Source organism: Sminthopsis crassicaudata, chromosome 2 (genome assembly GCF_048593235.1).
Source record: "Sminthopsis crassicaudata isolate SCR6 chromosome 2, ASM4859323v1, whole genome shotgun sequence".
In the NCBI taxonomy this organism is placed as follows: Eukaryota; Metazoa; Chordata; class Mammalia; order Dasyuromorphia; family Dasyuridae; genus Sminthopsis; species Sminthopsis crassicaudata.
In genome coordinates this window covers 125,978,548-126,050,636 of record NC_133618.1, presented here as the reverse complement: position 1 = coordinate 126,050,636, position 72,089 = coordinate 125,978,548, and the positions used below count along the sequence as shown (strand labels likewise).

At 35.0% G+C, this 72,089-nt stretch overlaps 2 protein-coding genes across 8 annotated transcripts; both read right to left on the bottom strand.

Moving 5' to 3' along the window:
- Positions 1-11,909: 11,909 nt before the first annotated feature.
- Positions 11,910-35,357, bottom strand: LOC141554860 (transcription factor E2F6-like). 3 transcript variants are annotated; one of them, XM_074287214.1, is made up of 8 exons: positions 35,037-35,356; positions 32,190-32,235; positions 30,384-30,488; positions 27,590-27,797; positions 24,767-24,925; positions 18,959-19,073; positions 16,547-16,695; positions 11,910-13,582 (listed from the first exon to the last, which is right to left on the bottom strand). In XM_074287214.1, exons 1-7 carry the CDS (start codon positions 35,169-35,171, stop codon positions 16,570-16,572), a joined length of 894 nt encoding a protein of 297 aa, XP_074143315.1. In that variant the 5' UTR covers positions 35,172-35,356; the 3' UTR covers positions 11,910-13,582; positions 16,547-16,569. The 3 variants fall into 3 exon arrangements, with proteins under 3 accessions (XP_074143315.1, XP_074143316.1, XP_074143317.1); XM_074287215.1 differs by having other exon boundaries at positions 11,910-16,695; positions 35,037-35,357; XM_074287216.1 differs by lacking the exon at positions 30,384-30,488 and having other exon boundaries at positions 35,037-35,354.
- A 9,705-nt stretch (positions 35,358-45,062) lies between these two features.
- E2F6 (E2F transcription factor 6) lies at positions 45,063-65,698 on the bottom strand. Of its 5 annotated transcripts, none has more exons than XR_012485986.1 (8): positions 65,372-65,692; positions 60,258-60,312; positions 57,682-57,898; positions 55,752-55,910; positions 51,462-51,576; positions 50,460-50,535; positions 49,033-49,180; positions 45,063-45,692 (listed from the first exon to the last, which is right to left on the bottom strand). XR_012485986.1 is itself a non-coding variant. In XM_074287217.1 (7 exons), the coding sequence occupies exons 1-7, from the start codon at positions 65,501-65,503 to the stop codon at positions 45,646-45,648; spliced, it is 873 nt and encodes a 290-aa protein (XP_074143318.1). In that variant the 5' UTR covers positions 65,504-65,698; the 3' UTR covers positions 45,063-45,645. The 5 variants fall into 5 exon arrangements, 3 of the variants coding, with proteins under 3 accessions (XP_074143318.1, XP_074143319.1, XP_074143320.1); XR_012485987.1 differs by having other exon boundaries at positions 49,060-49,180; XM_074287217.1 differs by lacking the exon at positions 50,460-50,535 and having other exon boundaries at positions 65,372-65,698.
- Positions 65,699-72,089: the final 6,391 nt, after the last annotated feature.

The following is a 72,089-nucleotide window of genomic DNA, read 5'->3' as shown; positions in this document are numbered from 1 at the left end:
GATGGACAGAACCAGCTACATCCAGAAAAGGAACACTGGGAAATGAATGTAAACTGTTATTTTTACCTTCTGAATCCAATTCTTCCTGTGCAACAAAAAATTCGGTTCTACACACATATATTGTATCTAAATTATACTGTAATATATTTAACATATATAAGACTGCTTGCCATCTGGGGGAGGGGGTTGGGGGAGGAAGGGAAAAAATCTGAATAGAAGTAAGTGCAAGGGATAATGTTGTAAAAAATTACCCATGCATATGTACTGTCAAAAAATGTTATAATTATAAAATAAAATAAAAAATTAAAAAAAAAAAAAAAAAAAAAAAAAAAAAAAAAAAAAAAGAAATGACCAGCAGGAGGAATACAGAGAGGGTTGGAGAGACTTACATGAACTGATACTAAGTGAAATGAGCAGAACCAGGAGAGCATTATACACTTCAACAACAATACTGTATGAGGATGTATTCTGATTGAAGCAGATATCTTCAACATAGAGAAGATTCAATTCAGTTCTAATCGATCAATGACGAACAGAACCAGCTGTAACCAGAGAAAGAACACTAGGAAATGAATGTGGACTGCTTGCATTTTTGTTTTTCTTCCCAAGTTATTTTTACCTTTCTGAATCCGATTTTTCTTCTGCAACAAGAGACCTGTACAAATATGTACACATATATTGTATTTAAGATATACCTTAACATGTTTAACATGTATGAGACTGCCTGACATCTAAGGGAGGAGGTGGAGGGAAGGAAAGGAAAAGTTAGAACAGAAGTGATTGCAAGGGACAATGTTGAAAAATTACCCATGCATATGTACTGTCAATAAAAAGCTATAATAATGATAAAAAAAAAAAAAAGACTATCAACTTCCTATTCCTGGAAGCTATGGCTCTCTCAATGTCGCCTAAGATCACATTATTAAGCTTGTAGTTCACTAAAACCTTTAGATCTTTTTCATTAAAGTGCTATCTGACCATATCTACCCCATCTTAAACTTGTGAAATTATTTTTGTAGGTCAAAGTGGAAGACTTTATATTTATCCCTATTGGATTTCTTCTTAGATTAAGTTTAATATTCTATAGTCAGTCAAAATCTCTTTGGATCCTGATTCTATGATATAGTGAGTTAATTATCATTCCCAGCTTTGAAGAGCATGACATCTATTCCACTGGAGACCTCCTGCCAAGCAGTAGTGAATCATTAATGACTATTTTTTAGTCTATTTCAACCATTCCCAAGTATACCTATTTGTATTCTTGCCTAGTTAACATTTCTCCATCTTCTTTTAAGAATAGTACAAGGGGCAGCTAGGTAGTGCAGTGGATAGAGCACCAACCTTGAATTCAAGAGGACCCAAGTTCAAATCTGGTCTCAGATACTTAACACATCCTAGCTGTGTGACCCTGGGCAAGTCACTTAACCCCAGCCTCAGGGGGGAAAAATAGTAATAAGACATTTTATCAAGGATTTGTTAAACTCTCAGTAAGATACTAAAGTGCAAAAGCACTAAAATTAAGAGGGCTTGGGTTAGGCTTCTTGTTGAAAGAATTTTAGCTGGGACTTGAAGGAAGCCAGGGAAACCAAGAAGCAGAGATGAGAGAGAGCATTCTAAGCAGAGATGAGAGAGGGGCATAGAAAAGGAAGAGGCAGAGGAAAAAGAGAGGAGAGAGAAAATATTCTAGGTATATAGAATAGTCAGTTGAGATCAACTAGAAAAAAAATTGTAACTTAAAAAAAGTTGTTATAATTACATAATCAGTTTTCCAGTGTGCTTCCTTTACTAGTTAAATCCATTCCTTTTAAAATGAGTTTTACATAATTAAATATTTAATCCTTCCCAAATATTGATATGAGAAGATGGATGTTGCATTCTTAAAATGCTGGTACCATTCTGACAAAAGTTCATTTGCTTTTAAACAGAATTAGACTGACTGATGTATTACAAGATCCATAAGAACTGCAGATTTATAAAATAAAGTTTTCCTAGTGTCCTAGAAACTCAAGTAATCGATTCTAAGTGCCCAATCAATTTTTAAGAGCCTCTGATTCTTTTTCCTTTAGTTGTCAGCTATGCATATTTGTTCTCTTATTGGATGAGTTTTTAATTCTGGAAAGAGACATGAGAATGGAGATGGAGCCAGCCAGGAGCCTTCTAGGGGATCTGACTTCTCAGCATGAAAGGACCCCCAGAGGGGACTATGTTTAGAACATATTTCCTCTTCAATTTGCATCTCAATCTTTATTTTGCTTCAAAGCACAGTTTCCATCACACCTCTCTCAATTAGTCTTCCTTGATCTCTCCCCATGTAGTGAGTACATGTATGTATATGTGTATGTATGTTCTCTTCATTCTCAGATTGTTATAATTTATTTATATGCAATGTTATATAGCCCACACTAAAATGTAAAATATCTCAACAGCAGGACTGTTTCATTTTTATGTGGTTAGTTTTTTGAAATTCAGTTCCTCTCACTTTAACATTTGTTAAATTGAACTGACAGAACTTACTAGAGTTAACATTTCACTGGCATGGCCTTCAAGAATCTAAGGTCACTTCCATACTGTCAGGTTTAATCAAAGAAGGGTTTTTGTTGTCCTCTTTGGCATTTTATTTCCCCACCTCCTAGAGCAGTATTCTGTTCACAGTAGATGTATATTAAGTATATTAATGTATATTAAGTTGTATTTGAATCCCTTTTATTCAAATTTTAAAGTTAGACGCTAAGAATAAAATCAGGATTCTATGATCTACCTTATTTTGATTTAAAATATATATGTTCTTTCATTCTGATTTTTGCAAAAGTTGATATTTGAAAAAAACAAATTGATAGAAATAATTTTACTTTTAAATTATAGTAACATTAGTTTATTATTTTTACTATAAACTATAAGAAAACATAGTACATAATAGCACCAGTAATCATAAAGAACATAAATAAGAAAATATCACTAACAAGATGTTCCATCAATTCAACCATTCTGGAAAGCAATTTGGAACTATGCCCAAAGGGCTATCAAACTGTTCATACCCTTTGATCCAGGAGTGTCTCTACTGAGCTTGTATCCCAGAGAGATCTTGAAGGAGGGAAAGGGACCCACATGTGCAAAAATGTTTGTGGCAGCCCTTTTCATAGTGGCAAGAAACTAGAAACTGAGTGGATGCCCATCAGATGGAGAATGACTGAATAAATTGTGGTATATGAATATTACCGAATATTATTGTTCTATAAAAAAAATCAGCAAGAGAGATTTGCTGAATGAAGTGAGCAAAACCAGGAAATCATTGTATACAGCAACAAGATTATACAACGATCAATTCTGTTAGACATGGTTCTCTTCAACATGAGGTGATTCAGGCCAGTTCCAATGATGTTGTGAGGAAGAGAGCCATCTACACCTAGAGAGAGGAGTGTGGGGACTGAGTGTGAATCACACATAGTGTTTTCACTCTTTTTATTGTTTGCTTGCATTTTGCTTTTTTTCTCATTTTTTCCTTTTGATCTGATTTTTCTTGTGCTGCATGATATTTGTGGAAAATTAAATAGAATTGCACATGTTTAACATATATTGGATTACTTACCATCTAGGGGAGGGGATGGAGAGAAGGGAGGGAAAAAATTTGGAACACAAAAAGTTTTGCAGGGATGAATGTTGAAAATTATCTATATATATGTTTTGAAAATAAAGAGTTTTAATAATTAAAAAATGAAGTTCCAAATGGAACCTGATTGTATAATAAATGGATACAAATTAATCATTTTTAGGAATAATAGAGAATTCAACACAACATGGCAAACTAAAACCTTGCATTTTAAAATTAAAATACCTGAGTTCAAATTCTGATCCTGACATTAGCTGTGTGATCAATGACAAGTAATTTTGTTTTGTTTTGTTTTTTTTCCATATTTCAAGAATCTTTTATTGGTTCTTTTTATAGTCATTTATATAACAAATTTGTAGGGAATTGGCTCCAACAACTCAGGTTCCTTGCCATTAGTTCTCACAAAGTGTGCTTCTTTGGGTGATCAAATTAACATTTCAATTGAATCCCAATACCTTTTTCTTTGGTTTCCTTCTTCTAACTGGTTTCCTTTACCCATTTTAGGAAACTCTCTCTGCTCTTAGAGAGCTTAATACGCTCAATATGCACATTAATTCTCTTGGCTAGAACCATGGCCTTAATCTGTTTGTTTGCAGTGCCTACAGCATGATGAATAACATTATAGACCTGTCTAGTCTTGCCATGGTAACTTTTGTGTGACACTCCTTGCTGAACTATGTCCATGCCCTGGATATCTATAATTTCACCTTTCTTGTATATTTGCATAAACATGGCCAAAGGCACAGCATCATGTTTTTATTGCTTTTTAATTTTTTTAATTAAAAAAAATTATTAAAGCTTTTTATTTTTCAAAACATATGCATTTTTCAACATTAATCCTTACAAAACCTTGTGTTTCAATCCCCCCCTCCTAGATAGTAAGTAGACCATAATATGTTAAACACCATGTTTTTTCAAAGGCCAAAAAGCATGTATCATGCCCCTCTCCTTTCTCCTTTTGTGTTTGTGTTCATAATTTTGGCAACTCACTGGAATATGGCAGAGTGGGTAGAAAGCAATTCATTTGGTTTTTAAGTACCTCACTTTCCTCATCTGTAAAATGGGGATAAAATACTATATATCACAGAATTGTTAGCTATCCCTTAATTAATAGTTAAACCTTTAAAAGCTATAAAACTGTTTTTTTCATCATGACTACATCATACATGGTTTTTACAGCATTCCTTCATATCAAAAGCCAGGGTTTGGAGTAAGAAAAACAGCTGTCACAAAAAAGCTGAGTTCATTTATGGTAAAAATTAATGGGACAAAGACCATTTCTAACCTAGTAAGTTTTATTCCTTGTATATCAGCCTTTCTAGGTCTCCATCTTGTACTTTATCCTCAACTTTACTCTTGGCACTATGATTAAAGTCCTCATTTCACTATTTTTAATACTTGCCCAGCATCTTCCAATAAGAACACTCAGGACACCTACTCAGTTTCCTTGGACTACATCTCTTAGAAGCCTCTTTGAGGTGGACTGCTCCCTAACTACGCTCTTGATTACTCTTTCCCAAGTCCTCCTTGAAAGTAACTTCACTTGGACATTGTCCATCCTACACTACCTTCACCGGTTAAAATTCCCCACATTCTCTTCCTCCTGGGAATCATCTACAAAGACAACATGGTCTGTCCTGGTGCTGTCCTGATTGGTGAGGGTCTCTCTTAGCTTTCTGCTGCTAACAGGACTTATTCACCTTGCCAACTAGAGCAGATACTATGGCCTGAAGGATGTAACTTTTTCATGAACAGAACTTTGACTTTGGGGTGCTATGCCAGAGATCTTTGAGTGGGAATTGTTTCATTCTTTCTATTTGAATCCTCAGCACACCAGGCTCTGAATAAATGCTTCTTGATTCAATGGTATCTAAGAAAGCTCTAGTTGTACTTTAATTCTATTCCATAACCATCTTGTACTCAGCCTTTACTACATGGACTGCCCACTATCACACTAACAGATTTGAAATGCTTTAGAAATTAAATGCATTAAATTAATAAATATAATTTATTTATTATGCACATTATTTATTACACAATATTATATATATGTACATATATATATATATATATTTTATATATATAATAAAATAAATTAAAGAAATTAAATGGGGCAGCTAGATAGCACAGTGGATAGAACACCAGCCCTGAAGTTAGGAGGACCTGAGTTCAAATTTAACCTCAGATGCTTAACACTTCCTAGCTGTGTGACCCTGGGCAAGTCACTTAACCCTAATTGCCTCAGCCAAACAAAAAATAAAAACAATTAAATGCAACATAGAAATAATTTTTTATATTTGTAAAGGGCTAAAAATCTGATTTGCACTGAGTCCAAACACTTGAGGCTAATTACCAACTGGACACTACTCTATTAACATATGCTTGGAGAATGGCCCTCCGCAACTATTCTGAGCTGGCTGGATCTGTGGGTGTAGACAGAGAAGTGTGAGAGATCCGAGGGTGGAGTAGGACAAATGGGATCATTCTTTGGCTATAGAGAGAGAGAGAGAGGTGTGGAGATTCCTATATCTATTCCCCTGACAGAGACCCCAAAAGACCAAGAATAAAGGCTTTTGCTTATCCTGACTCAGGTTGATTCTAAGATATCCAGGGTACTAAGGCGGTCATTAAATTTGGTGCCCAACATGTGGACCAAAGACCCTACTTTCACTGAAGAAGTCCCCAGTGACCAGGAAATTGGGTATTTTAATAGACAAACAGGGAACTTACTTTGTTAAGGGCTAAACTAGTTAACCTTTTCTAGCTGAAATGGGGTAGATATTAGGAAAAAATTCTCCCCCTCCAGTCCTCAGCCCCACTCCCACACCCACCCCCAGGGCGCTATAGAAAGCATACTTAAGTTGATCAAGGGACAAGGCTTAATTATAATCTGGGAGTAGATTGCTAGACTCTTGGGTACATTAGGATGCAAGTCCCTTTGGTTCTTAAAGGAAGAAGAAATAAATGCAGATAATTGGAAACTTGTGGGAGAACAACTTTGTGAATACTACAATGATAAAGGTCCTCATTCAATTTCCACAGAACATTCTATATATACAACATAATACAATTGGCCTTAAAGAATCCTGCAAGTTATAGAAAAAGGAAAAGTTTTAGAAACAGCCAGATGAGAAAGTGTGAGGAAAAAGAGGAAGACAATGAACAGATTAATGACCATATTGCCAGAGGGCATGGGGACTTAAATGAGGTTCAAGAGTGTGGTGATTCTGGCTCTGCCTAGGGAGCAGATTATTGACAGGCCCCCATCAACTCCACCTTCCAGGATGGAGGGAAGAGGAGTAGCAATCACTCCCTCCTATGTCTAGATTACAAAAGGAAGTACTTAAAGCCACAGAGGAAGAGAAGGATATAGGTGATTTGAAGTGCAAATATTTCCAGTGATTCAACAGTTTAACTCTTCAGGTCAAGAAAGTAGAAGATAAAGTCCTTTTGAAATAGAAATCCTCAAAGACCTGAAAAAGGCTTGCACTCTCTATGGGGCTACATCAACTTATGTTAAGATGTTATTACAGAATTTGGCTTATGAAGTCTTAACCCCTAGGGACTGGAAATCTACTCTAAGGATATGCTTAGAACCTGGACAAAACTTGTGGCTTTCTGAATATAGTGAACTCTGTAGGATACAAGCCCAACAAAATAGTCATAGTGGAGTTAATTCTTCAATCACCTCTGACCAACTAACAGGTGTAGGTCCTTATGCAGACATTTCAGTACAGATTAATTATCGCTCAGCAGCATATGAGCAAATTGCTGCTGCTGCTATCAAAGCATGGGCTTTTTTCCCTGGTAAAAACAACAAGGGTGAGGCCTTCACAAAAATTGCACAAGGGCCAAATGAACCCTTTGCTGATTTTATGGGACATTTGCAAACAATTGTGATAAGAACTGATGATGAAAATGCAGCAATACATTATGATAAGGCAACTTGCTAAAGGAAATTCTAATGAAGTTTGTAGAAGGATTATACTAGGATTACACAAGGATGCTCCTTTAAAAGAGATCATAAGATGCTGTGCCACAGTGGGCACAGATACCTTTTATAGCCAGGCTAGATTGTAGATTTCCCAAGATTCCAGCATGGGAAGACAGGGTCCCTTTTGACAAGGGACTTCCAGAGAGACTTGTCAATGCTTTCAATGTGGTAAAGTAGGACATCTGAAAGCTCAATGTTGGCATAGAGACAGAGTGAGAAAACAGGGTGGGAGAACAAGACCCAAAACCCCATGTCCAAAATGCAACAGAGGACTCCATTGGGCCTCAGAGTGTAGACTGATTCAGGAAAACGGGATGAGGGGCCCAGCCCCAGGGCTCAAGGCAAAAAATACTTGGGGCATGATGGCAGCCGATGCTACACCCAGAGAATGCCTGTGTTCAGTACCCAGACATGACTAATCAGCCAGGAAGCCATCTGATGGGAGAAAAGGATTACACAATGAATCAGTCAGGAAGCAACTTGATGGAAGAAAAAGATTACAATTGGGGAGAATAGGGTTGTATGAAGCTGGGACAATTGAGATACCCCCTGGAGAGGTGAAATCTGTTCCTCTCCAGCCTATGGATCCCTTGCATCCAAGCATAGTAGGCTTGACCATTTCACCTCCTGAGAGTACTTACAAAACAGTGTCCATCTATACACTGATGTGGGAAACTGGGGAATGTATAGATAATATGCCAGTCACTAACACAGGGAGACAATGTGTGACTTATTGAGTCAACCAGGAGTAGTAGCAGCATCTGGTTTATTGATACAGACTCCTAATAAGTAATCTGGTGACAGTCACCCACATTCTGGCTCCAAACAGCAAAACCCAGGAATACACTGGACAACAGCTGTGACAGCTGACCGACCTATGCTCACCATCTATATAAATGGCATACCATTAGAAGGACTGGTGGACACAGGTGCAGATAATACAATCATTAGAGGTGCCAACTGGCCTAGTCACTGGCCAAAGATTAAGGCAGACACCTACATGTCTGGGGTAGGATGATCAATAGCAGCTGAAATTAGTGCTACCCCTTTGAGATGGACTTTTAAAGGCAAAACAGGAGTTTTTACTCCTTTTTTAGTTGAAAAAAATCCTCATCAATCTGTGGGGAAGAGACATTTTACAACAATTAGGGTTAAAAATGAGTACTTCAGTTTTTTAGGCAGAGCTGCTGTTGAAGGCCTGCCAACACTTTCACCTGTTCCATGTAATGGAAAACTGATACACCAGTGTGGATAGAACAGTAGCCCTTAGGTAGCGATAAAATTCAGGCCTTATTAGATATAGTACAGGAGCAATTTGACCAAGGACACTTACAACCTTCTCTAAGTCCTTGGAATTCCCCAGTATTTGTTGTAAAAAAGAAATCTGGAAAATGGAGGATGTTGACTGATTTAAGAAAGGTAAATGAACAGATGGAAACTATGGGAACTCTTCAGCCTGGACTTCCATCTCCTACTCAACTGCCTAGAGAATGGCCTCTTTGGGTTATAGACATTAAGGATTGTTTCTATTCTATCCCTCTAGATAAGGGGGATATGAAAAGATTTGCCTTTTTAGTGCCCAGCGTTAACTTAGCTGAGCCTTATAAAAGATATGAATGGACAGTTTTGCCACAGGGAATGAAAAACAGCCCTACTATGTGCCAAATGTATGCTGCTGCTGCTCTTACTTCAGTAAGAAAAGCATTTCCAAAAGTAATGTTATTACATTACATGGATGATATATTGGGATGTGCACCCAAGGAACAAATGTTAGAAGCATGTCTACAAAAGACTATAGAAACACTAAAGAACTACAAATTGCACATAGCTCCAGAAAAAAGCATGTCGCTCCTTTTCAATATTTAGGATATGAAGTATACCCTAAGGTGCTTGCAGTACAAAAACTCTCCTTAAGAACAGAGAAGCTAAACACCTTAAATGACTTCCAGAAATTGATAGGAGATATCCAATGGATGCATCCAGTGTTAGGCTTGACTACCTGTCAATTGCAACCATTATATGACATTTTAAGGGGAGACAGTGATTTAAACTCACCATACCAGCTTACAAAAGAAGCTCAAGAGACTTTTAGACAAGTTGAACTGGCTTTATCCAATGTGGAAATATCAGTTTTAGCTACACAAAGAGGCTTTGCTACACAAGAGGCACCCACAGCAGTCCTTCATCAAGGAGACGGTGTGATAGAATGGGTGAACCTCCCAGCACAACCAGAATAAAGCCTTATTCCTTACCCAGTGCTTGTGGCTAGAATTTTATTTAAAGGCCATTAAGCAAGCAGTACAATTATCTGGGATAAGACCTGACAAGATATACACCTTTTATACTAAGGCACAAGTTAATGTGTGCTGTGAAACCATCCCAGAGTGGCAAATTTTATTAGCCATGGCTCCAAATTTTACACACAGGTCTCCATTAAAGACAACCAGACTATTATATAATTGGCGATGGATTCTTGAAGAAAAGGTTTCTAAAGTTCCTCTTAAAAGACCAACTATCTTTGCAGATACATCCAAACATAATATTTGCGCTGTATATTCTCGTGACTTAACTATAGAGTAATCAGAACTCCTTTTCAGTCCACTCTAGCAGAATGAATTGTATGCAATCATTCTAGCTCTTATTATCCGGGAGACATAAATATAATATCTGATTCGGCCTATTAAGTAGGTGTGATACAAAGAATTGTCACAGCCCAAATAAAATTTGTAGCCTCCAACATATATAAGCTCTTTAAGAAACTTCAAGAGCAAGTAAGAAAGCATCCAGGTAAGATTTATATCTTGCATGTCCACTCTCATAGTGGACTTCCATGTCCTATTTTTGATGGTAATTCAAAGGCAGATAGCTTTCTAGCCATGTTGACCAGTACTCCTTTTTTTTCAAGAAGCCCAAAAATCTCATTTTAAATATCATCAGCTGCTTGAGCTTTACATTTACAATTTGGAATAAGAAGAGAGGAAGCTAGGAGCATAGTAAAAGCCTGTATAGCTTGCCTTCCTTTCCACTCTCCTACACTCCCTCCAGGGAAGAACCCTCGTGGTTTGAGACCCAGTGAAATTTGGCAAATGGATGTGACCCATTATAAATATTTTGGTCATCTTTTATCCACGTTGTGGTAGACACCTTTTCAGGATTCACTTTTGCAATACCAGCAGCAAGAGAGTTAGCCTGAGTGGTCCCTGAATTCGTTATACAAGCATTTGCAATTATGTGTGTGCCACAAGCAATAAAACAGACAATGGACCTGCATATACTTCTAAACATTTTGCACAGTTTTGCGCACAGTATAAGATTTTACACACTACTGGCATACCTTTTAATCCTCAAGGACAGGCAATAGTAGAAAGGAGAAACAGAGACATTAAGACGCTTCTCCCAAAAACAAAAGAAAGGGGGAGCCACAGGTAACCCTAGAGAACTTCTAAATCTAGCTCTTTATATTATTGACTTCTTAATCTTTGACAAAGATGCACTGGCTCCAGCAGACAGGGTTTTATAACCCACTGGAAGGGCAGTGTCCAGTGCAAGCAGCTCCACTATCTTTAGATAATCTCCAGGTGATGTGGAGAGATCCAAAAAGTGGTGAATAGAAGGGACTAGATAGGTTAACTGCTTGGGGAAGAGGGTTTGCTTGTATCTCTACAGATGGAGAAGGAATCAGATGGGTGCCAATGAGCCATATTTGCCTGGGAGCAGACCCTTGAAACAAATGAGAAGATCCAAAAAACATGGGGTGGTTCTGTTGCTGACTGTGCCTGCCACTAAAACAGCATGGTAGTTATGGCATTTGTCTCATGGACTTCAAGAGTTGTTGGACTTTAAAACCTTCAGGAATCATGGAATTCTCTGAGACATGATAAGATTGTTGTAGGACTTCAAAATCTGCAGGAATCACTGGATTCTCTGAGACATGATAAGACTGTTGTAGGACTTGAAAATCCTCAGGAATCATTGAATTTTCTGAGAAATAATAAGACTGTTACAGGACTTCAAAATCTGTGGGAATCATTGGATTCCCCAATAAATAAAAAGACTGTTGCAGTACTTCATTGAATTCCCTGATACATGAAGCAATGGACAATAGATTGGTTTTGGACTCTCTCTTGGCTGCTGAAGAAGGCGTATGTGTGATTGATGTTTACATACCCTCCTCCTTCTAGGACTTCTGGAAATCTTTTACAAGACCATGTTGATTTATATTCTTTGTTATACCACTATTTGTATGTACAATTCATGTTTGTTACACCACATTGAGACTGCACTGGCTGTGAGAAGAGTCATCACTAATAGCCTGTGTGTTATTGCTATGTACTTGTGTAATACCTCCCATGCTGATGGGTTTGTGCATACCTGTTTCTAATAAGACCCTTCAGCCCAGAAACCTGCCAGCAATCCCAACTTCCTTTTGGTGTTTTTCATCTCTCTTCCTGAGAAGTCAGGAAGGGTGTGACCACCTGTGTTCTAAAACAAAAGAAAGCAGATGTAAAGGGCTGACAATCTGAGTTGCACTGAGTCCAAGCACTTGAGGCTAATTACCAATTGGACAATACTCTGTTAACATATGCTTGGAGAATGACTCTTCCAACTGTGTTGGCTGGATCTGTGGGTGGAGACAGAGAAGTATGAGAGAGATCAAAAGGTGGAGTAGGACAAGCTGGATTATTCTTTGGCAGTGGAGAGAGAGAAAGGGTAGAGGTTCCTAGATCTAATCCCCTGATGGTGACCCCAAAAGACCAATAAAGACTTTTGCTTATCTGTCTCTGGCTGATTCTAAGATATCCAGGGTACTAAGGCAGTCATTACATATATTTACATTTTATTTTTTGTTATACAAGGTGAACATTTTATTAATATTTCATGTTATTTAAACATACAAATACGTACAAAGGTATTGCTCTCACTTATACAGAGCCTTATTTACACAGCTATTTACAAACAAATCAAATGCATAAGGCATCTTTTCAACTAGGGTGTTTTACATATCCTTCATAGTATAGGAAGTTCACAAAAACCAATTTCTTTTTTTATTATATATTTTTGGATTTTTTATTAAAGCTTTTCATTTTCAAAACATATGCATAGATAATTTTTCAACATTGATCCTTGCAAAACTTTGTGTTCCAAATTTTTTCCTTCCTTCAACCCACCCCCTCCTCTAGATGTCAAGTAATTCAAAATATGTTAAACATGTAAAAATATAATTAAATCCAATATGTGTATATATATTTCTACAAATATTTTGCTGTACAAAAAAATCAGATCAAAAAGGAAAAAAAAATGAAAGATAAAACAAAATGCAAGGAAACAACAAAAAAGTGAGAATCCTATGTTGTGAAACTCATTCAGTTCCCACAGTCCTCTCTCTGGGTGTAGATGGCTCTCTTCATCACAAGATCATTGGAACTGGCCTCAATCATCTCATTATTGAAAAGAGCCACAGCCATCAGAATTGATCATTGTATAATCTTGTTCTTGCATGTACAATGATCTCCTGGAAAACCCAATTTCTTTGACTCCAGATTCATACTTAGGCTTTAGAGGCAAATACACATCTGTTTTCTGAAAGATATTGTTTTTACTAACTTATTTTGATAGGAAAAATGCTGTTAATACTTGCCCAACACTTTCAATTATCGAACTGCTTCATTGTTAAATAGAATTTTCACAAATATTTACAAACTGTGTATTTTCTCCAAGAAAAAAATCAATAGGCTTATGATATTGCATACAAGTGACCCACTTAAAACATGACTTGATCTTAACACTAATATCAGCTAAGCACAGAAATCTACCATGAGGAAATTATTTCTCAAAATAAATTTGAAACTGGAAATGTGAATATCTCTTGTGTTCAAACAAACTTGTCAAGTGAGTCCATTCAAATGTTCCTGGAGTTTACTTATTCAAGATTGTTCAAATGCTTTCTTTCCTACTTGACTAAAAGTGCTGCAGATTTCCTTCTGAAAAACAAAGAACACAATAATCATGGAGTCACAAAATAGATTATTTTTCTTAATGAAGAAGCAGAAGTGATGATGGGTAGGAAGAACAAGAAAATGAGCAGTTTTCATTTTTGAAAAATGCAAAATATTTGAAGGTCATTTATTTAAAAGCTAAATTTTGTGGGCCACATAGGAAACCTTTAGTGATACTATTTCAATACTACAATTGGATATAATCAATAATGAACTTTAAAAACATTGTTGTTCAGTCATGTCTGATTCTTCATTATCCCATTTGAGGTCTTCTTGGCAAAAATACTATAGTGATTTGCCATTTCATTCTCCAGCTCATTTTACAGATGAAGTGACTTGATCAGTGTCACATAACCAAAGTGTCTGAGTCTGCTTCTGACTCTAGTTCTAGCATTCTATCCACTATACATCCTGGCTGCTCCCTTAAAAACATTAATAATGGATTATAAATTAGTTATGGCAGGACACTTTGAGATCATTAGCTAAAAAAAAAGACAAATTCCCAATTCAATTTATAACCCAAAACATAAAAAGCCTATGAGATTAAGATCTATAAATCTTCCTCAAAGTATACCTTGCTTGTAGTGATGCACACAATGAATATGGTAAAAATTCCAATTTCAAGTTTTCAATAATGAGTTAAAACAATGTGTTTCTTAACTGTCAGACTATGGAAAAATTTACTATTGCAAAACAATGATAATACCCAAAATGTTCTTAAAATCTATATGGTTAAAAATAAATTTTTTAACCAATAAAAAATCATAGGGCACAAAACAAATGTAACTGATTATCTAAAAATAGATACCTTTGAAATAATAAATCAAATCATTTCTTCTATAGGGGAAACAAAACGCATGCAAAAGCAAATATCAAGTATATACAATATAAATAAAATTTAATTTCAGGGAGTACACTAACTACTGGGGGATCATGAAAGACTTTATGGAGGAAGTAGCAAACTATTACGTATCCAAAACAAAAAAGAAAGAGATTAGGGAAAAAATCTTGACATAACTATTTCTGATAAAGTTCTGATATCCAAAAGCTACATGAAAATGATAAAAACTTACATGAGTAGATTCATCCCCAATGAATAAGACATTAATGAAGCAATTTTCAAATGGAAAAATTCACGTTATTAATAATCATTTGGAAAACTATAAACTCTAACTGAAGAAATGAAAATTAAAGCAACTTTGAGAAATCACTTTTGCACTTAACATGATGAAATAAAGAGTTAAAAAATCACAAAATTCAATGTTGGAAGAGCTATGAGAAAAAAGATACACTATTACACTGATATGGTAATTAGTAATGTTCATAAGTACATGTTTTATGTCCTAGCTATCATAATGCTTGAACTATATACTGAAGATATTTTTGAAAGGAAAAAACCCCACCCATACAAAAAGTTTCCTAATAATGGCTGCCATTTTTTTTCTCTAAAGTTTACAAAGTACTTAAGTTTTCATTATCTGATTTAATTTGTACAGTCCTGTGAGAAATGTACCAAGCATCATTTATCCCTTTTTATAGATTAAAAAAAGGTTAAGGGATTTGTCCAAGGTCGCCCAGCTAGTAAATTAAGAGGAAGTGAAGTCTTGTAACTCCTAAATTGGGCTCTCTTTCTTTTATGTCAAATCTTTCCTAGAAGCATTATTTGTAATTAACAACAAACTGGAAACAATCATATGCATAACAAATCAGTAAATTAAAGTAGCAGAATATTATTATGCCTAAAAAATTATAAATGCTAATACAAAGAAATTTTGATGAATGAAAAAAATTATTAAGTATTTACTATGTACCAAACTAAGTGGTGTGGCTCAAATATAAACTGAAGATAGTTCCTATTCTAAAGGAGATTATATTCTAATATAATATATATTATTATATTCTAATATAAAAATATATAAGGAAATGGCAGCCAATAAGTGGCATTTTGGTTCAGAAAGTTACAGGAAGTAAAACTACTGAGCAGATAAATTGATACAGCTTTTCTAGTTGCAATTATAGTATTGATTTGATTATGATTCCAAAATTGAAAAGTGTGCTTAGAGAGAGGAAGCCTGCACCCATGATTTCAGTAAGGAAACTTCCTATACCAATGCAACTTACAAGTCTTATCAGGGGCTCATAAACCTAGCTTCATGAATTTGTTTGATTGTTCAAATATTTAAGTAAATTTTAAAATAAATATTTCTTAAATTTTATTTCAATATAATTCTTAAAAAAATAACAAAGACAGATAATATCTGAGATACATGGGACAGACATTCCCCTCTCAAATCAACTGGATTAGCACATGAAGCCCACTATGTACTTCTGTCTCAAGTCACCATTCCTAGAGGGAAGGAACCACACATCAGTTCAGTTTACCCCCCAAGAATATAGTTCTGCTCTACTTACAAAGCTGATCTATTTTCTATAGATGAGAAAGAAGTCCAAATGAGCAAGAAAGAGAAAAGGGATGACTTAGGATTCTAAGTGACTTTTAAAAAAATTACTATGGGAGAGTATGACTTCTTTTTTAAGTGTCTATCTCCGTGAATCTCAGCCAGTTATCAGTCAGTGTCCTGTCAGCAAGGTGAGCAATACAAGTTTATGTCCCTCTTTCCTCCTCACATTTACTTTATAGGTGGATGGGATACATAGTTATTTAATGATAGAATCAAAATAAGAGTTCATGTCTCTGTCTAATGTTCATTCCACAATGTCATGTTTTCAGAATGCAATTTTGGTTTCATTCATTTTACTTATGAAATTGTTTGGGGTGTGTTAAAGTGTGTAAGAGTGTGTGTGTGTGTGTGTGTGTGTGTAAGCTAACAATTATTTTTTAGTTGTAAGGTTTTAATATAAAGTTAACAACCTTGGGATATTTTGAACTTAACTAGTATATAAAGTTACTTATTTCTTCGTGATTATACCAATTTTCCTTCTATTTACCTTTTATCGATATGTACTACATACTAGTTTTCAGAAAATTTACATTCCGTGTCTTCATACAAATTGTCAGTTGTATTTTCCTGCTTCATTTCACACAAATACACATCAATGGGTCCTTTTGTGCTTTTTATGTGTACTGTTATAGAATCCTATCAAAAGATAAATAAAATAGAATCATGAATGAGAGCTCCATTAACTATATTTATTTCATTCACTTAAGACAAACAATCTTTGTGGGAAATCTTCACTTTATTTTAAATGTTTCAATTATACTACATAATCAATTTTATAAGAAAAACTGAATATAGGTTGAAAAATAGCTGGCTATTTTACACAAAAAATACACCTAATCTAATACATTAGTCAGGGTGTGAGACAGAAGGGTAGATATTCTTATTGTAAGGAGCTAGAGCCAGACTAACTATGTAAAAAGTTTACTTACCCTGAATAATTCTCAGGTGATCAGTAGAACTGATTAATATACTGTACAAATTTGCATACATAAATGTACAATAAATACATTCTGCCATTAGCACTGATACATGTACTGATAGATCTTTAAAATGTGTTATCTTAAAAGGAAGTTGAAAGTAACAGTCCTGCTTATCTCATGGAGTTCTTTAGTATTTACTAAATCTTAAAGCATTATATAATTATGTAAGCTGATAATTATGATGAGATAATATGATAGTATTCTTGTTTTGAAAATGGCAAAGCACTCTGTAAATATAAGATGTTATTATTAAAATGGGGGTGACAAGGCCTGACTTGCTTATCTCCTAGTTTGGGAAGGTTAAAATACTAAATAAATGTGAATTATTACATAAGACTTTTGCTTTGAAAACTAAGACACTACTTAAAAACATAAGGTGATATTATTATGAATATGACCAGATATGTTGGCAAACACCTGTCTTTGATATTTAGAGAATATCAAAGGTATTTTTATATTCTTAATATTTAGAGAAGCTGAGGCTGATGGATTGTTTGAACTTGGAAATTCTGAGGTGCCATAGGGTTAGAGTTAATTGGGTATCTGAACCATTATGGTGGGCCCCTGAGGGTAGCCCAGTTCTAAAAGGGGCAAATCAAAACTTCCATACTATTCTACAATGGAATCAAGCCCTTGAGTGGCCACTATACTTTCAGTCTGGATGAGACAAGGAAATCATCTTAAAAAGAGCATAAATTAAAATTAAATTAAATAAGTATGATATTACCTACTTCATAAAGTAGTTGTGAATAAAATGCTTTTCTTAAGAAGAAAAGTGTATTAACAAAAGCACTAAAAATGGGAAATGTGATTTAACAACATTATAAAATGTTATGAGAGGTAACATGGAAAGATCAGGGCTCGTCTCATTTCTGAACATAATGGCTGTATGAAAAAAATTTTTATCTCTCCATGCCTCTTTTAACTCTGAAACTGAAAACTGTGAGAAGATATTAATCTGCACTGTCAGAGGAAGTTCCTTACACAAATAAAATCACAGGTCTAGTAAAAATAAAATACAATAAACAAGTATATCTTCAGGTGATTTAGATATTTTGGGTCATTCATCTGAACAGGCTACCTCTCTAACTTACTTCAAAGACCCAAGATTTCATTAGTGTGCTATACATCACAATCCCTGTAGGACTCAATAAGACTGTATTAATCACCCTATGATCAGTCTTCTAGTGATTAATCAATCTACTTTTTCATACAACAGATGTACAGTCTATCCCTGAGCCCATAGCTGAAAGCTTGAAAGACCTACCAGAGCCTATGTGTAACCTCTGATAATCTAGGATCACCTCACCTCATAACAAGGAATCAGAGAAGAATACTTTTTTTTTTCACTCAGTTTGAAGATTTTAAAATAAATGTGAGGAAAGAACCAATTTATAACCTGGCTGTGCCATATTATGACCCTGTGATATGAATAACTTTCTTTTTTTTTTTTCCCCCCCCTGAGGCTGGAGTTAAGTGACTTGCCCAGGGTCACACAGCTAGGAAGTGTTAAGTGTCTGAGACCAGATTTGAACTTAGGTCCTCCTGTCTTTAGGGCTGGTGCTCTATGCACTGTGCCACCTAGCTGCCCCTATGAATAACTTTCAAGGGATATGAGAAAACAATATGATAGTCAATACTCAGAGAAAGTCTGAAAAAAATGAACTAAGGATGATTTAACTCCCCTAGGTTCAGATTTTTTATGTTACAGTAGTTTAAAAATGAGTTTAATTTACTAATTGGTGGTCATATGTGGACATTCAATTACACTCTTCAGAAAAATGACAGTGCCAAAAACCCATTTAGAATAGAGAACATGCTGAGATTTCTCTGTGTCTATGTCTCTCTGTCTCTCTCTCTCTCTTACACAAACACATATTAACATTAAAAGTTATAAACAAATATCAATGAATACCTACTTCTTTGGGAGGTAGAACATTCAATTTGGTTTCTTCTGGAGCTTTGACAGCAATAACAATCTGCTCATGGAAGTCCTGAAGGCTATGGATATCTTCATAGGTTACATAAGCTAACATACATTCTTAGTCAAGGACTCTCTAGGTTCAGAAGATAAATGCTTCATGATACAAAGCACTTTTTAATTTACATGAACTAAGTAGCCTCGACTAGGAAATTATTCAGTAAAGTCAAAGTTTCTTTTAACTGGAGCAGACTTTTTAAATAGTCCATTTTTAACTGCTTACTCCAGTTACAGATATTCTATGTTTTCATTCATTATTTAATCTAAAAATATTAAGAAAAGTAATGAGAAAGGAAAAGTGATTCTACAACATATTAAATATTGAGATAAAAGAAAAATGCAGTACTTTTCCTATCAAGTTATTAAAATATCATATACTTTAAACTCCTCAAGAAATTTCATGCTGCATGAGACAAAGAGTAAAATGTTTACAAATAAAGATGACAGCAAAAAAGTAAAACTACTTATCTTCTATTTTATTTTCTCAGTCAAGGAGAATGTATCTTTGGAATAAAAGAGTAGAACATGATTAAAAGGTAATCAAAACTTAAGTTGGTTAGAGAGTTGTAGTCAGTCTAAATGAGTTTAAAGGTTTTCCAGTAAGCTGAGAGATTATAAAGTGAGCATTTATAGAGAACCACTGCCAAAAAAAAGGCAAGACAAATAAGACTCAAAAAAGACAAGACAATTAAACAAACCTGAAGAGAAGAGATACCAACATACATATACAAGAAAATAAAAATTAACCACAATAGAAAATGAATAAGGAGATGAATGACAATAAAAAGGGTCAATAAGAACAGAATAGCTTCAGAATTACTGGCATATCAGAAAAAATGTAAAAAGCCCAAAGAACTTGGAAATATTTTGTGAAATCATCAAATAAAGCTTTCCAGAAAAAAACAAGCTTACATGCAAGTAGAAAAAAAACATCTGTAGAATGGAAATGGAACCACAAAGAGGAAGATTATAAAATGTAATCCTTCTTAGACCCATTATAGTTAAACTCCAACACTAAAACAAAGAAAAAAATACTGACCACTAGAAAAAGATTTCAACCAATGTATATTAATTTGCATCACAACCATTTCTCAACAAAGTAAAGGAAATATCTAAGAAAACATAATACCACATATAAAACAAAGATGTATGAACCCAGAAGTATCTACCTTAGAAAGCTCAATATGTATGTATGTGTATACAAAGTTGAAGACCTAGGTAACTAGAAAGATAGTAGTGACCTTGTCAAATATAAGGAAGTTATGAAGAGGATTGGGAAAAGATAATGAGTTATGTTTTAAGATTTAGTTGTCTTTGGGATAGATATCCAGTTTGAAATGTCTAAAGGACATTCTATAAATTGAGACTGAAAATGTAGAGAGAGACTGGGACTGGATATCTAGTTCTAGGAGTCATTTGCATAGAGAACGTTCAAGTTGAGTTCTCTAATGGGAGTTGATGAAATCAAGTAGGGTAGAGAGAAAAGAACTAAAATAAAATACTGAGAAACACAGGGAGTGTGTGATACAAATGAAGAACCAGCAAAGGATATTGAAATGGAGCAATTAAATAGGTTAAAAGAACCAAAAACAAGTTTCATCACAAAAATCCAGAAGAGGGTGGTCAACAGCATCCAAATGCAACAGAAAGGTCAAGAAGCCTGAGGACTGAGGAAAGATTATCAGATTTCTCAGGTAAGACATTGCTGGTAACTTTGAAGAGAATGTTTCATTTGAATGATAAGATCAGAACTCAGATTGCAAAAGGTTCAGGAATGAATAAGAAGAGAAATGAGGATAATTAAGTAGAAACCATTTTTTCCTAGGAATTTGGCTAAGAAAGGAAAGAGAAATATAGGATGAAAGCTGGAGAGAACAACAGGCTCTAGTCACTTTTTTTTTTAAAGATGGAGGAACTTTAGGCGTGTATGAAGGCAAATTGTTTAAAGAATGAGAGTGGGGATGATTAAAGTTGCAATCTCCTGGAGAAAATGGGAGAGTATGGGATCGAGAGCACATATACAGTGCACATACATACAGTATCCAGCCTTGGCAAGATTGATCACCTTATTGACAAAAACTAAGGGAAAAAGAGGAGAGAGAAAGGAAGATGTCAGGGTTTTGAGATGAGATGCTATGTTTTGAGTGAGTGGGAAAAATTATGATAAAGGTCTAACATGAATTCTGTTCAACATGGATGAGACTATGGCCCTTGTATAAAAATATCAGGCAGGCTTGCACATCTGCTAGTGGAGAGAAGAGAGAACTTCTCCCAAATAAGAAATATTGAGGGGCAAGAAGCTAAACAAAAGCATCTTTGTCTTGTGAGTTCTTGAAGATCTAAAGAATTTTTCCTAACTTCCCACCAGCTCTAGACCAGAATTCTCAGCACAGCTGGTATCAATGTCTGCATAGGGAGTCAAGGAAGCCAATAAAAGTATTTCCAGTAGCTGTGAGTTACTACTTTGCTACATATATTCTGGAAGCTCAAGCTTCTCTCTGAACTTCACACACACACTTTTTTGGGAGGGAATGCTTTGCAATACTTATTCTTAGTATACTACCTTAATAATATCCCCTCTGAAAGTTAATTAAGTCTAAGTTATATTAATTGATCATCAAGATGGGAAGCATCCTGGTGGAGGCTTGTGAGCTGCAGCATTTGAAACATTCAACCACTCAGGACACTGCTTAGAAACTGAGTAAAGAGGTAATTAAGTTCTGGGGACCAAATTTAGTGCACATGGGTGCTGAGATAGAGCACATGCTGGGGATAAAGAGAACTTGAGAAAAGGATACTCATTAGATTGTGAGCTTCTTGAGGGCAAAGATTATCTATTTTTATTTGTATCCCAGCACTTAACACAGGGCCTGGTATACAGAAGATGCTTAAGAAATGTTTACTGACTGACTCCTGTCAAATGACCATTTTTTCCTAAGTAAAATTGACCAAAGGCCTTTAGCAGAGAGAAAAGGAAAGAGATGTATGTGAGACTTGAGAAGAAAAGGTTTGGAAAAGCCTGGTAGAAGGAGAATAAGATACAAATTATGAGGGAATAAAAGATTGCCATCATGACACAAGAACCAGTTAAATTAGATAACATGAGTTTATAACTAACTTTGTAGTGTTTGCATGGCTTCTCCAGATCTGTTTAGCGATTCTTCTGTACTTCTTAGTTGTCTGTAGGCCTTCTGAAGTTAAGCAAATTATTCAGCCATAAAACAACATCAAAGTCACAGCTTTAACTCAGGTTTCCTGATCCCAAAACTAACTCTCCACAATGCTATACTGCCTAACTTAAAAAATCATGGAAGTCCAAAATTTAATCAAGTCTTCCCAGTCTAGATTAACACTCATCAAAGTGAAATGTTTTGAAGACAACTGTGGTAGAATGAAAAAAAGCACAGAATTTGGAATCAGAAGGATTGGAACAAAACCTAACTGCCCATTACTACAAAAAGCAATTGATTAGCCATCCTGAAATTCAGTTTCATCATCTGTAAAACCAAAATCTTGGTCTTTTAGTTATCTGTACACCTTAAATCCCTTGATTAACTTTGACACAGAAAGTGATTATGGCCAATGGGGAAGGTGAGTGGAGTAGGGAATTAACTGCATGAAGGTAATGAGGCAAGAAAAAACAAATAGATTTTGTAAATCAAAGATACTTTGATTTCTCTGCCATTTTCTCTTGAGTTCTCATGGCACTGCAGTGCCCCAACAAGTAATACAACAATAACAACAACCAACTGATAATTATATAGTACTATGTGCTGGGCACTTACTAATCACTCTACAATTATCGTATTTGATTCTCACAACAATCCTGGAAGGTAGATATTGGCATATTAACTCAGAACTTCTGATGTCTAATGCCTAAAAAAGAATGAATTAGTTAGGTTTCAGTACTACCAATTCAGTTAAGTCTCTCCAATTCAATCCAGTTTCTCATCTACTCTTTTCCCTGAGTAAAGAAACCAAAAATTTAGGAGCAGCAAGTTGTTACAGTGGATAGAGCACCAGCCCTGAAGTCAGGAAGACCCGAGTTCAAATCAAATCAAATTAAAAGTGTCTGATGCTTAATATTTCCTAGCTGTATGACCCTGGGCAAGTCATTTAACTCCAATTGCCTCAGGGAAAAACCCAATAATTTACATGGGGCCTACCATGTAAATCAAGACAGCTTGAAATTAGTCAAAAAGGCTAGAATGCTGCTTTAGTAATCTTAGGAGAGAAACAATAAGGACCTCTAAAATGAAAAGTGGCAACTGTTGATTGTTGAGCTGCTGTGAATAAACTGAAAAAAAATCAGGCAAAAGAAGGAGTACCATGGAATTTCTCAGGACACCTTTTGTTTAAACCAGTGAGGCTGGCCCTGATTGCTGGCAAAATTCAAAATGAATCAGGAAAGGTATAAACATTTAATAATGAACACTTAGAAAAGGAAGCATGCTAGATTATGCTAGACCAAGTTCATTTCTTTTTCTAGCAGGATTTTAGTTTTGTAGATCAAGGGAATGCTATAGTTTGTCTGGGTTTTAGAAAAATATCTAATAAAGTTTCCTATGTTCTTATGAACAGAATGGAGAGGTGTGGACTTTAATGATCAAGCTTTCTTAAACTTTTTCTACTTGCTACCCTCTTTTCATCTCAAAAATTCTTATGTGACCCTGGGTATATATCTATACTTTTACAGATATATTTTTAGACAAAACCAAACATTTACTGATAATATGTCATAAATTCACAAATCATAGTTTAAAAAGCTGAGGGTTAGATGACAGTATTATTATTAGGTACATTCAGAACTGGTTGAATTACTAAGGCCCAAAGTAGTTATTAATTAAAGTATTGATGTAAACTTGAAAGGAAGTCTCTGATGAAGTGTACCAAGGATCTCTCCTTGGCTCTTAGCTTTTCAGGAAATGCTTTCCTCAAATTTAGAGAAGCATATCAAATCTATGCTCAGATTTCCTTTCCTCCTCTATCATAATCTCTGGCCATCACTTCCATTTCAGCAACCAGTTCCTCCCAGTTAGTGAGAATCTGATTTAGAATACAATTTCCTCTTGTTGATTCCTCTACTTTTTGAGGGGAAAAAAATGATCATTTAAAGCAGGGCAGAAAGTTATTAAGTGCTCCACTCTGAGAGAGAGAAGAGAGAGATCCAAAACATGTCTGGATAATCAAAGTTCCACCGTCCCTGCTGAGTAAAACCTGCCAGGCTTTTGATTTATTTATCATACAATTCTTCTTTCTGTCCAAATAGTCTATAGTATACTCCAATGATAAAATAATTTTTATTACTTTCCTATTTGACCTTAATCTAAATACATTCTAGTCATCTGGTATAGACCCCAAATGGAGTCTTGTAAATAAATGAACATGATTTATTATGAAGAAATTTATATACCTATTTTATGTATTTATATACACAGGGTCATATAAAAATTGCCTGGGTAAAAAGGGGTCATGAGTGAAAAAAGTTTAAGATGCCTAATCTATAATAAACTCTTACCCAATCCATGAATCCAATTTGTCTTTCACAAATGGGAAAAGTTCTTAAAACTCACAAAAAAGCAAAATCTTTTGACTCATGATTAATAATTAATCTAAAGTTTTACTTCTTCAACTGTTAAAATAATGAATCCCACTTATATTAAACAAAAATAACTATAAATGTTGACTTTGACATCCAAAATAATTGGTTTTAGAAACAGGCATAAAATTTAATAGTAAAGGATATTTAGCATTTTCTTTGTCATCTGCTAATTCAAATAACTGGTGAGCACAGATTTTATTTAATTCATCCAAAGTGTCTTCCATTGCAGATAAATTAGAAAGTTCATCCCTTAGCTTCTTTTGCTGTGCTATCTTTCTATCCATACTGCCCAGGTCAGATCCTCTTTAAGAACATAAAATATGAAAAACAGAACAAAGTAACATTTAGAATATAGAAGAATAAAACTTTAATCTAGATTACTGTACAATATTTACAATAAAAATTAACACTTTCACCATCACTTTTCTAAGAAAACTCATCATATAGATTTAAATGTTTTAAAATATTTTTAAACAAGTTCCTAGACATGAGGATAGAGACCCCGGTCGAGGTACCATTTGGCGGGAGTACAGATTACATGAAAAAGAGCAGGATGAAATGTGAGAAATTTTATTAATTTTAGTACAGTGTAATGGCCTGTGAATCATAGCATCTGAGTTCAATATTTGCAAGTCATTTTAATTCTGTGTCTCAATGTCTTTATCTCTAAGAGACGTATAACAATTCTTGAAGCACTTACCTGGCAGAGTTGTGAAGAAAATGCTTTTTAAGACCATAAATAACAAAGAAATGTGTACTAATATTATTGTTGTTGATAAATATAGGAAACTTATAAACTGACTAGGAAGAGCATTTAATGCCAAGCTAAAGAGCGGGCAATAGGGAACTTCAGAAGGCTTTTTAATTAGGCAAATGACATTATCCAATTTGCATGAGGATAATTATCATTCCCTTATTTTCTAGTCAAGGGATCCTAAAAGATTAGGTAATTTATCTATGATCAGAAGTAGTGATAGGTGCAGGATTTTTGTTACTTCTTAGCCTCTGGCTGACTACAGTTCCATTCTGCCTGTTAGCCTTTCAAACCTAATCTCCAACAGTTTTGTGCAGGATCTAGAACATCAATCTACTTAATTTTAATTGAAAGGCCATGTAGTATCTAATCTCCCCATTTCACAGATGAAGAAATTGACACCAAGAGAGAGGAAATTATTTATCTAGAGTCACACAAGCAGTCACTGGCAGAGAGCCAAAGCTTGAACTCAAGATCCTCTTACTCTAAATCAAGCACTATTTTCCATATCATCAAGAATCAAAGTTGTTGGGATCTTCTTTTTAATAATAAAAAAAATTACAAATGAAAGCAACCAGTAAATCAGTCCATGCTGAACCTATACAATTACAATTGCTAAATGAGTTGAAACTGAACTAATATTCAATTTTAGTTAAAAAATAATGCAGTGTAGCATTATATAGAAACTGCAGCAATGAAGGTTAGGAAAATATGGATTCATAATCTGCCTCTGATCCTCACTAGCTACTCTATGTGACCAAGTAGTCTTAGGTAAACTTTAATGCAGGAGTTCTCAAACTACCTCCTGAGGGCCCGCCAGGTTATGGCAAATGGGCTGAAGGGCAGAGACAGAGTGTGAGCTTTTGTTTTTACTATAGTCCGGCCCTCCAAGTCTGAGGGACAATGAACTGGCCCCCTATTTTAAAAGTTTCAGGACCACTGCTTTAAGGTTTCTTGAAATCTTTTAAGATTTCTTTTCTCAGCACAGATTTTGATTTGCATGAATAGAAAAGTTCCCATATTAATGAAATAATTGATCTTTGATGTTCTTATTCATGATACATCTTTGTACTTTTGAGATCCTGGGGCTTAGATCTAAATGAGGTTCTAATGGTCATCTACAATCCTATGATTTTTTTTTTTTTATTTTATCATTTTACAACTGAGAAACCTGAGGCCCTGAGAAGTTGTGATTTGTCCAAAGTAACAAGTAATAAAAGATCACATTTGCAGGGACTTTAAAGTTTATCTAGTCCATCTGCCTTATTTTACAATTAAGCAAACAGATACTGAGTGATTTATCCAAGGTTACAGAAGTAGTAAGTCATAGAGAGCATATCTGAGCACAAATCCTCATACTCAAAAGTTACCACTCTTATAATTATCACTTGTACAATTTCTGCTTTTAAAAACTCTTATGCTACTCAAAGTTTTTAAAGTACTTTATCTTGTCATTATTTTCCCCATTCTTCATTCACTGAACAATATTGTCCTGTCTCTGTAAGGAAAAATGAGCTTTCTTGTCCTCCATTACTTCTTGAGACTCTCCTGAAGTGCCTTACTGATTTCTTTCCCCAAATCACAGTTTTAGCTAACATCATTGTCCAATTTACACCCCTAGAATCAGCAGAATCATGTAATGTTAGAGTCTCAATTCTTTCCCATTATTACAAATACGGGAAATCTAAAATTTTTTTAAGTCTCAAATCAAATTCTTCCTCCTTCACAAAGTTTTCACAGATCACTCTAGCATATAATCTCTTTTGCATTCCTGTTGAACTTTCTTGGTTGTTATTTTTTAAAAATTTATGTTTTTTATCCTTAAATTCATGAAGATTTAATACCTTAAATGTACCAATAATCACAATATTTAATGGATTAACACTCATATACACATGCCTTATTTTGTGCTCATAAAAACTGAGTTTCTACAAATCAAATCACATTGTTTATTGATCTTTATTTAATGTATTTAACACTTATTTAATAAAAATTTATTGAAGGTCTTCTATATGTAAGGTACTATGCTTGATAACTATTCAAAAGTAATAGCTCCTAACACTAGTACTATTTAACACAATATTGAAGTTCATATTAAGTCCTATTGTGTTTTATACTTTCAGCTTACAGTTTTCTTAGAATACTCTAAATTTTCTTAGAATAAGTCATACCTATGCAGCTAAAAATCTATAATATATTTAAAGCCAACTCACATCCACTGAATACAGTTCTTAGATCTTTTCTGAATGAGTTTGATTCCATGTAATACATTGGTGATGTCATATACTCTTCGTTTCTTTACTCCTAATATTGTAGCAACCTCTTTTAAATGAAGAACACCACTGGGTGCAGCTTTGAGAAGGTCCATAAATTTTCGAGTGTAATAACAGAGAGATGTATTATAACGAGTTTTTGATGCTTCTGGGAAAATAGTGAAAACATTATATTAGCTCAATTTATGCACATTACTTGCCCATTAAATTTTTTATAGGATTATGACATTTAAAGCTGGAAGAGATTTTAGCAATCATCTAGTCTTATCCAATTTACTTCACAAATGAAGAAATTAAATGACTTGCCCAAGATTATAGAAGCATAAGCAAGAGTGAAAATTCAATCTTCCATCTTTAGACTTTCATAATAGTCTTATTCTAATGTTTTATTGTGGCACAGAAGTGATCTGGGATTCTCAAAAGCTATTCCAGCACAGTTTTCCAGACTGAAAAGACTTTAGTTCTGGAAAATGAACTATTTGTTTAGCTAAATTAAGTATACAGTAGATTTATTAATAGAGGAAAATAATGGATTTTTTTTTCCAATCATAGCAACTCAAAATATCTGAGTGGGTGGTGATGGTAATGGATGATAAGGTTATATTCACTGAAAAAAATATCTAAATCAGTGAGATCATGGATTGTTCAAAGTATCAAAATATCTTCTTTACAACTAAATAGACATGTACTTTAGGTTGTACTTTTAAACTCTGTTCTTATCCCTATTCTGGTACACTTTTTTTTTTTTTTTTTTTTTTTTACTAATGAAGTTATAGTTGACACATATGTCAGATTTGTAGAGGACAATAAAGTGGGAGGGACAGTTAATATTTGATTTAACAAAAATTACATCCAAAAATTTCTCTACAGGTTCTAACAATAGGGAAAATCTAATAAGATGAAATTTTAATTCTCTCCTCTTTATTCAAATTCACATAAGATAAAAACTAATTTATTAAATTAATTTGATAAATGTAAAATCTTGCACATAGGGTTAAAAAAATCAAATGCAAAATTACAATACAGAGAAATGTAGTATAGAAATGGCAGGTCAAAAACATGTGATTATTGGGGCAGCTAGGTGGTATAGTAGGTAAAGCATCAGCCCTTAAGTCAGGAGGACCTGAGTTCAAATCTGAACTCAGACACTTAACACTTCCCAGTTATATGATCTGGTGCAAGTCACTTAACCCTAATTGCCTGGGGACGGGGGGGAGGGGGGGGGGGGACTTATGATTATTAAACTAAATTAATAGAAGTACAGTATCTAAAAGAAACAAATCCTTTTAAACTTTATCCTTGTCAGAACTCAACCAAGATTTTATGTTGTTTGGATATCAGATTTTTGGAAGACAAACATCAGCAGGTAAAGATAAGGGTGTCCAGGATAATTAGGAGGCTCAGGCCCATTTAATAGTATTAGTTGAAGGAAACTAAAGATGAGTCGGGAACGTTTCCAAACAAATTATAGATTCAGAGACTTGGAGCTTACAAGGGCTCTTAAAAAGAATCAAGGTATGTCACACAGCTATTAAGTGTCTGATACAGAATTTGAATACATCTTAACTCAAAGGACAGCATTTTAATTGGATAGAGCACTAGCCCTGAAGTCAGGAGGGCCTGAGTTCAAATCTTGGGCAAGTCACTTAACTCAGAGAGAGAGAGAGAGAGAGAGAGAGAGAGAGAGAGAGAGAGAGAGAGAGAGAGAGAGAGAGAGAGAGAGAGAGAGAGACAGCATTTATTATCTCAAGGGCATTCTATTTGAACAGCCCCAAAATAAAATAGGCTACTTGGGAAATAATGAGTATCCTATTTCTTGAGATTATAAATAAATGGAGGCTGAATGACCACTTTTCAAGAACAAAAAAGAATGAGAATAGATCACTACTAAGGTCTCTTCCAATTCAAAAACTAGGTTTCAATAGAATGACTAATGGCAACAGAAAAGACACTTATGGGAAGCAGTCTACATATTACCATTATTAAATTTTTCTGGTTTCTCAATAAGATTTGCCATGTAATTAAAATTTCAATAGAGCAACTGCCTTTAATAAAATATCAATAACATCATCATCATCACTTAAATTTTTGCTAAGTCCCAAAACATAGAATTAGAACTAACAGATGATACTTAAAAAGAAATAAATACAAATGTTTAAGTTTGATATAACATAATGAAATATAAGCAAACATTTCCTAACAATTAGAGATATACAAAAGTAGAATGTGCTACCTTGGGAAGCAAGAGGTTCTCTCTCACTAGAAGTCTTTAAGCAAAGATGGATGAGGTATGACTTAGAGAAAAGTTTATTTTAGGTATGGTTTACAGCACATGGCCTCTGAGAATCACAGATTTAGTATAGAAAGGAAAGGCATTCATATAATTTGCTCAAACTCCTCATTTTACTGATGAGGAAAATGGGACTCATAAATTTGTCTTTCTAAAGGTCACACAGTTAAATAAGTAGGAGGTCCAGGGTTTGAACTTAGGTACTTTGAGGCTTTAAGTCCAGTTCTTTTTCTACTACTACTTTCCAACTATGTGATTCTATAGTGTTTTAAGATTTAAAAAGTGCTTTCCTCACAACAACTTTGTAAGCAATTATTAGTATAGGTACTAATAGGCTCACTTTACAGAAAAGAAACCAAAGCTAAGAGAACTTAAATGACTCATCCATAATTACTGAGTTAATAAGTAAAAAAATCACAATTTCGATACAGGTTTCATACATACCCAGCCTGGTATTCTTTCCATTATTATGTTGCTTCTCATCTCTCAAGAAAAAATGTTTTAAGTATTTATCTGTCTGATGTGCACTCATGATATTCTTTTCTGTTTCTATGGAGCATGACCACAAAAATGTCTTAGAACTTTTCTGAACTCTATATAGTACCTCACTGCGATTCTTTAATTTTTTTAACATACTAGGATATACTATAAGATATTTAATATGTATGGGAATGCCTGCCATCTAGGGGAGGGGGTGGAGGGAAGGAGGGGAAAAAACTGAGAACAGAAGGGAGTACAAGGGATAATGTTGTTTTAAAAAAAAATTACCTATGCATATGTACTGTCAAAGAAAATGTTATAATTATAAAAATTAATAAAACAAACAAACAAACAAACAAATAAATAAATAAAGGCTCTGACTTAAAGACCCTTAAGATAGATGACTTCAACTCAAAAATTCATGTTTCTGTTAACAACAAAACCCAAAACAATGATATGTAATAATGCTGCTAGGTCTCTGAGAAAAACTGGTAAATTGTAACTCCCCTTTTCCTTTGTGGAGATATGGTACTTTGGGTGTGAAATGGTGCACATATCATGAGACTTCGCTGATATCTTTACTAGTTTAATTAAACTCCTTTTTACCTTTAAAAAAAAAAAAAATTTAACATATACAATTTGGGGGCAGCTAGGTGGCTCAGTGGATAGAGCTCCAACCTTAAATTCAGGAGGACCAGAGTTCAAATCTGGTCTCAGACACTTAACACTTCCTAGCTGTGTGACCCTGGGCAAGTCACTTAACCCTAGCCTCAGGGAAAGAAAAAAAAAAAAAAACCATACAATTTAAAGGCTTCTTTGCACAAAAATAAACTATTCACTATAATTAAACAGCAGTTAAGTTGTCACGTCTATAAACTATCCTTTTAATTTTTTTGTTGATTTTTTTATTTTTAAACTACTTTTATTTCCAATTACATACACCCTTCTCATTCCTAAAGAACCAAACTTTGTAACAAAAAAATAAAAAAGTTTAAAAACACAGTTCAACAAAACTAATCAACAATCAATGCCACAGTACATGCAATTTTCCAAATCTAGAGTTTCCCACCTTGCAAACTAATGAATGCATAGAAGTAATTAAGGCTTTAAATGTCATCATGATATCTTTTTTTTTTTTTTTTTTGCTTCCATAAACTGTTATATCATGTAGATTTTTATGCAAATTGGATACTTTCCTCCTGGATTTCATAAGCTTTTAATTCCATGAACTCAACAAAATTTAAAGCAAGACATCATAGGTTTTTTTCCTCTCTCAGAGGGAATAAAATGACATATCTTCTAATTCCACCACGTATGACCATTTTCCTCAGTGGTGCAGCAGATGATATGGAGAATAAAAACAAATGATAACCAACCAAACCATTACTATAAATATAATTGGTAAGTAGCTGGAATTGAGACAGAAAAAAAAAAAAAATAACATGTCCTGCTAAGTTTTTGCAAAGCAGCCTTCAAAAGCAATATCTCTCTCTCTCTCCATATACTGTGAAATTCTCTATGCTAGCATAATTGACTTTCAAAATAATGATAAAATTGCTCACCCTATTATAATACAGCAATGGCCTTAGGAGCTTTGCCAGAAATATACCTGTTGCCATAGAAATAACACTTTTTACTGTATTATTAGCTTCCTCCAAGAGATTTATTCACATTTTAAAAATTGAATATGTACAGAAAAATAACCTGAATACATATTTAATTACATAAAATTATGTTATAGAATATTAAAATATGTAATATTTCACTTACTTTTTCTGGAAATGTTTTCTTCTAAGTTATTTTTTATTTCTGGTAGCTTAAAAAAAAGGAATATGTTAGATTGTATCTAGATGATAAATTATAAAAGGTAATATAAATAAAAAGCATTTCAATGGTGGGGTGTTTTTTTGTTCTCTAAGGTGACAAATTGGACCTGGAAAAGTTTTACTACTAAATCTAATTCTTTCTATTCTCTTCTAAAGCTTGTGGTTTTATCGTCTTTGGAAGAATCACAGACACAAATTCCCATATAAATACAACATTAAATGTTCCCTTGTAGCAGTGGTCCTCAAACTTTTTAAATGGGGGCCAGTTCACTGTCCCTCAGACTGTTGGAGGGCTGGACTATAGTAAAAACAAAAACTCACACTCTTGTCTCCACCTCTCAGCCCATTTGCCATAACCCAGTCGGCCGCATAAATGTCGGGCCGCCTGCTCGTAGTTTGAGAACCCCTGCCTTGTAGCAAAGAAAAGCAATAAAATGTTTATTAACTTAAAAATTAAAACAAAAATAACTGCTCCAGTGATCATAGCTTATGGGGTATTCAACATTCAAAAAAAAGGAGAGGCATATGTTTCATTCTATGTTCTCCCTATTCAAACTTGGAAAAATTACTCAGAGTTTAGCTTCCCTTTTTTCTGTTTCATTTTGCATCAATTCATGTCTTTTCATTTTTCTTTGAATTCTTCATATTTGTTAACTTATTTTTTTTCTTTTCAAAATTTTATTCTGAATGTTAAAAGTAAAATAAGCATTTCCATAACATTGTAGAATAGAAAAAGATGATTGCATATGAAACTTGCTCTTCATTTTAAAATATATAATAAAATTATCATGTAACTTTTTTTCTTCCTTCCCCAATTTCCTGCCCTGGAGATGACTACCATTAGACATAAATATGTGTATACACACACACACACACACACACACACACACATATATATGTACAACTATTCTATACTTACTTCTATTGATGCAGATAGCATCTACCTTCATGGTACACACACACACACACACACACACACACACACACACACATCCTCTTTCCACCTTAGATATTGTCATTTTTCCTTCTTTCTCAGAGGACCATGACATCAGGCAGATGATACCATGATATTCAAGTGAATTGGTTTCAAGTAAAGGAGGTCTGAGAAAATTCACTTTCTCAACTCCAGAATTACCTGGGTCCAGAGGCAATATACAGATCCGGACAAACAGAGATGGCCCTCACCTAATAATACATTAATGGGGTAATTAATCCTCTCCCTTTTACTTATTCTCTTAATTTCAGTGGCATGGGTTGGAAGTGCCCCTTTTGTCCTGAAATATTTTATTTCTATGCCTTCCTTATACTCTTTCTAGAATCATCTGGTCCGTGTGTCTTCTGTGTTCTTTTCTGAGGGATAACCTTGTGGAAGATTGTTTCATTTCCCAGACGTGTATGGGTGTATTGTTTTGGTTTTAATTTTTAGCATTTTTTTCTTGTAGATTTGAAATGGTGAAGGAGGTGGGGCGTAGGGTTTTCTGAGTGAAATAAGTACAACCAGGAGAACACTGTATATTGTAACAGCAATACTATAGGATGATCAACGGTGAATCACTTCGCTATTCTCAGCAATATGATGATTCGGAGACAATTCTGAAGGATTTACCATGAAAAACGCTATCTACCTCTAGAGAAAGAAAGAATGAATGCAAATCGAAGTACACTTTTTCTTTACTTTTTTATTTCCCTCCGAAGGTTTTTGGTTTGTCTTTTCTTTCACAACATGACTAACTTGGAAATGTCTTGCACGACTACCCACGTATAACCTATATCAAACTACTTACTTTCTCAGTCGTGAGGAAGGGAAGAAGAGAATTTGGAACTCAAAAAAAAATTTTTTTTTTTTTTTTAATGAATGTTAGTCCTTTCTGCTCAAATTGCTTATCTCCTATTTTTTTACTTTTCTATCTATACCTGCCCCAAACTGGAAAGACTGTTCTCAACTGGAAGCGCAAAGAGTTTTAAAGCCTTCTAAATTCATTAAATAGTGGCAGTTTATAGTATACATGTCAAAAGGAATGTTTGATAATTTGTAGGTACACCCTAATACTACCTGAATTCTGGAGAAAACTGGAAAAGAAATACCTTTGAATTCTACAATTTACTTCTTTTCCCTCATCCTACAAATTCCCTTCATACAATCACTTAGTTTCCTATTCCTCACCCAGCCCCCACTTAGACTGAAGTAAATGGAATCAGCATTGGTCAGTGTCCCATTTCATGCACCAAACCTCTGGGAACTAGTGATTCGAGAAAACCAGTCATTTGCAGAGTCATTTAATCACGGGCCTCGGTGCTCCGCAGCGTGCTAGGACCCAGAGAGCCTTCCAGCGACTCAATGAATTTCTTTCCAAATTCTTAAAAGGATTAAATGTATTTGGGGCGGGCCAAGCGCCTAGCAATAACTGCAGGCTGATTGACAACTAAAATCCAGAGGTGAAATGTACACACCGCGGAGAGAGGTGTTCCAGGCGGAACAACCTCGGAGCCCGAGGCTAGTTTTACGAAGAGTTAATTGCGGCTCCGGGAGCAGTAGTTTCTGCTCGGGATAAGGTTCGATTTCCTCCGACCAGTTTACGGCTAGGCCGGATGATGCTGCCCAGGAAGGTTTGTAGGTGAGGGAAACCCTGTGGGCGGCCCGAAATCCCGGATCACTCACACCAGTCCAAGGCCCCGGTGTGCAAATACTGGATTTGGGCTTGGGTAACTGGGCTAGTCACTTTCCCGGCCTGGAGGCTATTTGCTCATCTGCGTCTCCCGCCTTCTCCCTCCCGATCCCCTCCTCACTCACTCGGATGTCTTTGCTCTCCTCGTCCCAGGCCCAGGGAGAGTCGCGGGGATCCGGATGTGCGGCCCCGGCCCGAGCCAGGTTCTCCGGCTCCGCCTCGGGGGCTCCATCCAGCAGCCTCTCCCGCGCCCGGCTCATCCTCCCCCGCCCTCCCCGGAGCTGAGCCGGGCCTCACGCCCCTCACGCGGCTAGCCGGCCTTTCCCGCGCCCGCCGCCCGCTACCCACAAGCTCCTCGGCCGTCCGGGCTGGCGGCCGAGTCTTTTTCCCTCTCTCCTGCACGCCTCCCGCTCTCCTCGGCTCTTTTCGCGTCTCTCTGCACGCTCCTTTATACCGTCTCTCCCCCGCACCCTCCCGCCTCTCTCCTCTGCCTGCTTCTCTCTTCCTCCTTCCCGCAACTTTTTCGCCTCTTCCTCTTACAAGCCTCTCGCTTCGCCCTCCCTCTTCTCCCTGTCTCCCTCCCACCTTGCACACCTCCTACCTCTCCCCTCCCTTCCTCCTCCACTACTCTCCTAAACCTGCTTCTTCCCCTCTGTCCATTTCCTCCTCCAAGCGTCGCACTTCTCCCTCCCTCTTTTGCGAGCCTCGCATTTTCAGCTTTTCCCCTTCAGCACGTTTCCAGCTTCTCCCCCTTTCTTACAAGCCTTCCATTTCTTCCCTTCTTCCAAGCATTTCTTCCCTATCTCTTCTCAGGCCGTCTCTCTTATAAGCCTTTCACCCCCTCCTCTTCCTTCCAATTTTCCTTGCTGAAAGCCTTCCATTTCTCCCTCCCTCGCTTCCACCCTTCTCCAAGATCTTAAAGAAGGGAAAGAGACTTGCATGTGCAAGGATGTTTGTGGCAGTCCTCTTTGTAATGGCAAGAAACTGGAAAGTACGTGGATACCCATCAGTTGGAGAATGGCTGAATAAATTATGGTACATGAATGCTATGGAATGTTATTATTCTGTAAGAAATTATCAGCAGGATGAATAGAGATGCCTGGAGAGACTTACAGGAACTGATGCTAAATGGAAGGCTTGTAAGAAAGGGGGAGAAGCTGGAAACGTGCTGAAGGGGAAAAGCTGAAAATGCGAGGCTCGCAAAAGAGGGAGGGAGAAGTGCGACGCTTGGAGGAGATCATCATACATGGCAACAGCAAGAGAATTGATCTCTCTTCAGCAATGAAAATGATTCAAGCCCATTCCAATGGTTTTGTGATGAAGAGAGCCAACTTCATTCTGAGAGGACTGTGGGAATTGAGTATGGACCACAACTTAGTATTTCCATGACTTCTATTGTTGTTTGCTTGCATTTTGTTTTTTCTCATTTTTTCCTCTTTGATCTGATTTTTCTTGTGCAAATATGTATAGAACTGCATATGTTTAATATTTATTGGATCATTTGCCATCTAGGAAGAAGCTGGAGGGAAGAGAAAAAATTTGGAACACAAGGTTTTGCAAGAATGAATTTTGAACATGTTTTGAAAATAAAAAGCTTTAATTAAACAGAAGCATTAAAGGTTTGTCAATTGTTTAAAGAATTTCTGGAGTAGAATGCACTAACAACTGAGGAAATCCGGATAGACTTGCTGTAGGAAGTGGCACTTCAGCTGAGCTTTGGAGGCCTCGGTGAAGGGAAAGGAAGGGAAAGGAAGGGAGGTATATGGGAAGCAGCTGGCCGACCACTTTGGCTTGAATACAGAATATATGTAGGAGAGTAGTGGGATAAGCTTAGAAAAGTATATTAGGGGTTTTAAATAAACTCTATATTTTATGCTAGAAGTAAAAGTGTTCCCTAGAGCACTTCTTTGACATGGAATGCTTTGACATGCTTTAGGAATAAGAATTTGTTAGTTTTAATTTTAATAGTATTTTATTTTCCAAACACACATAAAGATAGTTTTTAACATTTGTTTTTGTGACATTTGTGTTCTGAATTTTTCTGTCTCTCTCTTTTATCTCCCCAAAACATCAGGCAATCTGATATAGATTAAATATGTGCAATTCTTTTAAGCATATTTCTACATTTGTCATGGCAAAAACAAAACAAAACAAACATGACAAATAATAAAAAAAAAAAGCAAAACAAAAAAGTTTCTATGCTTCCATCCATATTCAATCACCATAATTCTCTCGCTGGATGCAGATGATATTTTCCATCCCACGTCTATTAGAATTGCCTTGAATCACTTTGTTGAAAAGAGCCAAATCCATCACAGTTGATTATCACACTTCCTTGCTGTTACTGTGTACAATGTTCTCTTGGTTCTGCTCATTTCACTCAATATCAGGCCATGTAAGTCTTTCCAGGCTTTTCTGAAATTAGACTACTCATCATTTCTTAAAGAACAATAAAATTTAATTTCATTCATATCCCAGTTCCTTGCCACTACAAAAGGGCTGCCCCAAGTATTTTTGCACATGTGGCTGCTTTTCCCTCATTTTTAGGATAATAGACCCAATAGTGACATTTCTGGATCAAAGGTATGAAGTTTTATAGCCCTTTGGGCATAGTTCCAAATTGCTCTCCAGAATGATTGGATCATTTCACAATTCCACTAACAATGTATTATTAATGTCCTAGTTTTCTTGCATCCCCTCCAACATTTATCATCATCTCTTACTCACATTAGGGATATGAATTTGACAGCTAAGTGGAATATGGATTGGAAAAAGTGGTACAACCAGGACTCTTGCAATACTTTAGGGAGAGGAAATGACAACTTGAGCCGAACTGGTGATTATGTAGGTGGAAAAAAATGGAACTAATATAAGATATATTGTAAAGGTATAATTGACTAGATTTGGTAACAAATCTTCCTTTCTTTTCCCCAAACTATTTGCCAGCCTTTGTAAAGGCTATTAACTATGTCTAGGTACACACACACACACACACACACACACACACACACACACACACACACACACATACACACACACAAAACCCTTCTTAGAACTCACATAACACTTTGCTTGTGACTTCATGCTTACATATATTTATTGTTCTTTGTATTTTATCTCCCAAGGAGATTAAGTTGTAAGAAGTACTGTTTTATCTAAATTTTGTTTACAAGTGTTTTCTGAATTCAATTAATCTGTACACAGTCCTCCACAAGCAAAAAGCTGTGGTTCACATCTTTGTCTGAGGGTCATGGGATACAGATGGTCATAGGAAGAGTATATAATAATACTGGCACCTCCAAGACATTTTTTTTTTTTTTTAGCAGAAAGCAAGTCCTCCAGCTTGGGTAGACTCCGCTAATGAAATCATTATGCAAATACATGAACAAGATTTGCACACTATGAGAGGACAAGAGGTAGGCTGTGACTGATTCTAAGGAAAGGTATGTATGGGTGTGAGAGTGAGTCATCATTGTTCTACCAGAATCCCAAAATAACAGGATTTTAAACACATCCTTTTCAATGTACTAAAGATTCCTTATTTACAAGAATAGTAGAAGCTAGTCATACTTTCCATAGTTCCTAGACTGATAATTTAATCATCTGAATTTTATACTGGATGAAAATAAAAAGGAAGACACAGAAAATGGAATTTCTTGGAGAAGTTAATCAATGGAATAGGTTAGGTTCACAGAACAAAATAGCCAAGGACTATAACAATCTAGTATTTGACAAACCCAATGGTCCCAGCTTTGGGATAAGAATTCACTATTTGACAAAAACTGCTGGGAAAATTGTAGGCATAGACCTATATATAATACATATCATAATATACAATATAATATAAATATTATAATATAAAACAAATTAGAAGAACATAGGATAGTTTCTCTCTCAGATTTGTGGAGGAAGGAATTTGTGACCAAAGAAGAACTAGAGATCATTATTGATCATAAAAGATAATTTTGATTATATTAAGTTAAAAAGTTTTTGTACAAACAAAACTAATCCAGACAAGATTAGAAGGGAAGCAATAAACTGGGAAAACATTTTTACATCCAAAGGATCTGATAAAGGCCTCATTTATTTCTAAAATATATAGAGAACTGACTCAAATTTATAATACTTCAAGCCATTCTCCAAATTGATAAATGGTCAAAGGATATGAACAATTTTCAGATGAAGAAATTGAAACTATTTGTATGAAAAGGTGCTCCAAATCACTATTGATCAGGGAAATGGACATTAAGACAACTCTGAGGTGCCACTACACACCTGTCAGGTTGGCTAAGATGACAGGAGAAGTTAATGACAAATGTTGGAGGGGATATAGGAAAACTGGGACACTGATGGTGGAACTGTGAATGGATCCAATCATTCTGGAGAGCAATTTGGAACTATGCTCAAAAAGTTATAAAACTGTGCAAACCTTTTGATCCAAGCAGTGTTTCTACTGGGATTATATCCCGAAGAGATTTTAAAGAAGGGAAAGGGACCTGTATGTGCAAAAATGTTTGTGGCAGCTCTTTTTATAATGGCTAGAAATTGGAAATTGACTGGATGTCCATCAACTGGTATATGAATGCTATGGAATATTATTGTTCTGTAAGAAATGACTAGCAGGGCAATTTCAGAAAGGCTTGGAGGGGCCTACATGAACTGATGCTAAGTGAAATGAGCAGAACCAGGAGAACATTATACACGGCAACAATAAGACTATATGATGATCAATTCTGATGGATGTGGCTCTCTTTGATATCGAGATGATTCAAACCAGTTCCACTTGTGCAGTGGTGAAGAGAGCTATCTACACCCAGAGAGAGGATTGTGGGAACAGAGTGTGGAACACAATATAGCATTCTCACTCTTTCTATTTTTGCTTGCATTTTGTTTTATTTCTCAGTTTTTCTTTTTCTTCCTTCTTGATCTGATTTTTCTTATTCAACAAGATAATTATATAAATATGTATGCATATGTTGGATCTAACGTGTATTTCAATATGTTTAACATGTATGGGACTACCTGCCAGCTAGGGGAGGGAGTTGGAGAATGAAGGGGAAAATATATAAAAGGTTATGCAAGGGTTGGAAAAATTAACCATGCATATGCTTTGTAAATAAAAAAGCTTTGAAAGAAAGAAAGGGAATGTTAAGACATCTTAGCTGCTTCCTCTTCTCCACAATCTTTTGGTTCTGCTCTAGGAAGGCCTTCCTAAAAGTTTTGTTATATGGAATAGTTCTTTGAGAATAGGGAATGGGAGGAATGCTGGAGTGTAAATTATGGAAACAAAAGAGTCAATAAATTTTCATTTCTAAAGTTTTTAAAAACTGGAATTTTTTTTCTTTTAATGCAATAAAATTAGGCGTGAATTTTCAGACACTCCTATGCCTTTCTATACTACTTGAGTACTGCCAAGGCCATCAATATGTGCAGACTACTCATTACTCAAATATTGGGCAAAACATCGATTTATGCGTCTTTGTATTCTCTGTTTCTGCAGCTTATTACATAGATGGGAAATAGAATGTATAAAAATAAACAAAAACAAGGTGAAGAGGCTGTGTGATCTCTTCAGGGAAATTTCATGTTATAAACTTCTTGGACAATCTCTAGTGACAAGCCTCTGAAATTAGCTGTACTGATTTTTGGGCAAGCACATGATGCATTACAGGCTTGAAAACTTTCCCACCTTGGTAAACCCATTGTTTACTAACAGTAACTATCAAGTACCCAGGCATCTCCAAACCATGATGAAACATTGGAGAAGGGGCTTTAGTTCTACTTACTATATAACCTCTTTGGATTTCATCTGTAAAAATAAGAGTTGGATTAAGTGATCTCCAAGATTCCTTTCAACATTGAATCTGTGATCACAGCAATTAACATGAGGTTATAAATAAGGAAAGGTGTGGAAGGATAGAGATCTGGAGGGGAAAGGAGGGGCAGCAAAGTGACACAGTGGACAGAGCATTGGCCCTGGCGTTGAGGACCTGAGTTCAAATCCATCCTTAAGACACTTACTAGCTATATGACCCGGGATAGGTCACTTAACCCAGTTTATCTTTTTTACAGATGAATGAGGAATCTGTGGTAAACCCAAGTTATGGGATTTCCCCAGGGTCACACAAGTGAATTTGAGCTCCTATCTTCCTGACTCCTGGTATAGCGACTGCTACATCACTTAGATGACTATCCAAAAGCATTCTATAAATGATCATTTATGAAAGAACAATTAGAGCTATCCAAAAATGCAGTGGCTAATAGGCCATTCTACCACTGGTGATCTTTAAGCTGAGGCTGGACAGATATTTTTCTAGGATATTCTAAAGGGGATTCTTTCTTCACCTGGGGGTAGGGTGGTTGACTCTTTTCATCTCACAATTCTTGCAAATTGGCAAAGATGAAGAAAAAAATAGCATTAATCAAATGTTGAGGGAGTTGTGGAATGGTAGGTACACCAATATATCTTTTGCTGAAGCTGTGAATTGATATATTTTGAAAAGCAATTTAGAATTAGGCAATTAAGGTGATTAAAATGCCCGTATCTTTTGATCCAGGGACCCCATTACTTGGTATATTCCTTGAAGAAGCTATTGATAAAAAGAAAGTCCCCATATACATAAATGCTTACAACATTTTTTGAGATAAGAAAGAATTGGGAATAAATTGTCTATCAATTGGGAAATGGCTTAAATTATGGCACAAATGTAGTGGAATACAACTATGCTAAAAGAAATGATGAACACAGAAAAGCATGGAAAGGCATATATGAATTGATGCATAGTGAAGGACAGGCAAGGAAGCAAATATATACAATGACTACAACAATGTAAAAGGAACTACACAAAAAAAGAGATTTGAATCTAAGTTTTCTGATATCAATAACAGTGCTCTTTCTACTCTACCAAATACCTCCTCTATTAGATTATTCAGATCTTTCCAGTATGATAAAATTTAAGAGTTCAGTAAAGTCACAGGTGTTCATTTAGTGCCAACTATGTGCCAGATATAAATGCAAAAACAAACAAACAAACAAACAAAAAACAAAAAACCAACCCAATTCCTACTTTCAAGGCATAAATGTGAATCAGTTTTACATTCAGGTTCAAAAAATCCAACTTCACAAGTACAAAATAGGTCTGAAGAATCAAGAGATTTCAGCGTACTTTTAAAGCTTGGTATATCAGCATGTATCACATTCAAAACTGCTAATATTATCTTGGATTGCATTTAAGAGATGTAGAAATTCCAAAAAATAAAAAGTATTAAATGACTGGGGAAAATCACATTTAGATTTTTATGTTCAATTTTGGGCACCACAGTTAAAGGATAATTGATAGTCTAGTATATGTCAAGAAAAGCAACTATAATGATAAAGGGTCTGAAATCCTTGCCATATAAGTTAGCTAAAGAAACTAAGACTAGTTAAACTGGAGATAGACAAGAGATTCTTGAGTATCTGAAAGACCAACATATGGAACAAGGACTACACTTACTATATTTAACACCAGACATCAGAATGCAGAGCAATGGGGTATATAAGGGGCAAATTTAGGCTTGACAGAAGAAAAAAATATTCCAACTATTAGAGTTATCCATAAGTAGTAAGAAAAGATGTTTAGTTATAGGCAGGTGCAGATAGAGATGGGACCAACATCTATGCAGAAGTGTCCAGGCATGAGTAAATAGTATTCCATGGTACTGAAATGTCTGGTGGGTTTGACTACTGACTTGCCACTTGTGGAAAAATAAAGGATTATGAAAAAAGTGAACTTTAACCCAAGGTAACTGAATGGAGAGCAAACTGCCCAGATTTCACATATCTTTTCAAATAAAAAACTTCAAATTAACAAGAGACTAAATAACAATAAAGAAAATCCTATGAGAAATTTCCTAAATTAATCACTCCCAAACTGTGTACAAGAAGTCTGTGAAAAGTCCACAGGCAAGCAAAATCAGAGCCAACACAGTAAAGGTTATCTAGCTAGAAGCTTCCTCTCTAAATTATAAATATGAATCTCAAGGCAGCAAGAACAATGGGCTTCCCTCAGAAACTAACAGTCCCAAACCTGAAAGTTATTGAGGTTAGAGGCCAGTACTGATGTAGCAATGCACAGACCAAGAAATCTCAAGAGTCTGACATCTACAATACTCTATTCTATCAAGACACTAGATCTGCAGTGATCTGAACATCTGAACAAAGAAAAAGATTGAAAAAAATAGAAAATGTAAGATCTGATAGCAAAAACAAGTGACTTGGAAAGCAAGTCAAGAGATATTTTTAAGAATTTAATTCCCTGAAAACTAAGATTTTTAAAATATAAATACTGTGTTTCAAGAAGTCAAAAAAACAGAAAACTATCTATTTGAAGCACAGTAGTAAAGTGAAGATAAATCCTCTGATCACCTCCTAAAAGAAACCCCCAAAAAAGAATAGCCTAGGACTGTTAGTCCTAGCCAAAATCCAAAACTCCTAACCTAGCCAAACATCTAAGCATCCAGAAAGCAGGTCAAATACCAAACAACCACAGTTAAGTTCTACAATAACAGAGATGCAAAAGGACTATAAACAAGAATAACTTACAGGTACAGTACAATATATTTTTAATTCCTGCTAATGAGGCAATTAGGGTTAGTGGGAGTCTTGATCGCTTGTGTTTTGGCATTCTTAGATGAAAAAGGGTTAAACCATTATGAAATTTTGATTCATTTAAAGGAATTTGGTTGGTTTACATTATAAAAGACTTAAGGCTTTTTAGGATTCTAGTCTGAAATGACAGCCAATATTGGTAACCTAATTTTAGGTTACATTAGTGGTGGCCTGACATCTAGAAATAAGGAGATATAGTTTAATCATATTCTGTTTGGGGCTATACCACCTATCTATGTAATGCAGTATTCACATTGTAACATTTTAAAAGGGCATGAACAAAAAACTATCCTTAGATATTTGAGATCAAGATGACAAAAGGACTGAAAATCATGGAAAACCAGAAAAGATTTAGTCTCTGAACTAGACAGTTTTCATGTTCCTATCATGTGGAAGGATTAGGCTTATTCTACTTTAAAAATAAAACTGGAAGCAACTTCAGAAGTTCAGAACTTCAGGAGTCCTTGGCAGAAGTACTAACAAAAATAACGGCTCAACAACTCTATGATAAGTGTTAAATATGGAGGAGGGTCAGTGGATCCTTCCCAAAGGTTCCCAACCACAGTTATGTGGAAATCCAGCAGAATCCCAAGTCCAGGAGAGATTTCATGCAGATGGTGAGGTCCTCCACATTCTCCTGCTTTCACACAATGTTGCACTTATTATGCAAAACCAAGATATTGCAGAGTACCCTGGAAGTATGACCCAATTATTTACATAAGAAAAAACCAAGATGAATAAAGACATTGAAGATTTCAACATGCATTTGGATGGACACCCTATAAATCTTGTTTAAGAGTACACATCTAGAATGGAGAATAGAGGTAAGATGAACCAGGCCCAGAGTTGTAAAGAAGAACAGGTTATTTTCCTTTAAGGCATTTGCAAAGTCCTTTCACTATCGCCAAGCTTCCCATGAAAACAGGGGCCCATCTTCTCAGTACTAAAACTGTCACCAGTTTTGTGACATCCAAAGTGTTTTGTTAGAATCCTCCATGAGGTAGGGTTAACCTGTGGAAAATTGTTGAGGAAATTAAGGACAAAAGTTGCAAGCATGGATGGGTGCAAGCTGCATCACTGAAGAGAACTCCAGAATTAAAGAAATCACTCACATTTGAGTGAAATGTATTTTTTTTTTCTGAGACAGTTGGGTTAAGTGACTTGCCCAGGGTCACACAGCTAGGAAGTGTTAAGTGTCTGAGACCATATTTGAACTCAGGTCGTCCTGACTTCAGGGCTGGTCCTCTATCCACTGCGCCACCTAGCTGCCCGGAGTGAGAAGTCTTAACAGTGGAAGTCTTCAAGCAGATGCATAAAAGTGATCATTTGACTTATTGATTTGTGTGTATGAGGGAAGGTTTAACTCTTGTTAGACTAGTGATTTCAGCTTTCAACTCATTTAATTCCTTGAAATTCATATTTCTCTGTACCTAGAGAACAGTGATTTTTGAAGTTCTGTTGAGTATATCAGGATAAAAACCAGAAAAATCAAATTAATGAATAACTTTTCATATTTACATTTTATTTTTTGCTGTACAAGATGAAAATTTTATATACGCTTCACATTTTTCATGAGTTACTAAACATTATACAAATATATACAGGAGTATTCACATTTAATTTTACTGTGTACATCCATTTAAACAGCTGATTGCATACAATGCAAACAGTACTCACATGATGTAAAGCATAATTTCACTTGGTACATACTCTGCATTGTAAGGAAGAAGTTAATGATACCGTATTATTTCAAGTTCAGATTAGTCCAAATGTTTTAGTAGTAACAAACTGGTGCTCTAAAAGATTGTTTACAAGAATTTTTTTTAAAATATGGAAGTCCTTGTTTCTCTTAAGTAAATGCCAAATTACAATTTCATAATTTTTTTAATAAAATGAGCAATTTCCATAAGTTGACATAAATGTATACAAGAGAACTACTAAAACTATTGGCCTTAATGTTAATATCAAACTAGGCACAGAAGTCCTCTATGGCTGATTTTTTAAAGTCCAAACTGAAAGAGTCTCACCACAGAGGAAATTAAATCAACTTGAAATCGTTCCAGCGATTTAATGTTCAAGACAATTCAGATGGGTTTTTTTCCACTTGATTCACTCTGCTGTAGATTTCCTTCTACAAAGAAATAAACATAAATTAGAATATTTCTTAATTGGGAGAGAGGAGGAAAATAAGACAACAAATTCTGAAAATCATTAGTAAAAAAAAAAAAATCTGTTTTTTCTTTTTTTTTCTTTTTCTTTTTGAGGCTGGGGTTAAGTGACTTGCCCAGGGTCACACAGCTAGGAAGTGTTAAGTGTCTGAGACCAGATTTGAACTCGGGTCCTCCTGAATTCAAGGCTGGTGCTCTATCCACTGCACTACCTAGCTGCCCCCAAAAATCTGTTTTTTAAAGATAAAAGAAAGTAACTATTTAAAATCTGAATGCAATGCAATAAAAGGCAACTTCAAACGTTAAAAATGGCTTTCTAAATTAGTTACAATAGAACTATATGATAGAACTATAATAAAAAAATTCCCAAAGCAAACACCCAAATTTGAGATGATCTTTGAAATTAGTTTGAGGGCAGGGGTTGTCTTTTTTGTTTTTCTTTGCATCTCCAGTACTTAGAACAGTGGCACATAGTAGATGCTTAATAAAATGCCTGACTTTGTATTTTCCCTAATACATTCAATTCTATAATTGTATTTACAATTCCCGGTTGGGCTGACAATTAAAATTGGCCTTTTAAAGAGTCAAAATTATTTTCCCTTAGCCTTTATTACATTAGAAAGTGAATGCTTAGAATGAATGACTTCTTTTGAGTACACACGTGATTTGGAGAAAGGATAATGATTATGGCAGTGGAATAAATCCATAGGTTCCATTGCCCATGTTTTTGTGTCTTTAATAACACCCATCTATGGGACAGTTAGGTAGCACAATAGATAAGAGTATCTGGCCTGGTGTCAGGAAGACACTACTTCCTGAGTTCAAATAAGGACTCAGACACTTACTAACTGTATGACTCTGAACAAGTTATTTAATCCTATCTGACCCAATTTCCTCATCTTTAAAGTGAGTTGGAGAAAATGGTAACTCCCTCCAGTATCTCTATCAAAAAAGCTTTAGACGGGATTAGCAAAAATTGGACAGGATTGAAAAACAACAGCCATTAATACAGCTAACCCGGAGAGTAAAAAGAAAATTATATACTTAAGTGCTTCATTTAATAAAGTGATTTACTTTACTCACTGACTGGTAAGTAAGGTTTTAACAAACATGACTGCTTTCCCCACATGAAGACACTTAAAAAACAATTACAATGGGATATTTACTAAGAGAATAGCAAGAAACAAAGTGCATCTTCCCTTCAAATTGAGTTCATTCTTTTATACACCCTCAAACAAAATGGATTTAAACTTAAAAGAAGATACTTTTCTATCTACTTGAAATTGTTTTTAAAAAGCTTGCCAAACAGAAAACATATTCAAATTCTGCTACTTGCTAATGGCAAACAAGTAATAAAATTTGAAAAATACAGGAGATGATTTTTTGGGGGGACAAGGAACAAAAATGACTTCTCAAAATTGGAAAGAATTTAACTTTTTTTCATAGCAGCTTTCATTAGAACAGTTTCTTAAACTGTAGGTTATATAATTAAAATGTAGAGGTTACAAAATTATATTATTAGTAAATATATTATTTATATGTCTATATAACGGAGCCCCATAAAAAATTTCCTCGAGCAAAAAGAGGGTTGTGAGTAGAAAAAGTTTTAAAAACCTCTACCTTAGAAGAACTGAAACAGCAAATTTCTTCACAAAGGTAATAATAAAGGAGTAATGTTTAGTCTAAGTTTATGTGACAATTCAGTATCTGCTCTTTTGGAACACAATCTTATGATTTACTTAGTTTATATATATATATGTATTTATTAAGGCAAATGAAAAATGGTTGGGTTTTTCTATACACAAAAACTTTAGAGCAATACATATTTTAAAAACTTTTGATAACTACAAAATAATCGCTTTTCCTTGAAATACTATGTATTTTACTCATTCAAAACATTATTCTTGTATTCACTGTTACTGCTAAAAACAAAATGGTATTAACCCAAAAAAAGGTTTAATAACCAAAACTTTTCCTTAACTATTCTCTACAATACAATTATCCAAGACACTTTTGAAGGACTTAAACAATGAAAAATGCTATCCATACTCAGAGAAGGAACTGATAGTGTCTGAATGCAGACTGAAACATGCTTTTTGTTTTTACTGTATTTTTTTTTTGTCTATGTTTTGACTACATGATTGTTATGGAAATGTTTTGCATGATTACACATATATAACCTATATTAAATTGCCTGTATTCTCAACAGGGAAGAGAGCGAAGAGGGGAAGAAAAGGAGAAAAGGAAAGAGTCTGCAACTCAAAGATTTAAAAACAAATGTTAAAAATTGTTTTTTGTTTTTGTTTTTTTGTGTAACTGGGGAAAAATAAACTTGCTCAGATTCAAAGAATTCACAGATCCAAGGCTGAAAGGTTCATCAGTAGTACTCTAGTTCCATTCATTTTATTTTACAGATAAGGAAACTGAGGCCCAGAAAAGTATCTTGACCATAGTGATAGAGCCAGAATTTAAAGTATTGTCTTTCCACTATACATGCTGATCGTCAGAAGGAAAAGAAAAAAAAAAAAAAAGTCACTTTATACATGTATGATCTTTATTGTTTTTATTAGGCTCCATTATTTATTTCGAGATTCCAATGAAGCAGGCAGGGTTGAAATTATTATACTCTTCTTGGTCTATAAGACCAAATTTCAACAGGGTTAAATGAACTATTCAAATTGGTAATATTACATAGCTAATAAATGTCTAATTGGGAAAAGCAAGAATCCAGAAGTTTCAAGTCCTAATCATGACTTTTTGTTGTACCAAAGATGCCTCACAAGCAGAGGATCTAAATTCAAGGGAAAGTTTTTGAGAATTTAAATAACTAGTTTAAAACTATCTCAGAATTTTCTGATCTTTTCAGTTCTTGTGAATTTTAAATGGTTGAAAAGGATGCTATTTTACCCACTGAGTAGAAAGGGTAGATAAGAACAGAAAAATCTCTACAGTGAGGACAATTATTTCTCTCACTTAAAAAAATGTCATCCTATAACAATACATTTGCAATTTGTACAATGAACATCCAATGAACAAAGAGTTATGATTTATATTGTATCTTTCATTTAACTTTTTCAAAACATCTCTTCCAAATTGTAAAACAGTTGTAATACTTTCAATATACAGATTAAAAAGAATGTTTTATTTTACTTCCCAGTGAGGCAAAACATATTTCTTCACAACTTAGTACTTTTTAAAAACATTTTTTAAAAAATTATAATATGTACTCATAAAGCTTTAGCTAAACTCTACTGAAATTACTTTTTAATTCCAAATTTGCCCATAATGTTTTCATATATTTACCTGGATCAAGATGAACTGTAGACTTACTTTCAGATAAAGTAGTACTCATTTCTTCAAATGTTTTGTTACTTATGTTATCTTGTTCCACTTCACACAAATAAACATCAATAGGTCCCTTTGTACTCTTTATATGTACAGTTATACAATCCTATGAAAAGAAATATAGGATATAAATATGAATGAGAAAAATCCACTAACCCCATTTGATTCATTCACTAGGACAATCAAATTTTGCAAATCTTCCAGAAAGCTTGAATTTATACTTTACTTTTATCATTAAGTAATTGTGAGAAAAAAGTCAATGAAGATTGAAAAAGAATTAGATATAATCAATTAATTAGATTAGGCAAGAGGTCAGGCACACAATACTGTGAGAGGGTAAGAAAGAAAGAACCAAAGTACAAAAATTTAATTACTTAAAGTACTGTATTTGTCTACTTTAAGTCTTTTACTTGAACGTAATGAATCTAGGAAATTCTACCTGACAGCCTAATATTTTATTGATTAGTGAAGAATGAGGGTTCCTGATTAGTCTAAGCTAAATGATTATAAGTGATTTCGAGAACTCTATAGGGACTACCTTTTCTCTGATTCGTGAATAAGAATCTTGAAGGAAAAAAATTATTATTACAAAATTTAATGAGCTTGGGGGGAATATTAGCATTTGATGATATATCTAACACAAAGATCATCAAACAATGTTAAATAATGATTCATATAAGGTCACAAATTTATTAGAGCTGTCAAGAACCTTAGCGGATATCTAGTCTGACTCACTCATCATTTTATAGATGAAGAAACTGAATCTCAGAAAAGCTTAATGACTATCCCAAGGTCCCACATATGACTAAAAGAATTTATTTCCTTAGTCCAAATCCTATGTTCTTTCCACTGTATCATACTGCATTTCCTGAAGTTTACTTAAAATCCTGCCTCTTCAAAGAATCCTAGGTGTATAACAGTTTGATCCCCCCCTAAGAATGATAGTCAGTTTTTTTTTTTTTTTTGGGCTGAGACAATTGGGGTTAAGTGATTTGCCCAGGATCACACAGCTAGGATGTGTTAAGTGTCTGAGGTCAAATTTGAACTCAGGTCCTCCTAACTTCAGAGCTGGTGCTCTATCCATTGTACCACTTAGCTGCCCCATGATAATCAATTCTTGAGAAAGCAATACAGTTGAAAATAATCTGTATTTTTATCAATTGTAAATAAAGCAAGTAGTCCTTATTAAAAAGGAGATTTCCATTTATTTTTTTCCCATGCAGGCTGATCACACACCCCCACACATATTTCGTTGATCTGTTCTTAAGAGTTCAGAGGATGTTACAAAACATCCACATGAGAAATATGGCTCTAGCACATTAATAAAATGGTAATACTACATACATGAAAAGCAACATGTTGACAGTTGGAATTGAAACCCCTACCTGGTTCTCTGGGGATGTCTGTTAGGCTCGGTCTAGACAACACTGATGGCATTCCTCCCTCCCGCGCTGCCCTTGACTGTGTTCACAACACAAAGTGAGTTGCAGTGAGATGCAGCATAGCAGAGGATCTCACATCCTAATTTTTTGTCCTATTTTCTAAGTTTTCCCATTACTAGAAGGTATGATTTAAGGCTATTTCAGGTTTCAACTTACCAGTCTGCACCTTGGTTTTAATGACACACCTTCCCTAAGAGTTCAGATTGACTCTCATTTGAACTCTAGCACAATGCCATGTACCCAGGAGGGACCTGATATACTTGTATGAACCAGCAGAGTCAAGAGAAGATATTATACATGGCTCGTCAGTGCTTGTTTTCTTTGCTTCCCTTCCAGGTCTTTTCCATGGAAGTCTATACACACACACATACACACACATACATATGTGTTTTTTTTTTTTGTGTGTGTGTGTGCGTGCGCTCTAACAAAGATCCTAGGAATGGTAAAAAGTGAAGATATAGTTTGGTAGCCCAAGTGTTACACTGATTCCCACAAAATATTTTTTAAAAAAACCTAAAGGAATGATAGTTTATTATTTTTGGAGGATTAAGGAGAAGACATGGACAAGAATCACAAAGGATGAGGTGTGAATGGAATGTGATTTGTATTAGAAGAGGGAGTACCCACATTAATAAGATCTTAGGTCCAAAGTATTGTATATTTTAATTCCTCCCATCATTTTAAAAACTTCAATTTTAACTTTAAGTCCATTTTGACATGCAAGAAAGGTAAAATTTCTAATGCAATGCTATTACCACTCTAAATACTATAAGAGATTCCAAAAAATTCTACCAAAGGCATCACTATTACGATAAAATCAAGTTTATAATAAGTTCATACTGAAGGCAATGGTGTTAGATAAATTTTTTAAGTAATGTATAAGACTTCTTTTAACAAAACACTTTCTTAAAATGAAATTATAAACAAATTTAAAGTACTACCTACTTCTTTAGGAGTTGGCACTTCTAATTTGGTTTCTTCTGGAGCCTTGACTGCAATGACAATCTGTTCATGGAAAGCTTGAATACTATGTATATCTTGATAGGTCACATATGCTAATGTACACATCAGTCAAGGAATTTCTGAATTAAGGGAGCCAAAAAGCAATTATGAGACCAATAGTAAAAAATGTTTCATAATGCAAATCTGGGCAGTTCTTAATTTATGTGAGCTAAATGAATAGCCTAGACTGAAAAAAGTAGAGATTTTGGCCAAAGTAATAAACTGCTCATAGGCTGTTTTTTTGTATTTATTTTAGCTGTTGGTTTTTGGTAACACAGATTACTCAACATTTTGCTGGTTAATAATAATGGCAAAACATTAGAAATAAAGATTAAAAGAGATCTAAGGGGATAACAGCCATTTTGACAAGGCTACCAAAAAAATTTCTACTTTAAGATGGAACTAGTAGAAAGACTGTTGGATTTGAAGTGTGAAGATTCTAGCTATGGCACCCAAGTGTGACCTAAGACAAGTCCCTAACATAAAATCTCAGGTTTCTTTTTCACTCTCAAATGGTTCGAACAGAAAGAGATAGAGATTATTAGTGGAAGCAACAATAAAGAAGTTTTATTATCACCTAGGAATGCTACCTATACTATCTTTCCCTATTAGAATATGAGGGCCGGCCTTCAGAACAGGAGCTGTCTTACTTTTCAATGGGGATACTCAGAACTGAGTTCAGTGTTGTACATAATGGTAAGCATACAAAAAATACCTTTTTATTCAGGTCTAGGAAAAAAAAAGGCTGTGAAGAGGAATCATGTGAAATAATACTGAGAAATGGATGGGAACTCTTATAAGAAGGACTATGATGTTAGGAGTGAGATTTTTTTTTTCCAATCATCAATAAGGAAGCACTGAATATTTCTGAAGAGATTAAGATAATTAATTTGGGCTTTTAGAAATATCAATTTAGTATTATGGAATAAAGAGTAGAAAAGAGAAACAACTGTTAGCAGGTAGACCAATTAGGAGGTAACTATAATAATTCAATGAGAAGTAATAAGGGATTGTGGCCTAGAACAGAGTAGAGAAATGAAGGAAAGATGTTTAGTCATAGAATAAAGTAAAACATCTGAGAGAATAAAGAAAAAGAGTCAAGTTCCAAGTTCCAAACTTGGAGGACTAGAGGAAAGACTGTGCTCTCACTATGAAAAGTCATTTAAAGGATGGATTTTAGAAAAACAAAATGAACTGTTTTGAGAATAATAAAACTGAAGAACTTCAATCCAGAATATCTTCAGTAGGCATTTGTAAAATGTAAGTATTTTTTAACATGCTGGCTAATGACACAAAAAGATTAAAGAAACACACAACAAATGTTAGGAGCTGATCACACTTAGAAGGTGGGAAGAGAATGATAACCCACCAAAGGATGCTGAAAAGAGCTAGAGAAGTCGAAAATCAAAAGGATAATGTCATGGAGCCAAAAGAGAAAATATTCAGGAGAAAGAAGAATTTGACACCACCAAAACTACAAATGGATCCTATTGAATCAACTGAAAAAAAGCCACTGCTTTTAGCACTTCAGAAATTAGTAGTTTTAATTGAAAACTAACATCAAAAACCTGATAGTAAGGCTGAGAATTAAGTAGGAGGCAAGGAAATGTAGATAACTCTTTTCTAGGAGGTTAAGTATAAGAGTAATGTAAGAGCTAATTGTATTTGTAGACAATAAAGAAGGAATTCAATATGTAAGTATAGTGAAAAGAAGAAAAAGAGATGTTTAAAAAAACAGACTTCAATACAAGATATGAATTAATATGGCAAGTAGAAGGAGGAGGGCTTATAAAGAATCCTGTCAGATTAAAGTACAAGCAGTACTGGTTATTTCACCCTAAATACTATCATTATTACTTATATTTTTTTCATTTTGTTATTTGTTGTTTAGTCATTTCTGATTCTTCACAACCTCATTTGTGGTTTTCTTGGCAAAGATATTGGAGTGGTTTGCTTGCCATTTCTTTCTGCAACTATCTTCACAGTTGAGGAAACAGAGGCAACTGGATTAAGAAACTTGCCTGGAGTCAGTGTCTGAGACAAGATTTGAACTCTGGTCTTCTGGACTCCAGGCCTAGTGCTCTCTATCTACTTTACCACATCACTGTCAGAAATTCCAGCACTGAATATTCCTTAGGGTAAAATAAAGGATGAAGGATTAGGAGCCACCAGTGATACATAACTTGGTTTGAATTAGATCAGATTACTTTTCTCCTAACATCTTGCTCAGATTATTCTAGTTAGCAAATAGGAATTCTGAATGGAAGGAAGATATCAGCAAAGTGATCCATGTCCAGTGTAAAGTCTAAGGAAGGCTAAAAAAACCACTGGATGACACGGGAAGAGTACTAAATCTCAAAAGAGAAGCATGCCAAATTTCTGACCATTAAAAAATCAAACAAGAAATAATACTTTTTATTACATAATCAACCAATCAATCAATATTTAAGTGTCTACCATATTCCAGGTACTGTACTAAGCACTGGGAATACAAAAGAAGACAAGTTTCCTCAAAGAGCTTATAATTTAATGGGGGAGATAACATGCAGACAAATATATGAAAAACAAGCTATGTACAGGATAAATAGATAATTAACATTGGAATTAAGATTGGCTGGGAAAGGCTTTTTATAGAAGGGGAAATTTTAGGACTTAAAGGAAGTCAGCAAGGTCAGTAGTTTGAGGAAGAGAGAAAGCATTTCAAGCATGGAGAACAGAGAGAATGTCAAGAGATGGAATGTCTTGTTAGTGAAACAACTGAGAAGTCAATGTTACTAAATCAAAAAATACATATCAGAGAGGTAAGTAAAGTGTTAAGAAGACTGGAAAATAGGAAGGCTAAATCATGAAGGATTTTTAAATGACAAACAAAGCATTTTGTATTTGATCCTGAAAGCAACAGAGAACCCTTGGATGATCGATCAAATTTGTACTTTAGGAAAATCATTTTGGTGGCTGAATGGAAGACAGATGAAATGGGGAGAGACTTGAAGCAAGATGACCAACTAGCAGGTTAAAACAATAATCCAGGCTTGAGGTAATAGAATGATGGCAGTGTCAAAGGAGAAAAAGGGGCTTTATACCAGAAATGGCAAAAAGGTGAAATCAACAGGCTTGTTAACAACTTAGATATTGGGGGGGAAGGGGAAGATGTCAAGGGGAGAATGGAGATGGGATAAGAGATAATGAAGTAACTGGGACGATATCATTGTTGTAAGCCCGAGGGGCTCAGAGGATAGTGTTGCCACTTAAAATAATAAGGAAGAGAGGAGGAGGGGAGAGGAGGGGAGGGTTTGAGGAGAAAGGTAATAAATTTCTTCTTGGATATACTGATGTTTTAGACATTCAAATTTGAGATGTCTTTCCTAAGAAGGTAGAGATGTAAAAATGGAGATCAGCAGAGAATCTGAGACAAGGTAAATACATCTGCACATCATCAGCATAAAGATGATAATTAAATCCATGGTAGCTGCTACAACAGTGAAGTAGCATAGAGGGAAAAACAGGGCATATGACAGAAATCTGAAGAATAACTTCAGTTAGAAGATGTGACCTGGGGAAGGATCCAACTAAACAGACAAAGAGGAGAAAGAAAGGAAGAAAACCTGGAGAAAGTGATATACTAAAAACTTTAAAGTTTTTAAAGAGAGAAAAGTATCAGGGAAAGAGTATTCAACAATGTCAAAAACTACAGAAAAGTTAAGGAGAATGCTATGGTCCCTTCCTCCTGGAATCAGGAAATAAGTTATTATTTGCTTGTATTATGATTTATAATTGTGAACTAGTTTTAAAACTTAATACAAGGCTTTCATAATTGGTGTCTGACTAATGTTTTCTAAGTTGAATAATCTGGAAATTTTTGTCCTTGTAGGAAAATGTATCCCTAGTTCCAAATGTCGATTTTATAAAATTTTGAGGAGTATACTTGTAAGCTGGAAGTTACATAAGCAGAATTTTGACTAATTTTCTAACATTCTAGGATAAAAACATAATAGTTTTAATATTAAAAATGAGTGATGAAATAAACCTAATAATAATAATCATTTTTAGATATCAGTGCAGAATATCCCTGAGTTCTACCAATTTGATATGATGAGACTATGAATACAATGTTATAGTATGAGTTAATGCTGCAAGTTTTCTATTCCCAATATAGATTAAGCCTTATTGCTAACAATAATACACAAATTGAATAGCTCCAAAATAATTTGAAAAGCTAATGATAAAGGATATCTTTCGTTTTCTTTGTCATCTGTTAGTTCAAACAGCTGTTGAGCACAATCCTTAATTAACTCATCCAAAGCTTTTTCCATTGCTGTTAAATCAGTAAGTTCATCCCTTATCTTCTTTTGCTGGGGCACTTTTGATCCAATACCACCAAGATCAGATCCACTTTAAAAAAAAGTATGAAAAAATAAAACATATAAGAAGCTAACAAAGAATATTTTCAAATTAGAATACTGTTTCACTAATACTGTTACAACTCTTTATATCTTGTCCAATTTTTGTTGATATCTTCAATGTGTCATACTAACATGCAGTGACATCTAGCAGCTAATAATATTAAAATGATTATTTAACAAAACAGAGTAAACAATTGCTCACCTGTATTTCAGAAATCTTGGTTACTAAAGGAATGTTTTCAGTGACTCAAAATAAAAAGGCATCATGTTGAGAGGCGGAAAACCTCTCAACAAAATGGAGAGAAATTTTATATTGAAGTTTTAAACTAAATTACAACTGGAGATAAAACTTTAGATATCTAGATAGCTAAAGGAGGATCCAGTTAAGGAGATGGAGAAAAAGGAGTCAAATAGGAGGAACTTTAATATGATTCTAATTTGCAGAGTAGAGTATAAGACTACTCTTTGCAAAGAGTAAAAGTTTACAAGTTTTACTATCAGGGGAGTGGAAAAAAAAATTAAGTATTTATTTTGTGCCAATCACTGGAGAGAAGGTATTATTATCTCCACTGTATAGCTGAGAAAACTAAGGTAGCCAAAGGTTAGGTAACTTGGCTAAGGTCACACAGCCATTAAATGATTTCCAAGACTGTATGTAAACTTGGATTTTCCTAACTTTAGGCTCAAGGCTCTATCTACTGGGCCAAATAACATCTAAATTATTTCAAAAGGTCATGATATGACTTCACTGGATAACTTATAATATATTACTTGCCTTCTCAATAGGGAAAGGCCTGGAGGAGAGTGAATTAGAAACTTTAATGTTTTTTTTTTTTTTTTTAATTAATAAATAATGAATAATATAAGAGGCTGAATTTTTTTTAAAGGTCACAGTAGATTTCTGTTTTAATAATTCACTTTTAAATGTCTTAAAATCTGGCTTTTGATCCCACAATTGAAACTATTCTAACCAAGATTACCAATGATGTCTTATTTGCCAAGTTCAATGGCTTTTTCTGCGTCTTCAACTTTGACCTTTCTGTAGCATGACATTATTGACCACCTAATCTTGTCTGAAGGAAATTCTCAGTCTTCTCTGCTGGATAATTATAACCTGTTTTATTTAAATGTACTCAAAGGCTTTGTGCTAAACCCTATTCTCTCTATAAATCCTCACTCTCTGGGACTTAAATTCTATTTATATTGTGGATTTGTTATTTCCCCTATCTTTTTAGGCAACTAAATAAATCATTTAGGGATTATTTTCTCCAAGGTATCCATCTACTTTTGAAGCCTTAGCTAATACCTCCATAGTAATCAAGAATCAAATAAAATGTAATCAATGTTTATCAAACAATGATGAAAGGACTCAAAAATATCATGTTCTAGGGCAACTAATGGCACAGTAGATAGAGCACCAGCCCTGAAGTCAGGAGAACCTGAGTTCAAATCTGATCTCAGACACTTAATACATCCTAGCTGTGTGACCCTGGGCAAGTCACTTAACCCTAATTGCCTCGCCAAAAAAAAATTATATATATATATGTATATCATGTCTTCAATTCTTCAATGGTAAAGGTTACTAAATAATTCTAACATTCTCTACCCTTAAACAGTTAACTTCTCTAGCTCAGTTTAAGAAAAAACCCTTTCGTAATGTATAAAACTCCCTTATTTGTGTTACAATTTTAAAATAAGGTCTGTGTGGTTTCCCTGAAAAAGATTTAAAGGAGAATGATAAGAAACTTAAATTAACTCACATCCACTGAATATGATTTTTAGATCTTTTTTGAATGAGATCAATTCCATCTAATACATTGGTGATGTCATATACTCTTCGTTTCCGTACTCCCAAAGTTGTTGCAACTTCATTTAAATCAAGAACTCCACCAGGAGCAGATTTGATGAGCTCCATAAATTTACGAGTTAAATAAACCAAAGATACATCATAACGAGGTTTTGCCACTCTTAGTGCTTCTGAAAAAACAGAAAACAGTTTTTAGTAATAAACTTTATAAAACATTTATGCACATTTTTTACCATTAAGAAAAATGCTTACTACATTTGATCAAAGAAAAAACATTCTATTTACTCAGTCCTACATATCTTTATTGAGCCCGGGCCAAATAGAACAACAAAACAGCCAAGAGACACCTCAAATAATGCTGGTGGGTAAAGTACAGGGGATGGTATGGAATCCTGGCCAGATCATTGGTAACTCACCATTTTACCTTGCTACCTATATGCTAAATTTTTTTACCATGCCAAGAGACTAGTTGTATATTCTAATTCTTGACTCAAAGCTCCATTCAACCACCCTAGTAATAGCTATACCCATCACAACACTCCAAAGACCTCTCATTTCCATGGTGTGGGTACTTCCTCCACCAATGCAGATTAGCAAACTCTCTAGAATTTAGTAGATGATCTTCAAGAATTTTTATAGTGAAAAATTCAGGACCCAGAAGACAGCTGCTTGATAACGAGCCCGGCCTTAGACATGGTGTACAGTATCTTAAAATGGTGATTTTCTTGGGGGGTATACTGGATTACATGACCACTGAAGTTCCTTTTTAACTCAAATTCTGTGAAATGAAATTATAGAACCTCACACTTTCACTGTATTTCAATGTTCTACTAAGAAATGCCTTTAACATATCTTGACTAAATGTCTTTAAATAATTTAGTTATTACTCTAATCTAGAAGTTAAATGACTTTTCATATCTTCCCTTTCATATATCCCAAGTACCATGCTTCATATGGCAATAGTACAAAATCACTCTCCAACTTCTCTAATCCATTACAATTATAAGCACCATGCATAATATATTTAGATTAATTCCAATTGCAGGTAAATCTATGATTCTACCTATTGTAGGATGAATAGCTAGAGTCCCCAAGTTAATGAAGATCAGTTCTAAATCCAAAAAGATTTATAGAGATGGGTGGTCAGGATTTTTAACCTCATTACTTCAAATATATTATGCAAGAAATTCTCCTACTTTAACAAGTGTTTATTTAAATGCACACTGGTTAGGGTTTATGATATTCAAATGCCTAAACACCATCAAATTCCATAAAACTTAGAAAAATAAAAGTTACTCCCCCTGCCCCCTATCCCAAGGCAGTTACTTTTCTATCTCAGGTGAAATTTGCTATCATTCTAATCTTTGTTTCTTTTGTGGTATTGTAAATTTCAAAAAGGATAAGGAATTGGAACTGAATTCAATCTCCTGTAAAAGTCATATCAAGGACAGAGTCAGGAAAGTAGAAAGACATGGGGTTGTCTTGCTTGTTATCTGAAGACAATCCAGCTGACAATTTTGTTTTCTTGGTAGTTTTCATGCTACTAAATTTTCCAAATAATATAAGGTTTTAATACAATACCCCAATTTTTAGAAGTGCTATGTGACTTAAAATCATGGAACATCAAAATCTCCAAAAAAATAAAAATCATGGGTGACCCTAAGTAGGCTGCACCATATTACCGATAATTGCATGAAATTAATTATAAGAAATTACATAAAAGATAGCATTCTATAAATGACTAGCAAAGGAGGTATATATTGTGAAAGCCAGGGATAAGATGAACAACCCAAATGCTACACTATTATCCATGGAAACTTAAAAAGTCTACAAGATCTCTAGGCCATAGCTCCAAAGGCTAGAACATTTATGGGAGGGAATGGACAAGAATCAAACAGGATGGGAAGATGTGGATAGGCTGAGATCAATAGTGCTGGAACTTGTACTACACTGATGAGATTGTATACATATTGAATCTTAAGTGTAAATGTGAAAAAATGCAAACATTCCTATAAATATGATTTATTTATGTACTGATATGAATAAGAGACAATGTGGCCTAGTAGAAAGAGTTCCATGATTTAGTCAGGGAAGTTGGGCTTGAATCCCAGACATTTTTTCCTCACATTGTAACGCTGATAATGTTATTTAATGAAAAAAATCTTCATCTGTGAAATGAGAGATCTGGATCAGATGACCCTTTTACATTTATTTCTCCAGTTATTCTATAATCCTAGAAAGCCTTTAGAACACAGGAGAGCAAATTTTCAAAATTCTCCCTGTTGAAACAATATCCAGTGCCCTTAAGTATTCTTGCAAGTATTTCATTTCATAAGTGTAAAAAAAGTATATGTCCTATCACACTGTAGAACCAATCACATTTGATACTAAAAGGACCCTTAGAATCACTTAGTCTAACTTCCTACTAACAGTCTTATTCACATTTTTAAAATTCCCAATACACAGTTTAAATCTGTGAAATTCAAATTCAAATAACATTTAAATAAAACTACCCAATGTTTAACTTACTTCTCATGGCCATGTATTGTACATTCTCTTCTAAATTAATCTTTATTTTTGATGGCTAGGGGAAAAAAGATAACTGTTAAATTACTTGTAACCAACAATTTATATATTAAAAAACTCAATATAATTTCTCTATGTATTTTGAGGTTCTTCCTGAGGCAATAGTTTTAAGTAAACCTGAGAGGGGGTTCACTAGCCCACCCAAACAGTATCAATCTTTAAAGATAAAACTACTTCTTCATGCAGCCTTCAGAAATATGCTCATACCTAAGCGTGCAGAGGCACAAACAAAAGAGCAGTGCAAAAAAAAAAAGCATGGGAAAATGAGATGCAGATAACTAAAATAAGCTTCAGAATAGAGAGTGAATATTCAACAGGAGTCAACAGAAAGTGAAATAAAAATAATTAAAGTTATTAATATCTGGTTCTTATATAGGGCTTCACTCTGCCACAAACTATGATTACAACAAAAGTCGGTATTAGAAAAATTTCCCAGTCTTTAACTGATGCCCATTAACTGTTTACTTCAACCAAAAATGTAAGAAAATATTCAAAACAAACATTAGGAACTAGTCCCTTAAATTTATTTTAAAATTTTAATACTTAGCATTTTAATATATTCTCACTAGTTCTGAAAGGAGATATACAAATGATTTTTTAAAAACAAATCCCACCAAGGGATCTAGTTATCGAACTAGATAACCTTTAAACATCTCATTTCCCACCTGGACTCAGGAAACACTCCTTCTGGACTATTAAACCTCCAAGAAATTTATAAGGAAATGCCATCATCTTACAAGATTAAATTAGCATTATTTCTTGTACCCTCTGCCCCTTGAGACTGGAGAGTATAGCCATAAGTCCCTCCATTTAAGGAGGAGACATATATCACTGTCTAATTTCTCAAATAGTAGCACTCTTTTTGAACTTCTCTGACTTCTCCACTATGTCCTAGGGCTTGAGTAACTTTCCCCTCACCCTCATTTCAACTTTCTTTTTTGTGGTCTTTCCCTGTTACATTATAAGCTCCAGAAGGGCAAGGGCTATGTCTCCCCTAACCCCACATATATCCCCAGCCTTAGCATATTTAGTTCTTTGCACAAAGTGCTTAATGTTCATTGACTGGGAGTAGAGTTAAAGAGACTTGAGACCATCTAGTAAAACCTACCAGGAGGGGTAAGGAGGTTAAGTGACTTGTCCAGTTACATGTAATAAATATCAGAGGTAGAATTTGAAGCTGGGTCCTCTGACTCTGGAGCAACTTCTTTTTCTCCTCTACCATATTATGACTGGCCCACAGGGGGAAAAAAAATAGCCTATAGTCACATAAGAAGCAAGAAATAAACTATTTTAAGGGTCCTCTTCCCCCACCTCCCAGATAACTACAAAATATATATATATATATATATATTTTTAAAGACAAAGACAGTTTTCTTCTCTGGATTCTGTTTGAGATATGAGTATCCCGATAAAGACTAAATTATGCATTCAGGCTCATCTTTAAATTTTTATTCCTCCCCCATCATATCCAATTAATTGACAAGTTTTAAATCAAGTCCATTCCTAGAATGTCTCTTCAATTTTTCCTTTGTTCAAACAAGGTCATCTTAAATTTTTTTGATTTCATGAATTGCATGGCAAAATCGTAAAACTTACAGACTTCTTTTCTGAACAATGTTCTTAAATACATAAAATAAGTATGATTATGAAGGAAGTCAAAGTTCAAAATATTTAAGGATCTACCCTATGTTGCACCATCTTAGTTTATATATCATTCCCACCAAAACTATTATATCTTCCTAGTTGGTTTTCTCCCCATTCAATCCAAAGGGAGGAGGTGGAGGGTGGTCAAACACCTAGACACAATCAGCATGTTGCTGTTTAGTCATTTTTTGTGAACCCATGGCCCATATGGTCCATGGGAATTTCTTGGCAAAGATACTAGAGTGATTTGCCATTTCCTTCTCTAACAGATTAAGGCAAAGAGCAACTAAAAGACTTGACCAAGGTCACACAGCTGGTGTCTGAGGTCATATTTGAACTCAGGTCTTGCTGACTCTAAGCCTAGCATTCTATCTACTGAAGTATGTCTCTTGTCAATTTCCTGTCAGCAGAACACTCTCAAGTATATGGCAGAACTAGGTTAAGATATAATTCAGAAATATCTGACACAAATAAAAGTTAACATTGATGTGGTTTTCTAAGTCAATATATAGTGATGGGAAACCTTTCTGTATGGTTTAATGGCTCCATTTCTATTTGAGTTTGTTTGTTATCTCTGCCCTAAGGGACAGAAATGACCATATCATTTATTCTCCTAATCAAAAACCATCAGAAGATCTCCACAGAAAGTCAGACTGACAGTTAAAGCTCTCATCCATCTGGGTCCTACATATCACCTTTCTAAATCTATTTTTTTTCCATACTATTTTCATACTATTCCTCTTCACAAACTCTAGGCTGCAACCAAACAAAGCTACTAGCTCAGTGTCAGAAATTGGACATACCATCTCTTGATTCTCTGTGCTGTCTAACCATATCTGCAGTGTATCCTTTTCCTCTGAATCAGATGCCACCTTCTCCATGAAATCTATCCAGATAGCATGCTCTCCTTTCTTAATTTAAAAATATCTGTATATATATTGTATGTCCCCAGTAGCCTATAAATTTCTTGAGGACAGGAATTATATTTTATGTAAAATATTTATTAAGTTAAAATGTCAAAAATCATAATTATTATCACACACACGGTGCTGGAGGAGATACCATATGATTTTGACAGGACATGTGTGTTAACTCCCAGTAATGAAGTATAGGTAACTCCCAGTAATGAAACACCTTAAATCATTGGAGATTAGCAACTGCTTTGCAAACTAGGTTTCAGAGCTGTGTCTGGGCACCAACTGAAAACTTGAGTTAAGACATCCAAGTTTACATATGAAAATACTGAAATTAAATTTTATGATAAGAATTCCATTAAATAAATTCCATTACAGTAAAAACTTCAGCCTTCAGGAACAATGAATTCTTCTAGAATGAACTGATGTGACAGATTAGTATAAGAGAAGGATCACTGGATTTGGAAACAGAGAATTTGGTTTTCAATCCTTACACTTTTATAACCTTGTCCTATTAGCAAAGAACTAACTATGTAGGTTTTGGTTTTCTCTTCTGCAAACTAGGGGGTACTGCAGCTAATGTTGTTATTACTACCACTTTAGATTTATGTAGTAGTAGTAATATTTGCAAAGATTTTTTTCTTTCAAGAACCCAGTGAAATAAGAATTGAAGTTTATTCCAATTTTTACTGATGTAGATTAAAGTACAGGTTAAGTGACTAGCCCATGGCTTATCTAAAGGCAAAGCTACAACTAAAGGTAAACAGAAAGTTCCAGACACTAGATTATTAACTCTTTCTTTTCCATCTTAAATACCTAACCCAGTAATCATTCCTAACATACATTTATTAAGGGACATACAATCCAAACAGGAATGCCTACTAATAAAATTCTAATATGACAGTGAAAAAATCGTTGGTCTGAAGTGAAAATGTTATGCATGAAAAATGCTTATTTCCCAGACTATAACACAACTATAACAAAAATAGGTAGCCAGTTAATAGAACTAACAAAACTATATAGATGCAGGACAGATCGATCTGCACTATCTGTCCAGATGAGCAATGAAAAAGGAATAAAATAGAATAGGAATAGCATGGAACTGTATTTGGGAAATTTTATTGTTGAAAGTTTTGGAAAACAATAAAAACTTTTTTATATATTGCTTTCCTGACATTTCAAAGTAGAAAGTGTAAGTATGACTATTCTTATTTTAGGGAGAAAATAAGACTCAGAGAGGCCATGTGACTATCCCCCCCCCCCCCCACTTAATAGGAACAGGAATTGTTTCATTTTTTTTTTTTTTTATACTAGGATCAAAATAGTTTAAACTGCCTAGAGTCCCACACCTTGAACATAATGCCTCTTAATTTCAGGGCCACCGAAATGAGTTTTGAATTTCAGCTCTGCCACTAAATCAATCTGGTACAAAAAGGGATCATTTATATATACAAAACACTCTACAAACGTCTCCTATTAACTTCACAACCCTTCAAAGTATTACACAAAAGGGTTAGTGTGCAAGGTGGTATTCTCGCCCCAGAGGATACAAAGTAAAAACCATAAATCAATCAAGTACTTATCAAGCACCTCCTACCATCGGAGTACTTGGCTAACGATAGGGTAAAACAAGTACCAAGAATGAAACAATCCCTACTTCCAAATGAGCTTACATTCCAACCGGGGAAATAAGCACATATGAAAATACAGAGAACAACAAATACAGTTAATAAATACGGCAAAAATATAAAGTTTATAAATAAATCTATACAAAATCAGTAAGCACAAACATATACAAGTAGTTAAATGCAAGGCAGTTTGGGAGGTAGGGTACCTGCAGGCGCAAAGAAAGGTACAGCTAAAAAAAGGGAGTCTAGGAAATACAAAGAGCTTAATTGAGGTCTCTGGGAGGTAGAATATGTAAACAAGTATGCAGCTGCAACAAAGTAGCAGAGTGATGGACTTGGCAGTCGGGCAGACCTGAGTTCAAATTCTACAAGTTGGGAGCCCTCATCTGTAAAACGGGGATAATAGCACCTTACCTCCCAGGATAGTTGTGAGGATCAAAGGAGACAAAAAGTAGAGAGCTAGTTGCAAACTTTAAAGCTGTTATATAAACATTAGCTATCGTAAGCCACATTATATTAATCGTGCAGGTAATAATTGGAGGATGAGAAAAAAGAACTCAAAGAGTAACTAGAGGAAGAAACAGCACGTGACCAGAGCTTGGGGCAAATCGTTCCCCGCCTCCATCCGATCCAGTTTCTCAGTTAAACCAAAGGAGCAGAATTTGACATCCCTCAGGACCTAAAGGCCGAAAGGAGGAGGACATGGCGCGCTTCCCCCGGCCCCCCTCTCCCTTCATGGAAGATGATTAAAGGGAAGAACAGAGTTGTGGGCCTCCTCGTCTAGCTTCCCGCCGCCCCTCGAGGGAGACCGCCGGGCCTCGCGGGCCGAAGCTGAGGCCGCCTAGACAAAGCGGCCGCTCCCCGCGCTCACCAGCAGGCTTTCCATGTGAACCGGCAGCCGGGGCATTCGGTTCAAGGATTCCAGCTTCCTCTGACGGGCCTCGGCGTCCGCGGCGTCCGGGCCTCCAGCCCTCGGCGTGGCGGCCTCCGGGGCTCCAGACATAGTCCCCGGTGGGCTAAGCCGAGCGCGTAGTACCCTCGTTCTTCCCCCTGGCTAGGCTCTGGGGCGGTCCCGGGCACTCCCAACTAAAGCCGGAGACACTCCCCGCCCCCTCCCCGAGGCGCCCGCCCAAGCTCACTCTGCCGACTCCCAGAGACCCGAAGAAGCCGAGCCGCAGGTGGCGTCCAGACTGAGGCATGCGCAGTGTCTCAACCCCGACTGCGCATGTACGTTGGTGGGGTGATACAAAAGCCTGGAATCCGGAACACCGTGGGAAGGAGCCCAAGATAAAGAAGGCTCTGGGTAGGAGAACAGAAAGAAGAAATTGGCGGGAAATAAAATGCTGGAGACCGTGCAACGTCAGAACCGAAAGAGATCTAGTCCGTGATTATTGTTTAAAGTAATAACTGTAAACTGAAACACACTAAACTAAAGTCGGAATGAACCATTTCTAAACCTTATGATTGACAGTCGATGAAACTCCAGAATTGGGTTCGAATTCTACTCACTTCTCTTCCTACTGTCTTTTTAGGGTAGTAAAACTTAATCTCACCATAGAGTGGGACAGACTTTGAAAATAATTCACTAGTCAGGTTCCTCAAATCCATCAGTCAATCGACAAACATTTAATCGCTTGCTTTATTACCAGTAACTAAACTGTAATTACCCATTACTTTAATTGCCAGGCCCTGTGCTAGATGTTAGAGATATAAAGGAAGAAACAGCATATACACACATAACTGTAAAGATAGGATTTGGAGCTATGATTTTATTGGCAAAGGAGCTCAAGATGAAGAAATTCCCCCCACCAGTTTGAACTGGCACCTTTTCTGTAACTGTCTAGAATCATCAAAGATTAAATGATTTAGCCAGGATCATACAACTAGTATGTGTCGGAGTCTAGTCTGGAGCCCATCTGCTACTGGCCTTTGCCAGTTTTTACCACTATGCTGCCTCTTTTGTCTCTCATTCACATTTAATAATAATTTAATAATAATAAACTTCTGTTTGAAATGTAAAGCTCTTTATTGAGAATCTAATCGCCTTAGAGATTCTTTTTTTACTTATACCCCTCCACCCCTGGACTCAGGAACAGTGTCTGATCCCTCATAGGCACTTAAAAACCTGAATCCAACTTACCTTTCTAGCTTTATGAAATATTATTCCCCTTAAAGTACATTGCAGTGCAAACTGCTCCTGTTCTCTCTGCTCCTTTGCTCAGGCTGCCCCATATGCCTGGAATGCATTCCTGCCTCATCTCTCTATCTGTTGTTGCTGGACTTTATTGGTTATACATGAAATTTCTAGTTTCCTTTAAAATTAAACTCAGGAACAACTTTGTGCATGAAACCTTTCCTGATCCCCAATTCTTTTAATGTCCCCCTCTTACTTATTTTTAAAATCTTTTTGTTTGTTTGTTTGTTTTTATTTTGTTTTTTATTAATTTTTATAATTATTACATTTTCTTTGACAGTACATATGCATAGGTAGATTTTTTTTTTTTTTTTACATTATCCCTTGTACTCCCTTCTGTTCCGAGTTTTTCCCCTCCTTCCCTCCACCCCTCCACCCCCTCCCTAGATGGCAGGCATTCCCATACATATTAAATATTTTATAGTATATCCTAGGTACAATATATAATGCAGAGCCGAATTTTGTTATTGTTGTTGTTGTTGTTGTTGCAAAGGAAGGATTGTATTCGCAAGGTAAAAATACTCTGGGAAGAGAAAACAAAACAAAACAAAACAAAAAAACAATGCTCACAGTTTACACTCATTTCCCAGTGTTCCTTTTCTGGATGTAGCTGATTCTGTCCATCATTGATCAACTGGAATTGGATTAGCTCTTCTCTATGTTGAAGACATCCTCTTCTATCAGAATACATCCTCATACAGTATCATTGTTGAAGTATATAATGATCCCCTAGTTCTGCTCGTTTCACTCAGCATTAGCCTCTCTGTATTCCTCCTGTTGGTCATTTCTTACAGAACAATAATATTCCATATACCATAAGAGAGAGAGAGAGAGAGAGAGAGAGAGAGAGAGAGAGAGAGAGAGAGAGAGAGAGAGAGAGAGAGAGAGAGAGAGAGAGAGAGAGAGAGAGAGAGAAGAGCATTAGATCTAACATTGGATTTTGTTATTTAATATCTTGGTGACTTTCTGCAATTCAATTCTGCAAATAGTTGCTTCCTCTCTGGTTCTTTCTCATTAAAATGAAGGAGGTTTTTTGTTTGCTTGTTTGTTTTTTTCAAGTGTCTTAAAGTTCTAACATTCTAGATTTCACAAATTTCAAGTCTTCCCAAAAAAATCAATGTGAATCAGTGTCTTCCCCTAAAGGTTCACTTTCTCCCTAACAAGAGTGGAATAGAGATAAGCTTTTAAAATTATGTTAAAGATAAGGAATGAAGCAGATTTCTCATTTGTATATCTTCAACTTTTTCAAATGGATTTATCTTTAACTATTTTTAATTCTATGAAAAGATGTTTTTACATGATTGCACCCATATAAACTATATCAAATTATTTGCTAGTTTAGGGGGAGAAGTGGAGGGAATCTATTTGGAATTCCAAATGTTAAAAAATGAATGTTTAAAATTGCCTTTATATGTAATTGGGAAAAAAATAAAATAATTGTTTTTAATACAAACTTGTAAAATGGGGGAAATCACTATGATAAATTTCTAATTAATGTGTTGATCTGAAAATTTTCATTTAAGTCAGAGTATATGTACAATATATGCACATATAACTTGACTAGTAAAGTGGATATTTCATATATAGAGAAATATTTAAATGTTGCCTTCTAAATTTAAATCTCTAAAGTATGTGTGTTTTGGAAAGTATAGCTCAGTTTCCCTCGGCCAAAAAGGGGAGTTGTATTTTATCATTTAAGAACAAACTGAAACATTGTAATTAAGTACACAGCATTCACTTTCTTTTGTGTATGAGTACTTTCTATATATATTATTGTTTACATATTCTATATATAATTGTGCATATTTTCCTTTCAGTAATCCACGTCTTGCCACTCACTCTGTATTTACCATTTTCATTGCTTGTTACAGCACATAAGTATTCCATTATATTTACATACAACTTTTTAAACTACTCCTCAACTGATGGGCGTTACTTTATTTCTTGTACCTGCCTATCATAAATATTGCTTCTATTAATATCTTGGTATATGTGCATTTCAGCTACTTTAAAGATACTGTAACCGGAAAGTGTTCTCGAGCAATCTGTGAACACAAGTCTCGGCAAATACCTGCAAAAAGCAGAACTGGCCAAAGTGCGGTTGCGCTGGTGACCAACTAGAAGTTGGGGTAATCCCGACTTCCAACAAGCTCTCCCGGCGCACAAGGTTCGGCTGCTACTAAACGCTGGCGTGGAATATGGCTCCTGAATCTCGGGCGGCTCTTCATCGCTTTAGAAGTTCACAAGGTCATCCCCCCTTTTATAACTCACAAGGCCATAGCCCAGTGCAATCTATTTTCTACACTATTCACCTAAACAGCAGGAAAGAATGGAACATAATAGAGACATAAAGTATTCAAGGTCACATACCCAGCCTGAGAGGGGAGATAAAGGTCTACAGCCTCAAAGGTTTACAGAACAGCTTTCCTTGGCTGCTACTAGCAGGGAAAATAGACAGATCTGACCAGTGCATGCCCTTTTGTATGCACACTCAATTCTGGCTCAAAAGTCAGTGGGAAAAAAAAATCACTCAATAAAATCAATAAATAAAATAATATAAATATAATTTATTTATATAAATATATAATGTATTACATATATAATATATAATCAATATAAATATAAAAAATCATAAAAATAAAATAAATGTTAAAAATTAGTCAATAGACAAAAAACAATGACTGATACCTGTGAATGCTCTGCAGAGGAGGACATGCTCTGCCTTCACACGTTCAGCAGCAGAATGCCTAAACATCCAGAGGGACTGGTAGCTCACAAAGCCAATAAGACTGGGTCTTCATTGGTCAGTTCTCCTCCTCATGAATATAATAGATTTTTTTCAAAACTATGTCCCTTCAGTGTAGGAATGTCTCAAGACTCATCTTAGTGCAGAGGTTTACAAATTTTCTTATTTAAAACACCTTTATTGTCTCAAGTATTTTTTTCATAGTGCCACTAGGCCAAAAGAAATAATGTAAGTTTGGACCTAACATTAACAAGTATTTCCATCCTAACAACTTTTGCTTAAATAAATAAATTGAAAGGAAAAAAGTAATATTTTTATTTCATTCTTAAATAGCCATCATTTATTACTAATAGTATGTGTGTACCTATTGGGCACTATATGACTAATCCAATTTTGGAATTAGATTATACACCACCTGTCTCATATTGATTTTCATTCAATACTTACTTTTTAATCAGAGAAGATCACTGAAAACCCAGCTTTGTACAGATCTGATGAGAAAGTTTGGAAAGGTACTGGTAAGTTCAAAAGTGCAAGTAAATAGAAAGCATTTCCATTAGATCATAAGCTCCTTGAAGACAGGGTCTGCTTTTTGCTTCTTTGTATATTAGCATATTTTCTCCATTACATTACAACCTTATTGAGTTATTTTTTTCAATATTTTTGTCATATTAATCGATCAGATAGGGACTGACTTTTGTCTCTTTTTCCATTTCTAGTGCTTAGCAAAGTGCCTGGCACATAGTAGATGCTTAATAAATGTATATTGATTGATTGATTTCAAACATTGGAAAACTTTATGAAAAGAAATGAAACATAATTGAATAGTGAAATTACAAACTACCTCTAGATGTGTAGTTCAGCCAGGTTGTAAAGATGTCAAATATTACTCTGTTTCCCTTGAATGAGACAGCATTTGTAGATCACCTGGCACAGAAAGATGCTTAATAAATATTTATTGACTGAATAGTATATACTCTTAGAGACTTCCCCGGGGCACTGAGTGGTTGGTTATATAACTAGTATGTGTCAAGAGCATGATAGAATAGTGTGGCAGTGTAAAAAATGACAAACATGATTTTTAAGAAAAGGGAAATATTGAAAGACTTGTGTGATATGGAAATCCTGATTTGAGAGGTTGGAAGCCTGATCCAGCAAAAAGAGATGACAAATCAGGAATAGCAGAATAAGATAGAACAAAGGCCTAAAGAGAAACTCTAATGGTAGAGACTGCCCCTTGCTGTTGAAAAAAACAGAGAGGAGGAGAATTCTTAAGAGTAGTACAGCTGCTTCTAGCTGAGTCAGCTGAAAGAGCTGACTGAAGCCCACCAGGCTCTGCAGCTGGTGGGAAACACATTTGAAGAAGTACAATCTTCCAATTGTGTGAGGAGCTGGCCAGGCTTATTTACTTTCTAATGTCATCTAGAGCTTGACAGCTGATTGGCTACAAAAAAAAATTTTTTTTTTTTTTGCAAATGCTGTGGGGGCTGAGAATTAGAAAGCAGAACAAAGAAAACAAGTCAATAAGACAAAAATGGTGTCTGTGATCAATTGACTATATTAAAAAATGTTCAAAATAATTTGTAGCTGTGATGAAATGAGATAATGATGAGAGTGGTTCCATAACTTATATTTGTCCCTCTTTATTCTTCTGATTGCCTAAATGGATTTCCTGGTAAAAAAAATCTCCTTATAGGAAATGAGATTGCATCACTTAGCACAGCATGTGGTACATAGTAGACTCTTAAAAGTATTTGTTTCCTTTTCTTCCTGCCACCTTTCTGCAAAATTGTATCAAAAAGATCTTTAATTCTCTTTCTCTTTAAACATCAAATTTAAGACCATATCTCCACCCCAGAACTTTGATAAAATAGCTCAGAGTTAGATTTCTTTGTCTCTTTTCTCTGAAGAAGCATATCATCCCCGACCTTTGGCCATCCAGGGAAAACCAGAAATGGTCACATTGTTGTTCATACTTTCTGGATGAATGGGAAGCCACCAACTATAGTCCTTTCTATAACAAAGAAGTCCACCAAATTTTATTATTGTCCTTCCTTCTACCATATCTTTTTTTTAAATCATATTTTCCCCAATTACATGTTAAAACAACTTTTAAAATATTTTTTAAAAAGTTTTGTGATCTAAATTCTCTCTTTTATCTCCCTTCTCCCACACCAAGGCAGTAAACGATCTAAGTTATATGAATGCAATCATGTAAAATATTTCCATATTAGTCATTTTATACAAGAATTGAATAAAAAAGAATGAAATGAAAGAGAAAGAATGAAAAAGAAAGTAAAAAGGAAGAGAGATGGAGAGAAAGAAAACGAGAGAAGAGATAGCATGTTTCAGTCCAAATTCAGATAATATCAATTATTTCTGTAGAGGTGGATGACATATTTCATTATGGTTCCTTTGGGATTGTCCTAGATCATTGTATTGCTAAGAATAGCTAAGTCATTCACCATTGATCACAATACAATATTACTGTTATTGTGTACATTTTCCTGGTTCTGCTCATTTCACTCTGTATCAGTTCGTGTAAATCTTTTCAGCTTTTTCTGACATCATAATCACTCTGCTTGTCATTTCTTATAGCACATAACATCCTATCATAATCATATACCATAATTTGTTCAGCCATTCCCC

Coding starts and splice junctions, on each gene's coding strand:
- E2F6 (XM_074287217.1), bottom strand. CDS start 65,503: ATGTCTGGAGCCCCGGAGGCCGCCACGCCGAGGGCTGGAGGCCCGGAC. Junction 60,313..65,371: donor TTCACATGGAAAGCCTGCTG/GTGAGCGCGGGG, acceptor TTTTTCCCCTAG/CCATCAAAAATAAAGATTAA. Junction 45,693..49,032: donor TACAGTTCATCTTGATCCAG/GTAAATATATGA, acceptor ATTTCTTTGTAG/AAGGAAATCTACAGCAGAGT.
- LOC141554860 (XM_074287215.1), bottom strand. CDS start 35,171: ATGAGCCGGGCGCGGGAGAGGCTGCTGGATGGAGCCCCCGAGGCGGAG. Junction 32,236..35,036: donor AGGAGAGCAAAGACATCCGA/GTGAGTGAGGAG, acceptor CTTTTTTTTAAG/CTACCAGAAATAAAAAATAA. Junction 27,798..30,383: donor TGGAAAGAATACCAGGCTGG/GTATGTATGAAA, acceptor CTATTTTCCCAG/AAGCATCAAAAACTCGTTAT.